Source organism: Leptopilina boulardi, unplaced genomic scaffold (assembly GCF_019393585.1).
Source record: "Leptopilina boulardi isolate dan_hultmark-lab unplaced genomic scaffold, ZJU_Lbou_2.1 LbouV2_324, whole genome shotgun sequence".
In the NCBI taxonomy this organism is placed as follows: domain Eukaryota; kingdom Metazoa; phylum Arthropoda; class Insecta; order Hymenoptera; family Figitidae; genus Leptopilina; species Leptopilina boulardi.
In genome coordinates, this window is record NW_026137890.1 from 2,775,199 (window position 1) to 2,847,287 (window position 72,089).

At 28.7% G+C, this 72,089-nt stretch overlaps 4 protein-coding genes and 1 long non-coding RNA gene across 5 annotated transcripts in view; 1 reads left to right on the forward strand and 4 right to left on the reverse strand.

Moving 5' to 3' along the window:
- Window positions 1-1,628: 1,628 nt before the first annotated feature.
- On the reverse strand, window positions 1,629-2,197 carry LOC127284398 (uncharacterized). Its single transcript, XM_051309800.1, has 2 exons — window positions 2,111-2,197; window positions 1,629-2,042 (listed from the first exon to the last, which is right to left on the reverse strand). The coding sequence occupies exons 1-2, from the start codon at window positions 2,195-2,197 to the stop codon at window positions 1,629-1,631; spliced, it is 501 nt and encodes a 166-aa protein (XP_051165757.1).
- An 8,079-nt stretch (window positions 2,198-10,276) lies between these two features.
- Window positions 10,277-27,957, reverse strand: LOC127284408 (uncharacterized). Its single transcript, XM_051309818.1, has 6 exons — window positions 27,806-27,957; window positions 13,007-13,142; window positions 12,640-12,798; window positions 10,838-10,958; window positions 10,575-10,657; window positions 10,277-10,506 (listed from the first exon to the last, which is right to left on the reverse strand). The coding sequence occupies exons 1-6, from the start codon at window positions 27,818-27,820 to the stop codon at window positions 10,277-10,279; spliced, it is 744 nt and encodes a 247-aa protein (XP_051165775.1). The 5' UTR covers window positions 27,821-27,957.
- Window positions 27,958-58,127: 30,170 nt separating this feature from the next.
- On the reverse strand, window positions 58,128-61,998 carry LOC127284415 (uncharacterized). The gene is made up of 5 exons (XR_007843480.1): window positions 60,220-61,998; window positions 59,909-60,104; window positions 59,230-59,400; window positions 58,492-58,744; window positions 58,128-58,247 (listed from the first exon to the last, which is right to left on the reverse strand). It is a non-coding gene; the product is annotated as an uncharacterized LOC127284415 (long non-coding RNA).
- Window positions 61,999-65,124: 3,126 nt separating this feature from the next.
- LOC127284411 (uncharacterized) lies at window positions 65,125-68,362 on the forward strand. The gene is made up of 5 exons (XM_051309822.1): window positions 65,125-65,372; window positions 66,135-66,305; window positions 66,376-66,591; window positions 67,845-68,038; window positions 68,136-68,362. The coding sequence occupies exons 2-4, from the start codon at window positions 66,152-66,154 to the stop codon at window positions 67,856-67,858; spliced, it is 384 nt and encodes a 127-aa protein (XP_051165779.1). The 5' UTR covers window positions 65,125-65,372; window positions 66,135-66,151; the 3' UTR covers window positions 67,859-68,038; window positions 68,136-68,362.
- A 1,920-nt stretch (window positions 68,363-70,282) lies between these two features.
- The window catches only part of LOC127284406 (uncharacterized), a 1,878-nt gene continuing 71 nt past the window's right edge, over window positions 70,283-72,089 (reverse strand). Inside the window, exons 1-5 of the mRNA XM_051309816.1 lie at window positions 72,059-72,089; window positions 71,804-71,884; window positions 71,435-71,730; window positions 71,089-71,266; window positions 70,283-70,821 (exon numbers count right to left, since the gene is read on the reverse strand). The exon at window positions 72,059-72,089 is cut by the window's right edge and continues 71 nt beyond it. Coding sequence (XP_051165773.1) covers window positions 70,529-70,821; window positions 71,089-71,266; window positions 71,435-71,730; window positions 71,804-71,884; window positions 72,059-72,089 — 879 coding nt within the window. The 3' untranslated portion in view covers window positions 70,283-70,528. The remainder of the gene's footprint in view (window positions 70,822-71,088; window positions 71,267-71,434; window positions 71,731-71,803; window positions 71,885-72,058) is intronic.

Sequence of the window (72,089 nt, forward strand, 5' to 3'; positions counted from 1 at the left end):
TTGGTGAAGAAGAATGTAAACAACTCACTGGAGCTGAGTATGACATTACTAATGTAGAAGGTTTAGTACTCTGTCAAATTTTACCTCCTCGTGATTAGTACCATCCACTTCTTCCAGTTCGACAACACGAAAAACTAATGTTCCCTCTTTGTCGTACATGTTGTGAAACTCTTGAATCGAGTGATTGCAGTCATGAAGATGAGTGATTACGTGTACTTGAAGGAACTTGGGTTTCTGATGAATTAAAAGCGGCAGTAAATCTTGGTTATAAAATAGTAAAAATTCATGAAATTTGTCAATACAATATTGTACAATATGATCCAACTACTCGTGAAGAAGGTTTGTTTGTTTCTTATATAAATAACTTTTTAAAAATTAAACAAGAATCAAGTGGTTGGCCATCAAATTGTACAGATGAACAATCTAAACTTGATTATATTCAAAAATATGAACAGGAAGAAGGGATAAAATTGGACCCTATTAAAATACATAAAAATCTAGGGTTACGTTCTGTTGCGAAACTCTCTTTCAATTCCTTCCCGGGTAAATTCGGTCAACGTGATAATTTACCACAAACTACAATTGTAGAAACACGTATGAATTATTACGTTTACTTCATAACCCTGAGGTTGAGATTTATGACATTGTACCTGTAAACAATGATATTGTCTACGTCTGTTGGGTAAAAGGTCCGAAGCAATAACACCTGCTCCAAACACAAGTGCTGTTATTGCTGCATACACAACTGCACAAGCTCGTCTAAAGTTATATAATTACCTGTATAACTTGGATAGACGGGTGTTATATTACGATACAGATTCTTGCATTTATGTAAACAGTGGTAATCCTACAGAATATATACCCCCTGTGGGCTCTTTGTTAGGAGATTTAACGGATCAAGTTGAAAAAGATTACGGAGCAGGTAGTTATATTAATGCTTTTATTTCTAGCGGACCTAAATTTTACGCCTACAGGGTTAGAAAATCTGATGGTACCGAGTCCACGGTTTGCAAGGTTAAAGGAATTTCATTAAATTTTAAAAATTCTCTTTTAATTAATTTTCATTCGATTCGTGATCTCGTAACCAATGAAGGAAACCCTATCGAAATAACATCTAGAGTAATTCGAACTACTAAAGAACACTTGGTCGTTACAAAAGATGAAAAGAAAACCTGTCGAGTAGTAAATATGAAACGCCGTAAGGAAGAAAATTATGATACTCTACCCTCCGGTTATAAAAAACAAAGATTACTTTAGACCCATAAACATAAATATTTATTATTATAAATTATATTATTTATTTAATTTTTTTTTTACGAGGAAAGTGGAAAATCTGCATAACCCTGGAGGCCTACTTCCAAGTCAGATACCTGGAGCCCGTACTCTCAGGTTATGTGGGGATGACCGCTCTTGTTCTGGTCGACCCACTAAAAACCACACCCTTTTTTAGACTTTAACTCCACTGGCGGAACTGCTATTAAGCTTTATACATCGCTAGTGGAAGTCTCCTTACCGTTGCTCTCGCTCCTAAGTCCTTAACTAAGTGCCAGCGCCAGAAGAAGGAGAGCCAGTTAAGGTCTCCCCCGTCCCGCGCGTGCACCCAGCCGAGCAGCAGGATTTCTCCGTGTTTACCTCCTCCTGTCGTCCTCCTTCGTCCTCATTACAGTTGTAATGAAGGACTTGACGCTCCTCCAAGAGTCCGCGCTCTGCAACATAATAGAAACCATGTTCTCGGATGTGACTTCAGTGCCCACAGCCGAGAACTTGGCCTGCCTGAGTTCACGCCAGTGCCCGCAGAAAAAGAGCGTGTGCTCTGCGTCGTCAGTGTGTATTGCTTTGTCGACACCCGAACCGTTGCAATACACACATCTCGCTTCTGCTTCTATTTTCAATCGATAAAAATACTGTCCGAAACAACCATGACCTGAAAACGCTTGTGTAAGGTAGTAGCCAACTTCACCGTGTTTCCTATCTAACCATGTGGCGAGGAGGGGAATCAGGCGGTAGGTCCACCTACCTTTAGACTCACCATCCCATCTCTCCTGCCATTTTTGAACGAGTCTACTTCTGGACTCTCTGCGTATTATCGCTTTAGGGCCGAAGCCCAAACAGGGGCAGCATAAAGCTGCTTTGATTGAATCACAGTCGCCACTAGTCTACGTTTCTTTTCCCTGGGACCACCGATATTGGGCATCATCCTCGAAAGGTTTCCCATGCATTCGGTGGCTTGGAGTGACGAGATGTTAATATGTTGGCCGAAACTCAAACGTTTGTCCAACGTCACTCCCAGGTACTTCAGTTTTGTCCCCTATGAAACTACAGATCCTCCAATTTCCAACCGCGGGAATCGAAAGTCTCTCCGGTCTGTGACGAGCAGAGCCTCGGTTTTCTCGACAGCCATTTACAGGGCATGTTGGTCCAACCAAAACCCTATTCGTCGCAGACTATCATCGAGTTTTATCTGTAAAAGATTTATCTCGTTCGCACAGCACACTAAAAGCACGTCATCTGCGAACCCGGTTAGAAACGTATCTTTCAGTAAGTCCAACCTCAGGAAACCGTCATACATGACGTTCCATATGGTTAGACCTACTTTCGATCCTTGGGGAGCTCCGCATGTCATCTCTTCTTTCATATGACATGCATCGCTCTCGTACACAACCCATCTATCGCTAAGATAGTCATCTATCATTCGCAACAGATAGGTTGGCACCCCTTTACGTTTGATTGCCTCGATACTAATATCCCATCTCGCGGAATTGAACGCGTTTCGTATGTCTATGGCTACGAGTGCGCAAAATCCCTTCTTCTTCGCTGATTTGACTTTATTTGCCTTTTCAACAACCGCTAAAATCGCGTCTACCGTTGACAGGCCTTTTCTAAAGCCAAACTGGTTTTCGAATAAGCTACTTTCGCCTACCAGGATTCTCTGTAGTCTCTCCAGAATCATTCCCTGTAGAAGTTTACCCATCGTATCCAATAAACAAATTGGTGTAAACCATGAGACTTTATCTAGAGGTTTATCCCCCTTCCTAAAGAGGAACAACTTCTGTGTTTTCCAGTCACTGAAAAACCTTCCACACTCCAGACATGTATTAAAGACGTCGAGAAGTAGCTCCGGATACACAGCGATAACTTCTTTAAGAATCTCGTTGGGTATTCCATCATTGCCTGGCGCTTTGCCATTTTTCAACGTCTTTGACACCTTTTTAAGCTCTTCAAGTGTGAAGAGTTCTTCCCTCTGTACTACACAGTTAGTATAGTTCTCTCGGGGGCCACATTCCACATGGGGGAACAAAGCACGTATGATTTTTCGGACCCAAATCGGATTGTCCACACCGGGGGTTTTTTGCCGCGAATCTACTCTAAAAGCCAACCCCCATGGGTCATTTTCCGCTTCTCCGATCAGGTCCTTCCAACACTTTCTTTGGCTACTTCTTATAGCCCGCTTGAAGATCTGCCTGGCTTTATGCCACTCTTCTTGCAGTAGGAGGTCTCCCTTAGAGTGGGTATACTTCCTCCTCGCTGCATGGCATTCTCTTCTTAGACGGGCTAGCTCGTCATTCCACCAGTACAGAGCTTTCTTAGCTTTTACTTTCTGCCGGCAAGGCATTGAGTTCCTGCATGCTGCGATAATAACTAGCCTCGCCTCACGCACTTTTTCTTCCAGAGTACATGGCTTCGTCGTCCAACCGAGTTCCTGAATAAACCGGGACTCGGCTAGAGACTCCGACAATCTCTCTCTATTTAGTCTTTTGAGATTCCAGGAGGGCTTCTTGCTGCCACCTTGCAGTCTATTGTTCCCTCCCAGATTTTTCTCAGAGACTATTAACTCAATGTACTGGTGGTCGCTCATGGTCGTCTCGTCCAGAACGCACCACTCTCTTATTCTACGAACCACGCGGGGCGACGCGATTGTCAAATCGATAATCGATCCTGATAACCCGCGCCTGAATGTGAACTGCTGACCCCGGTTCATCACCACTAGGTCGTTCGCTGCGACCATATTCGCTACCAAGGTTCCTCTCCTGTCTAGGCGGCTCTCTCCCCATTCCGGCGACTTACTATTGAAGTCTCCCGCAATGAGGACATCACCGCCGAAAGCTCTAACGCTTTCTTCAAGAGCTTGAACCTCGGCATCGAATTTCTTAAAGGGATCGCTTGGGGAGAAGTAGGTATATACGTACACCTGCCACCTCTACCCAAACAAACCCCTTATCCGTCTCCAGGACTGGCCGTCCTTCGCGGATACCCTGATGGCCTCCGTCCCTCTAGACCTCTTACCTGGGGGTCGTCCCGCTTTAGGGTGAAGTCCCATGACTCCGTTGTGCGTTGCGTTTCCGTGAGCTGTGCGTTCTTTTCAAAGCGTTCCATCTCTGCTGTGATTGACGTTCCATCCCTGCAGTGACTGACGTGCCATCCCTGCAGTTGTTGTGTTTTGAATTCCTGTGTGCACTATTTCGTGGCTTTGGCAGCATTTTTAATAAATATTATATATCTTTTTTGTTTAAATGTCCGTTTGTGTAAACAAATAGTCAGTATACTTATTGTCAAATTTGTTTTGTTTAATCGAATTTGAAATAAACATGTCAGACGAAAATTGTCAAGTAAGAAAATTGTTGAGGTTATGTTTTTAAATGAAAATCAAAATATATTTATATTATTTAAAGAAAAGTCAAATAATAAAGTGTGTTTTTTATTTTTGTATAATAAAAGAAGTTTTCAATCTTTCATTTTTTTTAATGATATTTTTTAAAATTGGACCTTTATCATGTAAACATTTTAATCATGCATTTTATTATGCCCACATATTTTTAAACAAATTCAATTTTTATTTAATTTTAATCAAAAATTTTATAATTTTAATAATAAAAGTTTATTTTGAGTTTCTAACAAGGAATTGCCAATTTATTAATTTCTTAATACAACGCAAATTTTTTTAATTTAATGAATTATAATATTTCATAATAAAATGTAAATATTTATACATAATCAGTTTTGTATTTAATTACATTTTTATTCAATTCATAGGCAAAGCACAAATGTGGATATTGCGGATATTTGATAAGGAATATGAGTACTATTTTGAATCATTCATGTTTTAACAATTACGATGAAATAAAACATTACATAAAAATTGATGATAATCATATTGTTACTATGAGTAAGTTTCTTATTATGATGTTATGCTATATTATATTCGCTTTCTTTTCAAGATAATTATTTTTTTTGACTTTCTAATTTTTTCATTTTAAGTAGACAATTAACGATTTAATTAACACTTATTTCTTAAAAATAGGAAATTTTCTGTTTTTCATGAGAAAATTAAAATATATTAAATTCGATTTATATACAAAATCGAGTTATATTTGAAAAAAATTAAGATAATTGGTAGTTTGTACAACAAATTTTAATAATAATGAATAAATTAATTTCACATATTTCCCATGCAGCATAAATGAATGTAACACTAAACTTTGTTAAATTGCATCATCCACGCAATTTTGGTGAAATATCAACAAAAAAAACTTAATTAAACAAGTGATGCTATTTAATTGTTTCTTTTTTTATTACTTTAATAGAGGAGTGTTTAACCAATGAGACACAGGTGTTCAAAATCTGAATTTAAATAGTTTTTTACAGATTTTAATTATTATTTTGTACATGTACTATTTTCTGGTTATGAACAAGAATTATTTTAAAAATACAGAATAATTATTTTACAACAGATAATTTACATTTAGTCATGTTTATATTCTATAGTTAGTTCAGAGGTTAGTGGTATTGAAGAAGTTAAAGGAAAGAACTTGAAATGGAACGAAGAATGGGATGAATCTCTAATTACAGCAGTATCACAAAGGCCTGCTTTGTATAATTATCTCTTGCCCGTAAAAGAACGATCTCCGTTAAAGTTAAATGATTTATGGAATGAAATTCATAATACTTTAGGTGTGTCATCTACTGTAGTTATTATGAAAAATAGATGAAAACAACTTAAAGAATTATACATGGCAGAAAAATTAGAAAGAAATAAATACGTTCCTAGTGGTTCAGCTGCGTCAAAAAAGAAAAGGAATAAAAATAATGATGAATTTCAATTATTTGAAATGATGAGGTTTCTTGATGAGTCCAAACCAATGAGGCAAGTATTTATTTAAAAATATTAGATTATCCAAATGTGTAAGGTTAATAGTCAAAAATTTAAATAATGATTTAATTATAATTTTAATTAAGATTTAAATTATTATACTGCTATTCAAATTGCTGTGAAAGTGTTTTCGAAATTATATTTTGTCACAAATTGTTTTATCTACACTTCGTTCTTCTGGATTTAAATAGTTAACGATAAGCAATAACAAATTCTGTAGCGCTCCATAAGATATTTTTTAATAGTAAATTGCCTAAAAAATTACTATTTTAAAGCTTAATTAAAATTTCCATATTTTACAAAAAGGAGTTTTTAAAATGAAATAAAATTAATAAATTTTAATTTAATTATAGAAGATTTAAAAATTTACTTATGTTAAGTAATGGATCATTTATTATATCTAAACATTTTTATCTTATTAATCACTTGCATAATAATGTAATTGTAACAAAACGTTTGAACTTATGAAACTGTTATAGAACATTGAGTGCTTTTTCATCTGATTCTGATAATGATAATGAGAAGGAAGATGGTTATAAGTTCGAAACAAAAAAACAGAAAGTAAAAGAAAATAGTTGTAAGTAAATTATCATATTGAATATAATTTTTCTAATTATATTTATATAAAAGAAAGTTGTGAAAATAATTTGAGTTGTATTGCATAATGTATAGCCATATTATTACATGCACTCTACTGATTACTATCAAAATCTTCTCACATCAGTTACCTCAGAGGAGAAGATTACTGAATGTCCACTCTATTCTTTGGTTCCAATATTTAAAAAATTGGAAACAAAGAAGCAGGTTCGAGTTGGAAAATTATTTTAAAAAATTTTGAAGGAGGAACTACAAGATCAAACAGGATTTTCATATGACGATTAATTAATCTTAAAAAAATCATGTTATTGTTATTGCCAGTATCTGTTCGACACTTTTTGTATTATATTTTAATTATAAATACAATATTTTATCCGAATATATGTACACACATGTATATCTTTGCTAAAAGTTTAGGTTATTTAGAAAATAAAACAAAAATTAGAACTTCATTAACTTCGATTAATTAAACAAATTTGATTAATTAAAATTAAAATTATATGTCCCTAAAGTTTTGAACGTTCAAATGAACGAATTATATTATTTTATTTTTTTAAATTAAATTTTATCACAAAAATTTACTTGACATATTAAAAAATTAATTATTTACTTAACAAATGTAAGTTCAGCATTACGATAACTTTATTTGTTTGTAAGATATTTCATTTTTTATTGTTATTTAACTAAAATTGAACAAAAATACTTCATATAGGGCTTTTGGATGCTTGTTGTTAGTAAAAAATAAAATATTTTACAAACAAATAAAATTGCAATTGTTTATTAACAATTTACTTATCCAAAATACTTCATATAGGGCTCGTTGGATGCGGAATTACCTTAACTTTCAATTGGTAAGTTCAGCATTACGGTAACTTTATTCGTTTGTAAAATATTTGATTTGTTATAAACATTAATTAATTAATTAATTAATATCTCAAAAACTTTAAAAGATCCTCTTCTGAAAATTACATGTTTTGTAGGAAATTAGTCAAGCTTTCCATTGAGATAGTTAAAAATAATTTTAAAAAATCCGATTTTGAGATAAACGTAAATTAACATTTTGACCTTGAATTTCAAGGTCAAATGTTATTTAAAAAAAAAATTTATTAACAGCGTGTAGCTCGTCAAAAAAGCTTTAAAAATCATTATATATATGTTAACTTTTATGCATTCTACTTATAAATATTGTACATTGAAAAAAATTTTTTTTTTCAAAAGTCAAAAATTAAAAACGTTGTAATTCAAAAACTATTTTATTGAATTCAATAATAACTGATTTTTAGACTTTCACCAACAATAACAACATTTTAGAAAAGTATGGATTAAATTCGATAACTTTTAATTTTTTGTTCGGACATTTCAGGAATTTTGCCTCATATATATATATATATATGTATGTATATATATACTTATATATATACATATATACTTAATATACTTATTCAAATTTTTTCCGCGAAACGCAACGCATACGTTTAATTATTTCTCCAGCGTCCCATGGTTGCGTTTTAACGCACATTATATTGGACAATTTTTCTTCTACCAATCGAAACGAATATTTAGGCAGATCTGAAGGGAGAGCAATGTTTCTATTCGTTTGTAAAGTGCGTTTTTGTACCCTCTGCGTTTTTACGCATACATGGGACACTGGCAAAATAATTTAACGCACCTATACCGTTTTTAGGTTAAACTCAAAACACATGTTGACACACGTGCTAGAAACGGTATAAAATACATAAATATAAACAAGTGAAATTAAACATACTTGTTTGTAAAATATTATAAAAATAAGGTAACTAACATATAACCTTAAACTAAAAATTGTTTTTATCAATTAGAAACGTAATTAAAATGCTTCTATGAAATATATAGTTCTATAAACAATTTTTAAAGAAATATATTTTCATTAAAAATGTATAGTTTAATTAATTTCTTATTCTTATGATTCAGGTTAACATATTTTGCGTATATGATATAATCAAAGTATACAAAAAGAAATGGAATTTTCCTCATTGCATTGGTGCAATTGATGGAAAATTAGTTGTTTTGCAGGTAATTGCAAATATATTTATAAAAATTTTACAATATATTTACCTATAACATTTACCTACTTAATTTCTTTGCATAACTAAAATTTACAACAGTTTCTGGCCTTTGATAAATAAAAACTCTTCTTAAACAAGAAGTCTATATTTGTAAATTTACGGACCAAAAGGCCACAATTTTTTTTCGAAAAGAATTATTTATTATTTACAAATAACTTTAAAATTAACCAATGTAATTTGAAAATTGATTTTTCAAAAGTAAAATTCCCGATTCTAATTTAAAAAAAATAAAGACATTTCTTATAGGCTCCACAGAATTCTGGTTCAGAGTATTACAGCTACAAGGGATGGTTTAGCATGAATTTAATGGCAATAAGCGATGCCCATTATAGGTTTATGCGACCTTATCCTAGAAGCAAAACTTTAAATTTAAAAAAAAAAAATATTCAACTACCGTTTAAGTCGAGCAAGGCGAATGGTCGAAAGTGCTTTTGGAATACTTGCAGCCCGTTGAAGAATATAGCGGAAAGAGATTATAGTCTCCACTGAGCTTGTTAGAAGAATCATCCAAGCGACTACATGTCTTCATAACTGGATTATAATAGAATCTTTAAATAATCCAGACAATAATTATCAGTATACTCATTTGTCAACGGCTGATCGGTTGCAACCTGTAAACGGTAGATTATTTCAAAAAATTTTAAAGTAGATTTAACAATTTAAAAAATAAATTTCTGTATATAATACTTAATTCACTTATTATCTATAATATCTGTTTAAAATTACTTGTTGTAGACACGCATTTTAAACTAAAGAAATTTCGTTTCAGCATTAGAGAATATTCCAAGACAAAATGAAGAATCACATCAGCCTTTGCATAATCTAGATGCTAACAGAGTGCGAAACGATTTTGCCGAATATTTTGCATCGCCTGAAGGAGAATTGTCATGGCAATATGACAAAATATTACAAAATAATTTCTAAAAGTTATTTTTCACTTAAATATTTTATTACCAATGACTGAAGACAATGACACAAATTATTGTGTACTTATAATGAATAAAAATTTATTCTTTTATTTAAGTTAGTTTCTTTTAAAATTAACGCATAAATATTAAACTTCTTTTTTAGTATGTGATTAATTTTAAATTATACACATTTATGAATTAATTAAATTTTTTGGTCTTTTCACAACACACTGAATATAACATAATTCTTAAAATCATGGATGGTTACAATAAAATTATAAGATCGTAAAACTTATCACAGTTTAGCAAAAACAACTGGAAGAAACAGTTTTCAATCACATGTGACAAAATACTAATAGAAAAAAAAGATATAGTTTTAAATATATAACGCTTTCACTCTTATACATTTATCAACTTGCAAATTAAAGATAATGTTAAAACGAAATAACATTATTACATTACTTATGTTTACTTCTTTACAAGATAATAATATACTTAGTAGTAAACAAATCGTATTTCTAAGAATCATATTCAGTATTCTCGGGGCATCGGTTTCCTTGATCAATAAACTCTTTTTCCAATATTTCAATAAATATTCTATGAACTCTAAGCTGGCGCAAAGTGTCTAATTTTTTAAATGTTTCGGAAAAACTCAAAAAAAGCATGTCTGTGTGATAGTGATTTTTAATTGTGTGCGATTTAATTTTTTCTAATAATACTAACTGCAAATCTTCTTTTTTGCTCATTGCTGAAAAAAATTAATTTTTTAAAATAATTATTTTGTAAAATTAAGGAATTGTTAACAAATTTTCCTACCTTTATTTTTTTTGTAGATCAAAGGAGACGGTTTTTCTTTTCTACGTGGTTCGGCATTTTCTTTTGAGGTAGACGGCGTTCTTCTGCCGTTAATTATAAATGATAGCTTTAATAACGACTTACACAATATGCAATATTTTTCATGCTACAATCTTAATTTCATTCCGTAATAATAAAATTTTGTAAACATTACTACAAGTAGTTTGTACTTTGAATACATATTTACTTAAGTTTCATTATTTTATTTATATATTGACACTTACGTTGGAGAATTTAAAGACAATTCTGCATCAGAATCATTATCATCATTGTGTTGAACATCATTATCAATATTAACATCTTGTAAAGGTCTTTGAAATGGTTCATTGACATCATTACACAGGCCTACAAAATTTTCGATTTTGTCAGACCCAGAATCCGGACTAGTCATTTTTCATGTAATTTTTCACGCTGAATCCAAAAATGACAGCGAAATTGGTCTATCACGTCAGAATTTTGAGATATTCTAACCTGAAAGCGTGAAAAAGACCGTTTTTGGCAACATTCAACCATCTATAAAATCTTCAAAAATTTTTTTTTAACATAGGTCCAAATTTTTAAAGAAAGTACTACTATTAACTTTTCAAAATTTTCTTGGCCCGTTCCGATCCGATTTCTTTTCACTGAGATACAGCCATTTGAGTTTTACGTTACACGACCTAAAAACTTTTTAAAAAAGGAAAAATAAAATTGCAAAGAACTTCAACTAAAACTCGTTACTAGGGGGGTTTTTGGGGTCGCTGATTGCAATTTTAATGTCAGATTTTCGAAATTAAAAATTTCGGATTCAATATGGCGGATATTTTTTTAAATTCAACTGATTCGCTTGAAAATCGCGTAACTTGGGAGTATTTTAGATCTTTGATGACGATTCTGATAGCAGCCGTATTGGATCCGCCATTTTTTCGAAAATCTGGCATCGTTATCGTAATCAGCTACCTCGAAATCCCCCCGAGTAACAAGTTTCAATTTAAGTACTTAGTTTTCCTTTTTTTTAGGGTTTTCAGGTCGTGTAACGCAAAATTTAAATGGTTGTATCTGAGTGAAAAAAAATCGGATTTGAACGGGCCAAGAAAATTTTAAAAGGCAAATAGTAGTACTTTCTTTAGAAATTTGAACCAACGCTTAAAAAATTTTTTTGGAGATTTTATAGATGATTGAATGTTGCCAAAAACGGCCTTTTTACGCTTTTAGGTTAGAATATCTCGAAATCCGGACGTGATAGAGCAGTATCGCTGTCATTTTTGGATTCAGCGTGAAAAATTACATGGGAAATGACTATTCCGATTTCTGGGTCTAAAATTTGTAGGTCTGTGTTATTTAACGGTAATTCTTGCAGTGCCGAGTTATCCAATGTGTTTCTTAAAAGTTAAATTTTAGATTATATGTTGTAAAAATGTAAATAAAATATTCGAAATAATTATTAATTAATTAATTAATTATTTCTGTCAGGTCTCTAATTGTCAAAATAAAATGTTTTTATTTACATTGTCAATAGTACAAAACGTTGACTTCAAATTTTAGAAAAGAAAAATAATTAAAAAAATAGCACTATATGTATTCAAATATTATACCCATCCTCGCCACATTCTTGTAAGAATAACATCTGATTGAAGTGACGGAACAGTTTTGGATTCTGCTTGTTGTAAGCTTTTTTGAATTGATCGCGAAAATTTCTGCACGTCCGCTTTGTATCAACAACAGACCAATCTGCATATACATAATATGTCATAAATATAAATAAGTTTTGATACATTATGATTACAACTATCTTTTTAATACCAGAGATTTTTAAAACCGATTGCAGAATAATGTCAAAATATGAACTTTCAGAATGGCGTAAAGTATTTGTTTCTATTAAAAATATTATGACAAATATTAATTTAATTTTAAAAATTAAAGGGGTACAAAAAATATAGTAGATTTTTTCTTTATGAAAATACGATTTTTATATTCTTTTTGATATTAAAGTAATTAATTATTTTTTAAGAATATTAGTATAAATCTTCTGCAAAAATAAACTTACTAGAACATGTAGCTTCAGCAATTTCTTCCCACAATTTTTCTCTTTCTTCAGGAGATATCGTCTGTTGAATCTTTTTATCATATAAACCTGGTCTTTCACGGTAAGCCTCAATTAAATGAATTTCTGCAGCCATTTTTTTATCTTTCGCTGATAATTCCTCTATATTAACATAATATTTTTATAATAATAATTAATTATTAGGAGATGCAATAAAATAATAAATCTCAAATAAAATAAAGTAATTAAGAAATAATACCAAGAGTATTTATTAGAAAAACCTATTCGAATTTGAGTAAATTAAATGTAAATCAGTAATAGCATTAATTACGATAAAATTAATCATTACAAAAAGATACAAAATACTTACTCATGCTCACAACTCCATTTTTGCTTACTACCAAGGCATGTTTCGATTCGTCGAAATTTGCAAAACAATAATGTTGAAATATTTGGCAATTACTATTTCCTATTTGAAACCCGCAATTCCAACATTCGTTAGTCAACTGTAAAATTTATTTTTTTGTATCAAATTTCAAATTTTTACAGTACTTTATAGATGTTTTAAAATCAAGTTTTTAAAATAGGTTTTTATTACGCTATATGGAAAATCATCATTATTAGATAATTATCATATACTTCGTATTTAACAAAATATCGTTAAAAAAATGAAAGATTGAAAACTTCTTTTATTATACAAAAATAAAAAACACACTTTATTATTTGACTTTTCTTTAAATAATATAAATATATTTTGATTTTCATTTAAAAACATAACCTCAACAATTTTCTTACCTGACAATTTTCGTCTGACATGTTTATTTCAAATTCGATTAAACAAAACAAATTTGACAATAAGTATACTGACTATTTGTTTACACAAACGGACATTTAAACAAAAAAGATATATAATATTTATTAAAAATGCTGCCAAAGTCACGAAATAGTACACACAGGAATTCAAAACACAACAGCTGCAGGGATGGCACGTCAGTCACTGCAGGGATGGAACGTCAATCACAGCAGAGATGGAACGCTTTGAAAAGAACGCACAGCTCACGGAAACGCAACGCACAACGGAGTCATGGGACTTCACCCTTAATGCTTGACGACTCCCTGGCTTCTTCTGGGATCCTTTTTTCTTTCTTCTTCTTCTTTTTGACTTCTTAACAGGTCTCAGAATCGACCTGGGAAGATGTATCTTTATTTTTTTGAACTTCGAGAACAGGCGGGTTTTCCTTTACGGCCAACTCGACTGTTTTCCCTTTCTTCAATACCCCTGTCTCAGGGGGAGTCTAAGAGGCATCTCGTTTTTTTCCTTTTCCCGAGATCGGAGTCGCCAGGGACTTTACCCTTTGGTGACTCAGATTTCTCTTTTGAGAGAGGGAGTCAGCCTGCTCTATCCTTCGTAGGAAGCTCGCTCCCTCCTCCTTTGCGTCTTTTATTATGCCTCGAAGACTCCCACTATAGAGGTAAGCCTCCTTGGCACAATTTTTGAATTCCTTGGAATTGTTCTTGAGCATCCCGTCCCGCACTGTTTTCAGTGCTTGGACGAGGTGCTCAACAACCTCGGACTGCTTCTCCAGAAATCCAAGGATAGCTCGCCATCCTTCGACCTCCGGGCATGCAGCCCGCAACTCCAAGTTCACCATTTCTTTTTCTTTTTCAACGATGCTGACGGGGAGCTCTACACTCTCTTTTCTTCCTCTCTTTTCTGCCTTGAAGCATTTAATGTCTCATCGGCCAAGTCAGCCACCGATGAGCCACTGCAGTCATTTGATCTCGACGCTCCAGGGCCTGCTTTCGCACCCTGGGACAGCGCCACCACTAGGGCTTCCGATTTGCCCTGCTGGGTAACATTTTCTTCTATTTTTTTGTTCTCCATTTTTTTTAGATTGTATTTTTTATCGGGGTTCCTTCCCCTAGCATGTAAGTGTGTGATATATGTGTGTGAAAGACCTCCGCAATGTACTGTTATTATTTATATATTATTTTTTTATTAGGGTTCCGTACTCGGTTCGGAACCCTATTAATATCGGTTTTTTTGAAATCGTGTACCCCCCCCCTAGCGGCCACATAAATTTATCTGGAGGACTGAAAATTAGTACACATATGTATTTTCGCGTGTAGATTACAGGAAAATTATAGCGAACTTGATTGGAATTGATTAACATAGCGTTGTCAAGGAAAAACCATGAATTTTTACGAAAAATGCCTAAAAATGACTATGTACCCCCCCCCCTAGCGGCCACATCTTTTGACATAAAGAGCTCAAATTTGACACACTTACGTATTTTTACGTGAAAATTACAGGAAAATTATAGCGAACTTGATTCGGATCAATTTACATAGCGTTGTCAAGGAAAAATCAAAAATTTCGAAAAAAATAATTTATTCTCCCTAGCGCACACAATATTCAACCCAGACAGATCATATTTAGTATACAAATGTATTTTTACGGGAAAAATACAGGGGAAAAAAAGCGGTCACGATTAGAGTTGATGATTAACTTTTTATCAAGTTTTTCAAGAAAAAATGACAATTTTAGGAAAAAAATGTATTTTTCCACCAAAAACGAACAAAATTTTATTTAAAGGAAATTAAATTTATATATTTTAACGTATTTTTATGTGTAGATTACAAAAAAAATATAGCGAGCATGATTGGAGTTGATTATTATAGCGTTGTCAAGGAAAAACCATGAATTTTTACGAAAAATACCTAAAAATGAGTATGTACCCCCCCCCCTAGCGGCCACATCTTTTGACATAAAGAGCTCAAATTTGACACACTTACGTATTTTTACGTGAAAATTACAGGAAAATTATAGCGAACTTGATTCGGATTAATTTACATAGCGTTGTCAAGGAAAAATCAAAAATTTCGAAAAAAATGATTTATTCTCCCTAGCGCACACAATATTCAATCCAGACTGTTCATACTTGCTGTAAAACTCAATTTTTGCGTGAAAAATACAGGGAAAAAATGTAAGCGCGATTGGAGTTGATGATCAATTTTTATCAAATTTTTGAAGAAAAATGATAAATTTCAGAAAAAAATGTATTTTTCCGCAAAAAACGAAAAAAGTTTTTCTACAGTGATTCAAATTTATATATTTTTACGTATTTTTACGTGTAGATTACAAAAAAAATATAGCGAGGATGATTGGAGTTGATTTTTCTGGAATTAATAAACAAATTTTATTTTTTAGATAACTTTCGATTTTTCCTTGACAAGCAGCTACTAGCCTTATATCAATATCTTAAGTTTTATCTCTTTTTGACTTAGAAAGATAAAATTTAATATTCTTAATATTTTTAAAATGTAAATACAATAAAAATATTGCGAGTTGAAATAAAATTATGTTTCTTATATTTTTTTAGTAAAATATTTTTTAAAAAATAAAATCGGACAAGTGCGAGTTACACTCGCACTGAAATCGAGGGTTCCGTACTCAAAGCGAACTTATTTGGTATAAAAACAAATGTTTAAAAAATATGTGTTGTATGACAACTAATATAAGTGATACGAAGAGGAACAATTTTCTTGAATTTTACAAAATTGTTCCTTTTTGTATCACTTATATTAGTTGTCATACAACACATATTTTTTAAACATTTGTTTTTATACCAAATAAGTTCGCTTTGAGTACGGAACCCTCGATTTCAGTGCGAGTGTAACTCGCACTTGTCCGATTTTTATTTATTTTATTATCTATTAAACAATTATTAATTATTATTTATTTACTGCAAATTACCAAACTGTGATTTACTATTACTCATATATGCCACTATCTCAATTTAAGTATGTATAACATTTATATGTATAGTTGACTGTAATTGTCTTTAACGAAATTCACATTAAAATTCTTGTTCTTTTTACAGAATGGTACCTTTATCGCTGGGTGAACGAACAAAATGGATTAAAAGAGTAAAAGACTGATACAATAATTCAAAATATGGAATATGAAGTTTGTGACGAGGACTTTATGGAGGATTTTAACGTCCAAATATACCAAAACGAGCAAAAAAACAGAGAAAGTAAAGTTCTTCGTACGCCTCGTACAAACCATCGTTCTCATCCATATTCCAAAAATTGAAAAAATATATATTATGCCTAATTTTTTTTATGTAAAAATATGTAAATAAATAAATAAACATAAATAATGTATGTGAAGTTTACGATTATTCTACAAACCTTTCCCATACATTAAATTAATTTAAAAAAAATATTCAATTTTTAATTGTTTTTTATCTTTAAATAATAATGTTATAAAAAATTTTAATTCTTTAATAATATAAAAGAAAAGTATGAATTTTTTGTTTTTTATTATGAATATATTCGATATTTTCTATTTCTTATATCTATAATATATGCCTAGTATTACTAAAATTATGGACTTAAAAAAACTTGATATTGGGATCTGACATTCGTACACATGCCATCTGGTGTTGAAAAATGTAACTAGTTTTGGATAACTGTTTGTGTCACTTGCAATTGTAGTTCCGCTGTCATTGTTAATTATTTTATCATTATGAATGAAGCTACATTTTTACCGCGTGAGAAATCTTCCTGCAGAATTAAGTGTTCTGTGAGAGGCTGTGGCAGTACTGTAGCGAAAAATTTAAGCGTAATTTTCCGTAAATTTCCGAAACCAAAACAACGAGTAGTTGATGTGAAAATACGTTCGATAATTTTGAAAAAGTCGATCAATTAAAGGCCTGGAAAAATGCTTTAAAAATAAACAGTATAAAGCCTTCTATGAGAGTATGTTCTCTGCATTTCAAAATAAGTGATTACATTTTGCCAGGTAAATTTAAGATTTTAAAATTTGGAGGTTATATAATCTTTCATATTACCCGTGCATGTGAACATTTTGAAAGTTAATTTATCACTGTAAAAACGGATAAATAAATTTTTTTTCAGTTCTTGTTAACAGACTTTTACAATGAAAAATGAAATACATACATTTATAAATTTTCATATAATTTCATGAAATATAAAGGAAAATACAATACTTTTCTTGCACATGTATCGCTGGATTTGAGAAAATAATTTGTATAAAAATAAGATTTCTTTTATATTTTTATTCATGTTTGTAAATAGGAATGTAAATAGTAATTTTGTATTAAAAAAATTCACTTATACATTTATTAAATTAAGCAATATTTTTTAAACGATTTAGTTCTATTGCATCCCATGTTATTCCCATGTAAATTCACTAAAAGTGTTACCCAATTTACGCCATATTGCTTTAGGCCCCGCCCCCATGTCAGATCCCAATCTTAAGCGTAGCATTCTTCTCTCTTGCTTTTCCTCAAAATAACTTTCCCTCTCTTTCTAACCTATAGCAAAAGCATAGCCTTCTCCCACTCGCCTCTCTTTTCACTTTCGTATATATTACCATCTCTTTCTCTCCAACACATGGGTATCTTTCTCTCTCTAATACACGGGAAAATTATGGACCCCCCGCCCATATTCTCTTTCTCTCTCTTTCTCATATACACCTGTCTCTCTAACACATTGGAAAATTATGGACCCCCGCCCATATTCTGTCTCTTTCATACACATAGACTCTCTCTCTCTCTCTCTCTACAATACCCATAACACCTTACCCGCACCTACACTACACATTCTACTTTCACTAGTATATACGTCATCACCTCTCCCCCCTTCCACCTCCACCCCTGCTGCAACTTACAAATCCCACTAGACAAGGGCCCCCGCTCCGCGGACTTTCTGGCGACACTAGGCCACGCCCATAACGGCGGGCCATACGCACCCTATAATATACCTATAATACCTATTAAATGATATTTTAAAAAAGGTAATGTAACTTCTCTGCATTTGTTAAGTGATGGACCAACAACACAATACAGAATCAAAACTATGTTTTACCTTCTAGATAGAAAACTGAAACAATTTTGTCCAAACATAAAAGACTTTTCCTGGAACTATCATGAATGTGGACATGGAAAAGAAGCATTGCTTTCTGTGAAATTTATGATACACTCATCATGAATTAGGCACTATTGACTTGCATCAACTCTTATCAGATGCAGAAGAAAGTAACCACTGTTCTAATAATATTTTTACGGAGAAGTCTACTCAAACCAAGAAATTTCGCAAAGCTTTGAATTGTTGCAGACTAAAAGGAATAATTAGTAAAGGTATTAAAATAAATGTACTTCTACTTAAAAGCACTGCCCTTCTGAAAATTCCTACATAAGATCTTACAATGGGATTCTATATGAAATCCTATTAAAAAAAACCCACATTATATCTTACAAAACATTTCATATTAAATTCTAAAGATTTCCTTATTTAAAATTTTACATAAATGTATTAATATAGGAATTCATATGGGATTTCATGTGGATTCTTGCATATGATTTTACATGGAATTAAACATAGGAAATCATATGGAATTTCATATAGATTCTAAAATATTAACATAAGGTTTCACATGAATTTATATAAAGAAAAAAAATGGGGTTTTCAATTGTCTGCTTTATGTAAACGTCACTTTTTAAAAATTAGAAATTATTTAAATAAAAATCAAATAATATTACTGCAATTCATCAGAAAAGAAAAAATTTTTTTGCTTTACAATATACCTTCTGAGTTAGAGTCTCAGCTTTTATAGTATACAAGACTGACGTCAACTGGGAGAAAAAAATTATCTTCTTGTTTAAGTTCTTGTACAAGAAAATATATGGGCGATTCCACGTGAGATTTATAGTCGTGGTTTAAAATTCGGGTAGATATATTTTTTTCTTATTCTTTGCAGAAAAACATGAAATACGTATTTTTTTATTTTTGAAAAATCGGTCAAATTTTTTAGTTATGAATTTTTGAAATTTTGGCTATGGGAAAGTAGACCTTTTTTTATGGGTTATATCTCTAAAAATATTTAATTTGGTAAAATCTTGCCAAAGAATAAAAGTTTTGTTTTTTCTTCAACTTTTAAAAATTTTAGAAAATTTTTTTTTTAATTATTAATAAAAAAATTATTTTTTGTAAACAAATTAATTTTGTAGGGTTCCGTATTCGGTTCGGAAGCCTATTAATATCGGTTTTTTTGAAATCGAGTACCCCCCTTCCCTAGCGGCCACACAAATTTATCTGGAGGGCTGAAATTTAGTACACATATGTATTTTCGCGTGTAGATTACAGGAAAAATATAGCGAACTTGATTAGAATTGATTACCATAGCGTTGTCAAGGAAAAATAATTTAAGAAACATCATAAGAAGTTGTTTTAATTAAATAAGTATACTTTCCTATTCTAAAATACCATTTTATGATATTACAACACATAAATAAAACACTCAATTGCTAATAATTAAGTGACGTATAAAAAATTATGAGTGTTATAATTTAGGAGTTTTGGAAAAACTTTTAATTTTTTATACGTCACTTAATTATTAGCAATTGAGTGTTTTATTTATTTATTGTAATATCATAAAATGGTATTTTAGAATAGTAAGGTATACTTATTTAACTGAAAGCAACACAATAAGTGAAAAATTTATAAAATATAAAAAACAACTTTTAGGTTACATAGCATTTTAGCTTTCCGGTTTGTAAATTTACAACTTAATGACAGTATTTTCACTGCGTCTAAAGGCCTTTCTGCAATAGGTTCCTAAATGTTTGCGTTGCGTGACTGACGCATTGGTTCGCAAGCGCAGTGACGTCATCAAAGCATTGATACCAATCGCGAACAAAAAATTTAGTTTATGATTTTAAGAAACTGAATTTTTTAATTATAAAAATTAAATAATTAAAATTATTAAATACCGTCGAGAAACATTTGCATTAAAAATTGTAAAGTTAGAAAACAGGGATAAGAGGAACATAAACCAAACTTTTTGTTCGCGATTGGTATCAATGCTTTGATGACGTCACTGCGCTTGCGGACCAACGCGTCAGTAACGCAACGCAAACATTTAGGAACATATGGCCTTCTCCAGAATGGAGCTAAACGCGACGCAGCGCAATGCTAAGCAAATGGGGATGCGTCGCGTCTGCGTTGCGTTTAGCCCAAGGAGGAATAGTAAGGAGACCGGTCTCTGCGTTTGAAAATGTCAGAAAAACATGTACGATAAGTGCCAGGTTCAGTGCATTGTACTCAACTGGCCAAAGTAGTTGAGCATGCGCATTGGACCTCAATTTTGACAGATGAAAAGTGTGGTTATGCGATATACATATATGATGTCACAAAAAAAATCTTAGTGTTCAGTGTTTATTTCAGAAATTTTATTTACCATTGCGATATTGTATCTCCAAAATCATGTGTAAGTATATAATAATGTATGCTATTGGAATATTTAAAGTGTCAATAAATTGAAGTAATTATTAAAAGAATAATAGAGCCATAGTAATTACAAACATATTATTTATTATGTATGTCATGAAAAAGATTTTTCTTACATCCTGGCACACAGCACGACATTTTAAAATAAACATTAATAATAATTATTAAAATAATAACACATAACCCCTTCATCACAACACGCATGGAAGACTTGAGAAATATACGTCAGCCAGATCTCACTCACACACTTTTTGCGAGAGAAAGAGAGAGCACATGGCTAATGCGCATGCTCAGCTACTTTGGTGGTTGAGTAGAATGCAGTGAAACTGGCACTTATCGTGCATGTTTTTCTGACATTTTCAGAAGCGCTACTACAGCAAGATCGGTCTCCTTACTATTCCTCCGTGGTTTAGCCTTATCTGGAAAGAGCCTATTGGAGAAAGGCCTTACGTGTGGTCACTTTTTTCCAACGTCCGACGTAGTAAAATTACACTGTCATTTTTTTGTGTGTAAGTTATATGCTTAATTGTTTACATTTCATGAATTGCCACAGCACCATAAAATTTTTTACCCGTTTTAAATATACGAAAACTTATGCTTTAGATGTCATGCAATTTAACATCACCAAAACAAATTTATATACTAGATTTATAATATATATATATGGGATGTTCCACGTCAAGCGGACCAAAGCTCTGCCCAAAATTGTACGCAATATAAATAAACTTATAATATATAAAAATGTTCGTACACATGTAAACTTTCAAAAAATGAGTGGCAAATTAAAAAATTTATAATAATGCTTTTGTTATAACAAATATAAACAATCATAAATGGAAATGCGTAAGTTAAAAAATGTCTCATTTAAAGACAAAAATTTTAAATTCTAAAGTCATAGTTGTTTTTAATGTTTTCGGGGTCGCTGATTACGAATCTGATGTCAGAATTGAAAAATTCAAAATGGCGGATACAATATGGCGGCCGAATTTTTAAAAAATCGTCCAATTCGCTTAAAACTTATTACTCGGGGGTTTTCGGGGTCGCTGATTACGAATCTGATGTCAGAATTTAAAAATTCAAAATGGCGGATCCAATATGGCGTTCGAATTTTAAAAAAATCGTCCAATTCGCTTAAAACTTATTATTCGGGGGTTTTCGGGGTCGCTGATTACGAATCTGATGTCAGAAATAAGAAATTTAAAATGGCGTATCCAATATGGCGGCCGAATTTTAAAAAAATCGTCCAATTCGCTTAAAACTTATTATTCGGGGGTTTTCGGGGTCGCTGATTACGAATCTGATGTCAGAAATAAGAAATTTAAAATGGCAGACCTAATAGGGCGGAAGATTATTAAAAAAAACTATTAGAAATATTTAAAACTTGTTACTCTGGAGCTTTTTAAGTTGCCGATCACGAATTTGTCACGAGAGATTAAAGAAAAAAAATATTAATAAAAAGATCATTTGTATGGATCTTGTAAACTATAGGTTTTCGTATTCAAAATATTTTTTGCAGTTACTCATTACTACTCTAGTATTGGATAACTGCGAGTGGTGTGGTTGCATTTGAGTACCTAAATACTACTAGCTTCTTGTCTGAAGTAACTATGAATGAGTATGCTGATTGGATTTTTGTAACTGAAGGAGCTTTGGAAAATCTTTCATTTAATGAACGCTTAATTTTTTCATGCTCTTGTTTTGTGTAATAGATAAATCGTGTCGTTTTAATGTGCTCTTTAGCCCATGTAAATAGACTAGTGGCATTCAAAATAGCATTTTCTGGCTTAGCTTGTAAGCTAGCTCGAGTGGCTTCTCTCTTTAACACTGCTCCTATGCCATCGCATGCTCCTTTTCCATGAGCGGTAGCATGAAAATGCCACTCTGCCAGAACATTAAAATCATCTTCGTGATGAACTAAATTCATCATTTGAAATTTGTTTTTATAATGCTGTTTAGCACCATCAGTAAAAATTATTATTTTTTTAACATTTGTGCAAACTTTTTTAATGTCTGCAATAACTTTTTGTTGCAGTATGTAGACTGCAGCAGTATCATGCGTAGTAGATTCGGATAGCAAGACAATGCTGCAATGCTTTAATTCACCATTTTCTTTATAATAAAAAATTGCAGGATGCACTGTGCATTGGTCATTATTATAATGAAAACCTTGTACAGCATCTTGTACAACATAGGCGTAGTTTTCAGAAAAATCACACTGTAGTAACACTTCGCCTTCTTGGAGGTTTCTTTTCCTCTCTTGATAATATTCCGATTGATTTTTTGCAATGTAATGGTGTGGCAATAGTTTTGTTAATTGACTAGATAATTCGGTTACAAAGTCCTTTGAAATATAATATTTTTTCGTCAGAGTGCATCTATCAGTTGATTGCCAACAACTACAAATGATTTCAGATATTTCATTTTCTTCCAAAAGGTTTAAAATCATATTTGAAAAGTTTTCCACGCCAGGGCATAAGGTGCACTCCAAAAGGAAACAGGATGGTCCAGGATTTTCACATAAAGCAAATTTAAAGCAGTCTTTATAATCTTTTATCCTATTCTCTGAATCAGGTATCAATTTTTCAAAATTTATGGATTCAATCATCAACTTGAAATTTTGATGAATCACACACACACAGACGCTTTGTGTACCTGCTGATCCTGCGCAGACACAATTTTTGGGTCGCAATTCAGCGAATTTCGACAAGCCAATTGGAAATTCAGGATACTGCTCCTTAAATTGATTATGCAACACTTTAATGTCTACAAGCAAAAGTCTTTTTTGTAGTATCATTTTTTTTCCATTCACTCTAGCGGAAACAGTATCTTTTTTACCTGGCATAATACGACTATTCTGATCACACTCGTAATAATCTTTAACTTTATCAATTGTTTCCTCAGGTAGTGTTTTACCAAGTTTTGATTCAGGTGTTGCCAAAACTCCACCATTCTTTCTCAAATGTTTGGCTTTCCTTGCTTGTCTCTCTGAAGTACCAAACTCTGACGCAATTTGTCGTACAGTCCAGCATTCAGGAGAAATTGTCAGTATAGACATGCGTAGAGGATCGTTCATTGGTAAAGAAGAAAATTTATCCTTTAGCCCCGTTAAAAGTTGCTCTAATTGTTCTTCTCTTGACAAACATTTCCGTTTACTCTCTGGCTCTTCTGTCAATGAATTATCAAAATCACTAGTGACAACACTTTTATTACATAATTTACGACATTGCGAGCAAATTCTTGCATTTTCTGGTACTTGAGGAAATTGTTTTAATAATGTCTTTGACATTATCCTTAAATCTGAACCTTTGTGATTTTCACGGTTTAAGGGGTTAATGCATCTATCTGCATGAAGCGGATAGTTAGAAGTTTTCTTTTCACCGCCTGACATGATGGAAATGATAATTTTGAAATTAAACAATTTCGAAAAGAAATTAAGAACTTTCAATGCAAAATTGAAAAAACTTACCTTTTGACAATTAAAATAAAAATGACAGAAGAAAGTCACTGAAAATAAACAAAAAAAGAACTAAAAATAGGAAAGAAAGTATCAGAAGAATGAAGAACAGAAAGAGAAGAATAAAACAATGATTTGAAAAAATGACTGGAGAAAGAAATGTAGAGATGAAAATGAAAAGTTTTAAAAAAATTTAAAAAGATATGACTGAGAAAAAAACGAAAAATAGAAGGAATAATGGAAAGGAAAAATGGAAAGGAATAGCTCTGAAAAGAACTGATTTTTTTATGTTTGAAATGCACAAGAATACCTACCTGCAAAAGTACACGAAAAATTCGTAATATTTCTGTATCGAAAGTCTCTCGTATTTATACGTTTCACAACGCATCTCGTTGATGAGAGAAATTACCTCATTTACGATTGCGCCACCATGCGGAAAATATAGAAAACGCGGCTCTTTAATGAAGGAATCGACCTTATGTACGATTTCGCCACCTCGCGGACAAAATAAGAGTTATATATTAAGAGCGCGAATATTTAAATTTGACGAAATCTTTACAAATAATAAAAAGCAAAATTATGTTAAATTATTAAATAGAAATTAATTCAAAATAATTAAAAAATTAAGTGATAAATAAAAATCACAATTTTCACAAACAAAACGGGTTCTTAAAATTATATGTTAGAATTTTCATTTCCAAGAGTTTCTTGTGAAATAATTTTCTTTTAGAGCAATTTTTATAACTCCAAATTATTATTAGAAACAATTTTCATTAAACAGTTTTTCTACATTATAGAATAATAATAATTCGGGCAAATGAAAATTATACACAAAAAAAATTATTTTAATCAAATATAAAAGTACTTATCATTCAAATGTTTTTGCTTCCTCGTGGAGGAAGCTTTGCAGTCTTTTCGTTTATAAAATTTTTAAAAATGGTAAACATTTTTTTTAATTGAAAAATTTAAGGTAATATATAATATAATCGTCTTTCTTACGTCAAGACGAATCCATTGGTATATACAAAGTATAGATTCGATTAAAATTTAAAGAATTAATGAAAGTTAAAAAATCAAAATTTCACATTTTAGCTAAAAAATTTTGTGTTTTTTTAATTTCAAGTTAATAAATAAAATAATTTAATTCCTTGCATTGAAACGAATCGATTCGTATATATAATATAAAGTATATGTTACACCCAAAATGAATTGAAATTTTCTTACTTTTCCAAAAATTTTTATTAATTTAAATCAATTTTTAACTCGAAATATTTTAATTTAATCAATCGAATTAGAGAAATTTATAGCTTCCTCCACGAGGAAGCAAATTTTTTGCTTTACACAAGAAGGAAGCAAAATATTTATGAAATAAACATAAAGGACCCCCTCTTTGTTTAAGTTTCAACATAATCAATTTCTTATTTCTGACATCAGATTCGTAATCAGCGACCCCGAAAACCCCCGAATAATAAGTTTTAAGCGATTTGGACGATTTTTTTTTAATTCGGCCGCCATATTGGATTCGCCATTTTGAATTTTTCAATTCTGACATCAGATTTGTAATCAGCGACCCCGAAAACCCCCGAGTAATAAGTTTTAAGCGAATTGGACGATTTTTTAAAAATTCGGCCGCCATATTGGATCCGCCATTTTGAATTTTTTTAATTCTGTCATCAGATTCGTAATCAGCGACCCCGAAAACATTAAAAACAACTATGACTTTAGAATTTAAAATTTTTGTCTTTAAATGAGACATTTTTTAACTTACGCATTTCCATTTATGATTGTTTATATTTGTTATAACAAAAGCATTATTATAAATTTTTTAATTTGCCACTCATTTTTTGAAAGTTTACATGTGTACGAACATTTTTATATATTATAAGTTTATTTATATTGCGTGCAATTTTGGGCAGAGCTTTGGTCCGCTTGACGTGGAACATCCCATATATATATATATTATATATACCCAAGTAGCACGATATATCAACCAGATGTCACGGTGATATCACCGGGGTATGTCACCGTGACATCAGGAAAATGTCAAAATGTCCGCCTTACGGTGATATCACACGGCGACATCGAGGTGATATCATGGTGACATCAAGGTGATATCACAGTCATATCACAGTCATATCACGGTGATATCATGGTGATATCACCGTGATGTAACCGTGATATCATGTTGATATTTTACAGGGATTTAAAATTTTTAATAATTTAAAAAATATTAAAAAATAATAATTTTTTAAAAATTTTAAATCCCTGTAAAATATCAACATGATATCACGGTGATATCACCATGATATCACCGTGATATGACTGTGATATCACTGTGATGTCACCATGATATCACCTCGATGTCACCGTTTGATATCAGCGTAAGGCGGACATTTTGACATTTTCCTGATGTCACGGTGACATTCCCCGGTGATATCACCGTGACATCTGGTTGATATATCGTGCTACTTGGGTATTACATATATATATATATATATATATATATAGAATAATTTAAGATAATACACTAACAAATTTAAACGAAACAGAGCACAACAATACTAGTGTAGATGAACTTTTAACCGTGTTTTATGCTATAATTCTTTTTGCAGAAAGGATATAAAATTTTTTTACATGATGATAATATCAGTAAACCAAGAACAAGTGCATGGAGAATGAATAAATCCACATCAAGTATTAATATCATGCAAAGGAACAAAATATCTGCGGACAATTTTGAAAATAGGGTAATTATGATTAATTGTAAAATTTTATGTTTTTACTCCAGATTTAAAAATGTATTACATTACTGAAATGTTAATAATACAGACATATACACTGAGAAAAATTTAACATAGATTCTCCACTACACAAGTTCAGATAGTGTACCTAACCTTTCGAGCAACATCGGTACTAGCAATTTTTGGTGTACAGATACTGTACTAAATCGTTTGTTCTACAAGTTACGTCAGAATCCGTACTGGAGTGACGTTGCTACTATTCGATTGTAGTACTGCGTCAGCACGTAATTGAGGTAAAATATCTGTCGCTCAAAAAATTCAGATGTTGAGTTAAACTTCTCTCAGTGTAGATTATGATTTCATAGAATAATGAATTTGGAGATTTCTATGTTTGTGCATTATTTTTAGCAATTAAAATACTTTGTGAATTTAATTAAATCGATATCGTATCTTATTGATATTATTGACTAAGTGCAAGTGACTTCCCCGCCGAAAGAGTGGTACTAGAATGGTACTGAATTGGACTGGACTTGAGTTCCATTTCAGTACAATATCCTGATTACCTTTATGGACTGTAACTTGACTTTATTGATTAGTTGTTAACAATAGAAAAATGGTGAAACATTATTATAAATAATTATTAAAAATGACTTACAGTTATGATGTGCATCGATGATTGGTCCCATGGCGGAAAAACGAGTTGCAGTAACTGATTTGAATTTAGGACACTAAATTCCTAATTCCTACTAAAATTGACCAATCGGAAGCATTTTCCTACTTTACTTCTCCCAGAATTCAGATTTGGGTCAGAATTTCCCAAACGGATCACCTATAATTGAAAAATTTTATTTAAACCTGAAATGATATTTTTTTGACTATTTATAAGGTAAAAAACAATGTCATAAATTTTCAGACCAAAAAAAAATTTTTTGTAAAAGTTATTAACAATTAAAGTTTTTGGTAGTGTTAAATTAAATAATTTTTTTCTCGAGTTCTAATTGACCAATTTAAAAATTAAAAAATGGGTTTTTTTCGTCATGAAATGTAGTATTCAAAAATAATTTTTGTTTAAAAAATTTTTCATTTTTAATAGTTTTTTATATTATTTGTTTATAAAATGTTAATAACAAATAGTGTTCTCCATGTCCTAACAAAAAAAGAAAAATTGTGTTGCATTCCTCAAACATCTCCGAGCCTAAAACCGTTTAGAAAAAAAATGAGACTCAATTAGGGAAAAAGTTATTAATTAAAAACGATGGGGGTGCGAAGCGATACGTGACGTTACTCTGGTTGCGCAAGCCTGCCCTTATGCACCTGTGCGCACTAGTGATATATTAAACGTTTTTAAAGGTTTTAATTTTTATGTGTGATTAAAAATCACAACAAAGAAAGGAATTTTTAATTTATTTAAATAAATAATTTATTTTATTGTTATTCTTAACTATCTAAAGAAAATCATAATTCGCATTAAACAATACGTTATTTAACACACTCACACATTTAGAAATTGTGTGAATTAACAACATATAAAATATTTAGTATATAAAAATTGATAAAAATATGTAAGTATGTGAAAATAACATAAAAAATATGTAAAAACTGTACCTTCAACATATTTTTTAATATAAATACTTTCGGTTTTGGGTTTTCATGACTGGGATTGAGTTAGATGTTCTTTTGTTTTTAGAGGAAAACAAATGAATGTGGAGAATAAGTCGGTTTAATACTTTCGCGTACGGCTCTTACAATAAATGTAAAACGATTTAAAGTGAATCGCGAAATTCAATAAAATTTTCGAAAATATTTTAACGGGATTTTATAAAAAATAATCTATACATGAAAAACAAGTGAATGTTGAAATAATTCAAAGTTACAGTGCAGCGTATAGTGTCTTTCATAATATTAATCACTTATAAATTCGGTAAAATTTAAAGTGAATCGCGATATCATGCAAGTTATTTAAAATTTTGGAAGAAATTTTATCGTTGATTTCATAAAAATGGTTCGTGCAAATAAGTGTTGTAATCCACTTAGAAAAAAAAACATTCTTGCATAATCAAAAATATTAAACTAGTAACCGAACATTGGAGTGTACAGTTTTCTAATTTAATTGGACAATTCGTATGTGATTCATGTCGACTAACAATTCTGAAAAACAACTCTTCGGAACCAGTGCAACCAGCACCTGACGTTCCTGCGTCGAAAGAAGTTGAAATTAGTTCTGACGATAGTTCGAGTCCTGAAGATGAATTGTGTGATCCTTCGTATAAACCGGCAAATAAAGAATTGAAGAGAACATCCAGTAATGTTTGGCAAAATGAAGAGGGAAATCCAGTGAAATGCAAAAGAAGGGGATTACAATTTTCTCATGTGAGTCAAGAAAAATCAGACGTAGAGTCTAAACAAATTAAGGACATTCAATTTGCTTTATCAAAAGCCGTTTCCAGACAAGACAAATCATGCTGTTGACGACCTTACCAACCGACTGGAGCATTAGAAGAATGCAAAGAGAATTGAATGTTTCTCGAAGAATGGGTTCAAAGGCTAAAAAATTAAGACAGTCATCTGGTTACGGATCTTATCCTCAGCCAAAACGTGGTCGTCCATTATCTCCCGATATAATTGAAAAAGTCGTACAATTTTACGAATCAGACGAATGCAGTCGAGCTATGCCTGGTAGGAAAGATTGTGTCCCTGTTGTTAAGGACGGTAAAAAAGAATATGTGCAAAAAAGATTATTACTATTTGATATTAAAGTAATTCACGAAAAATTCAAATCAAATAATCCGAACATTAAGATGAGCCGATCCTTTTTTACTAAATTACGCCCACGTAATTGTATTCCTATGGGACGCAGTGGAAGCCATAGTGTCTGTGTATGCAAAACGCATCAGAATATGAGACTTAAATTAAATGGGATAAATGGTGCTTTGAAAAATGCGACACCACCTTGCAATTTTAAAATGCTTGACATTTTAGAAAAAATGGTATGTGAAAACCAGACACCAGATTGTTATTTTTTGGAGTGTCCCAAGTGTCCCGGAACTAATCCCATTCTTCATTCGATTCGTACAGCTTGTCAAAAGTCAAATATTGAAGAAATAAGTTTTACACAGTGGAAGACTACTGACTGGTAAGATATCTATTTTAAATGCTACAACACGTTAAGAATGTGATTGAAAAACAAAAATTATCATTCAACCAAAATTTATACTATCATTTATTATATTTCATTTATTATTTCATTTATTAATTTATTTTATTAATTCTATTTCAATATTTTATTACTATTATTATTATTATTTTTATAATTTTAATTTTATTTTATGTTATCAGTGCAACAAAGAGTACTTTTGAAAATTGATTTAATATTATCACGAATTTCTAGGGCTGAATTATGCATTGAAACTGTATCGGTTGAGGACTTCCTTGAGACACTAGATGATGATTTGTTGTTCCTTTTGAAGCATGATTTTATTGCCACATCTCAAGCAGATCATTTGCAAAATTTAAAGGAGTCAATAGGTCATGGAGATTTCATCGCAACTCTCGATTTTGCTGAAAATTATAGTTTTTTCATTCAAGATGCCATCCAATCTCATCATTGGAACAACGATCAAGTCATAATCCACCCCTACGTTATATATTACCGACATAATAATCAATTGAAACATCACAATTTCGCAATTGTGTCTGAGTGTAACAAGCATGATTCGATTGCCGTTAGTTTGTTTAACAAAAAAATGATGTCGTATTTGAAAAATATTCACGGGGAGAATAATGTAAAAAAACTAATATTTTTCTCAGACGGGGCTGGCTCACAGTATAAAAATAAGTTTAATTTTTCAAATATTGCTAATTATAAAAAAGCATTTGATATCAGTGTGGAATTGAATTTTTTTGCCACTTCACATGGGAAAGGTCCTTGTGACGGTATAGGCGGAACAATTAAAAGCCGAGGAAGAAAAGCCAGCCTCCAACGTCATTTGGAAAATCAAATAACAACGCCGACAAGTTTCTTTGAATGGGCAAAAGCATTCTTTGACAATATTGATTTTGATTTTGGAACAACAGCTGAATATAAGTCTGAGTCCAGGTCTTTAAAAACAAGACATAAGAATGCGATTGCAATTAAAGATACACGAAAACATTCGTTTGAATTTACAGACGCGGGTACAGTTTTATGTCGACTATTTTCTGCCGCAGAAACATATATTGAATGTAAAATATAACTGCATAATTATGCAGTTATGTAACTTCATTACGAACCGTTAATGTTTAAAAAATTAATTAACATTATATTTTAGCTAAGTTATTGGCATATTTTATTCTTTAAATGTTGAATAAATAAATGAACATATATAAAAAATTTATATAAATATGTAAATTTATTATAATTGTTATATATATATAATATAAAATATAATATAACAAAAGTATTATGTGAATATAATAACAATTGAAACTGTATATAGTTTCCGGGTAGTGCCAACAGTGCTGTGCGCTTGCGCGACCAGAGTAACGTCACGTATCGCTTCGCACCTTCATCGTTTTTAATTAATAACTTTTTCCCTAATTGAGTCTCATTTTTTTTCTAAACGGTTTTAGGCTCGGAGATGTTTGAGGAATGCAACACAATTTTTCTTTTTTTGTTAGGACATGGAGAACACTATTTGTTATTAACATTTTATAAACAAATAATATAAAAAACTATTAAAAATGAAAAATTTTTTAAACAAAAATTATTTTTGAATACTACATTTCATGACGAAAAAAACCCATTTTTTAATTTTTAAATTGGTCAATTAGAACTCGAGAAAAAAATTATTTAATTTAACACTACCAAAAACTTTAATTGTTAATAACTTTTACAAAAAATTTTTTTTTGGTCTGAAATTTTATGACATTGTTTTTTACCTTATAAATATTCAAAAAAACATCATTTCAGGTTTAAATAAAATTTTTCAATTATAGGTGATCCGTTTGGGAAATTCTGACCCATTTACTAATACAAACTAATAAGTAATGTTTCCAATGTTTAAGCTCGCGATATCTTGAACATTGAAACCTGCCAATAACCGAAATAAATAGCTTCCTTGTTAAATATTCAACGCTGCGCAAACTCTGCGGTTCCCAATAAGAAATTCTCAAAACGCGATAAACATGAAATCGTTATTCATAACAAAATATATATGGGCGATTCCACGTGTGATTTATAGCCGTGGTTTAAAATTCAGGTAAATATATATATTTCTTATTCTTTATAAACAAGGGGTAAATGTAATCAGCAGATATTGCAGCTTAATTTACAGATTTAAAATTAAGTTCGACCCCAATATTTTAACCTCAGCTCACCTGCAACAGGTTCTGAGTATTGACAATTTTTTTTTCGACAATTGTCAAAGCCATACTCCAATTTGTCGCTTAATGCATGCAAGATTGAAAATCAAAGTTTTACTGTTTCAGTATTTTGTCTCGAATTTGAATAAAAATGAACTAAAAATTCAAACTAAAATTTCTAATTATTCCTTATGAATCCCTTAACAAAAGCTGACTTTGATTTTTTAATTTCGTCAATTCAGTTAATAGATAATTAAGTGTTTACATTTACCCCGAGAATTCGAAAACTCGGGGTAAATGTAAACAGAATTTCTGCTGCGTTTTAAAAGAAAATAATTGAATAAATTTGCTTCTATTTCACAATTACATTATTTTGGCCCTGTAAAATTACATAAAAAACGAAATTGGATCTTCTTTTATATCTCCTTCGTGTTAGTCAGTTGCAGGTATAGACCTGCAAAGTATTGCATAGTGCATTTACGTGTTTAAAATATAGGAAAGCGATTCTTCACGATTGGTGAATAAAACTCAGGTACGTAGGAATCCTAGAATAAGAGTGAGTAGTTGATTGATTGATTGATTGGTTGCTTAGATGATTGATTTATAGATTGGTTGATTGAGTGATTGATTGGTGGATTGATTGGTGGATTGATTGGTTGATTGATTGAGTGATTGATTGATTGGTGGATTGATTGGATGATTGATTTATGGATTGGTTGATTGATTGATTTGATCAATTTTTAAAAACCTCTTTCGCGATATTGAATCCGCTATTTTGAAAATTTTAAATCTGACTTCAGATTCGTATTCAGCAACCTCGAAAACCTCCGAGTAGAGAGATTTAAGAAAATTTGATCAATTTTTAAAAATATTTTTAGGTTCATCCGACATATTGGATCCGCCATTTTGAAAATTTTAAATTTGTCTTCAAATTCGTATTCAGTGACCTCAAAAACCCCCGAGTAGCAAGATTTAAGCAAATTTGATCAATTTTTAACAATATTTTTATGTTTGTCCGCCATTTTGGATCCGCCATTTTGAAATTAAAAAATTCGATTTTAGAATCTTATTCAGCAACCTTAAAAACTTATTTTCACCAAGTTGAATGAAAATCTATTAAAATTTATTGAAGTTATTCAAGTTTTTACATTACTAGTTTTGTTATGGTAATGATTGCTTATTTTATATGTTTTATATGTCGAAACTAAGCAAATGCGTTTACATTTACCCCAAATAACCCTATACATTTTACTGATTGACAACTCTATTCTAATTACATTAATGAAAATTTCATAATTTCGTTCCAGGTAGCAGAAAATGAGATAATGGACAATACTTTTGTGATACAGGTATTTAATTTTTTAGTAATTCAGATTCACTTTCAAAACCACTTTCCTTGAACTTTTCGAAATGCACTGAGAGACTTTTAGTATTGATCATGGAAAAGTTTTCGCCAAAATTTCAATGGATTCTTCCTCTGAATGTGGAAATAAACTCATACTAAAATTTTATGTAAATTATGTTAGAATTTTTAGAATTTCGTGATTTTTTAAATGAGCTTTCAACTGGAATGAAATAATCGAAGGAGAAGAAAGCGATAATAATGAAGAAGATTATTATTTTATGGGAAATTTAGAGGAAGAACAAAGAGATTTTGGAATGTAAACGTCAACACTGTATCAAAAGCTAGAAGATAGAGAGTTCCTTCACCAGCTGAATACCCCTGCAGTTGTGAGTGAAGCGGAAATTTTAATGATGATTTTAAAATATAGTATACGCTTTAATTTACCGCACATTGCAGTCGCAAATCTTTTGAAAATGCTTAACTGTATATTTTTGAAGCCTATGTTACCAGGAAATAGATATTTGGTGGATAAGATGTTTTTTTCGAAAGAAATAGCAACTTATCGTTCCATTTGCATAGTGTGTGGAGCATATGTTTCAACTTATACTCATAAAGATGCCGAAAAAACTTGCTCTGAATGCGGCACAGTAATTAAATTACACGTTTCAAATAATATTTCATTTTATGTAACATACTCAATTGAGAATGAAATTAAAAATATTTTGGAATCTAATGATGCATACTATGATCGCATTGTCAACTTAGGAGATCATTAAAGGAATATTTATTATAATATTCACGATGGTCGCCTCTATAGAATATTTGTTAATTCTTTTGATCCGGTTGAGCGAAATCAATATGTTAGTTTAACGTTTAATTCTGATGGAGCACCTCTATTTGTTAGCTCCAGCTATTCAATTTGGCCTATTCAATTTGTGGTAATTTGGAAAAAAAACCGGATATGTCTGTTTTTTTAGAATCCGTTGTTAACAAAATTAACGAATTATCAGAGTTCGGTATTCCTTGCACAATTTAATGTAAAGAACGATTAATTAAACCCTTTGCAATATGCTGCTGCGTTGACACTGTTGCAGGAGGGCCTATGCAGGGTGTCACACAATTTAATTGGAAGACTGGTTGCAATTGGTGCTTACATCCAGGAGAATGGGTTCCCAACAATTCAAATATAGGGGGAAGTATAAAATACCCAGTCTTAGATGAAAAACCTGAAGCACGTACTGAAAAAATATGCTGAGTTCAATAGTAAATCTTGTGAATAATAGAACACCTGATTCTAGTGTAAATCGTGTCACTCCTCTAATTAATTTGATAAAGTTTAATGTTATTGAAGGTTTTGTACCTGATGATATGCATTTTGCGCGATTAGGGATTGCAAAACAAATGTGCAATTATTGGTTTGAATATAGTAAATCCACGAGTAAATCACCGTTGATATCTGTTTTGAGTTCTTCAGATATTAAACAAATGGATACATTAATCAGTAACTTTCAAGTACCCAACTTAATAATGCGTCTTTCTCGTACAATATCTGATAGAAAATTTTGGAAAGCAAAGTAATGGGAGAATTGGATACTTTATTATAGTATACCAGTGCTATATCCTTTTTTAAATAAAGATTAATTTAAGCATTGGACTACATTTGTAGAACTGTTTCATATCTCCCAGCTGACTACCATTAACAGACAACATTTAGAATCAATTGAAAGTTTTTGTATGTTTTGGAAATTATTTAACTTGCTAAGTAATTTTCTTTATCAACGCATTTGCTACTTTATCACCTCGATGTCACCTAGAATCTGACATTTTGTAGACTGGCAATTCCAGGAAGACTTCGGCAGTACTAACTAATAGTCTTTAAAAGAATATTAGTTTTAAAAAAATGTCAAGTTGACTGTCAATTCCACGTGGAAATCCTAACGGAATTGCTAGATGTCTTAAATTTTAGAATATTGATATTGATATATGATTTACTTCTTTGTAAAATTTTACTGCTTTAAACTATTCATCAAAATCAAATGTCATGAATAGCAATTTCGCGAGGATTTTCTTATGGAAATTTTTGCGCCAAGATTTTCATGCGGAAATCCGCGCGAAATTGCTAGATGTCTTGCTTTTTAGAATATTCATGTTCCTAATATTCACAAAAAATCTAAATCTTTTATTGGTTTTTAACCATCACTAAATTTACTATATATTATCCATTTTGACCTTTGAGGGGAGTAAAATTAATTTCTGAGGTAATTTTTTACATTAAGAAACTATTTTTGTTATAAAAAATTCTAAATCTTTTAATGATTTTTAACCTTTGAAAAAGTTTTATCTTATGTCCTACATATTTTAGACTGTGAAAAGAGGAAGATTAATTTCTAAAGATATTTTGTTATTACATAATATTTACAATCTTTTATTGGTTTGAGCCATTAGTAAATTTACTTTCCATTATCCATTTTGTATGTTTTAGGAAGTAAGATTCAGTTCTATGTAAATTTTTACATACATAGTCTGTTTAAGAAAAGTCACTGAGATGTGGTACTAAGCCCTTAATGACAGCTAATTTTTATGCATCAAACATTGTGATCACTTTGGAAAAATTAGTGGAAATGACCTAAACATAATGTGACAAAAAGACTTTTAGAACAAAATTTTAAATCACTATCGACAAAGACACGAAAAATGTTCCCATAGATGACGGGAACCACTCAATTGCTGCTTATGCTTAAATATTGCAATACATTGTGTTTTAAATTCAATTATTTCTAAATAAATAAATATGAATCGCTTTTATTGAATCCTGTTTTAAGTGTTCAGGGGACAGTTGTTGTATTTTACTGTATATATTTTTTTCATTTTTATAAAATTATTGTGCACGTGTTTACATAACCTCAAAGAAAATAACACTCTTTTGGTTAACCTCAAATGGAGTAAAGAAAATTCTTTTTCTTTAATCATCTATGCTGGATCATTTATATTGCCTGGATTTTACTGTTTTGTCAATAGAGGCCTGGATCATGATATAAGTTAATGAGTTGCTGAGTCAGTTGCTGCTGTTTTGGATCTGCTTTGCACGCTTTCCTTTCAAGACTCCTTTTTGCTTTTCCTCACCTTTTTGAATTTTACACTTAAATTTAAATTTTTTATTGTAAAGATTGTAGTTTTGAGCATGATAATTAATAATTTTATTATTTGCTTATCAATTGAATTTTGTTTTTGATTAAAGTTGTTATTAAAGTTTAATTTTTTTCCAGTTTTTAAAATTTTTTATTTTTTTTGTTTCTAAATTGAGATTATTTTTGAGTAAGATGTCAGACTTGTAGAGAATTCAGGAGGAAGAGTTCAATCATGGGAGTTTAAATGAAGCTTTTGGCTTTTTAATTAATTTAAACGTGTCTACCCTGCATACCGTGTGTCCCCAGGTTATACAAGATTTTCCACTTATGATGTTGGCGAATGTTGCCAATACTGCTAAACAAGATTCTCAATTACCTTCTTTTAAAAATCATCTTAAGGATTTGCCTAGAGATTATAATTTTTTACCTTCTTTTTCTGTTTTTGGTAGTAATGGTAATAAAAAAAAATCGAGAAATGTTGTTCAAATAAGTGGTTCCGATTCTTATGATTCTTTCTCTGGTGCTGTACATTGCCTTGTTGAGAAAAGGTTATTACTATCAACTAACTTGGAAGTTGGTCCTGGTTCTAAAAAATATAGTGCCTCTAGTTCGCCGCCGTTCGTTGTTCTTATGGAAAGCATTGTTTCAAGTCGCAATGTTGGAAAGCTGAATCCATTTTGTATTTTAAATTTATTGAATCCTATTATTCAGGATGGAAAAACTATTTCATGGAATGGTATTAATCAACTGAAAATTACTTGTGATGATTGGTCTAATGCGAAAATCTTATTGAATTTAAGAATCTTTCATTGGCTGCATTTAGATGTTTTATTCCTGAATCCTTCATGGGAAAGAAGGGTTTTACCACTTTATTTTCAATCGATAGATTAGTTTCTGAAATTGTTTCTTTTTTTGATCCTTCTGTTTTAAATAATATTATTTCAATTAAAAGAATTTTTAATGGTTCTACTATAACTGATCAGGTTGAATTTACTTTTTTTTCTAAATATATTCCAAGTAGTATTTCTATGAATGGGTTTGATATTGTTTTAACTGCAGCTTTCCCTAGACCGAGGAGATATTTTAAGTGTCAGAGATTCTGTCATACAGCTGCGCAATGTCGTTCTACGTTTCCTTCTTGTGAGTTTTGTGCGGGTAGGCATTATACTAGAGTCGTACTAAACGGGATTTGATAGACTCAATGAATTGTCGTTTGTCTGATTGATATAAGTTTTGTATGTATATATGTTTTTAATGATTGTTCCCTGAATACTTGAATTATTAATTAATTTGATTTCTGATTTGAATAATAATTTTTTTTGTTTTTGTTAATTTTGTGTTATTTTTTAATTGTTGTTTATTTGGTACCTTTAATTCTTATTTTGTTAATATGAGTTTCCTTAAGTATGACACTTGGAATGCTCGTAGTATTATTAATAAAAAGACGGAAGTTGAATCAATCATACGTTTATATGATTTAGATATTTTAGCCATTTCAGAGACTTCGCTTTCGTCAAGGTGTTCTGTTTGGCAGATTTCTGGGTTTTTTACATATAGAAAGGATCGTAGTGATCAACATGCTGGTGGTGGGACCTTGTTGCTTGTCAGCAATTCTCTACTGATAACTCCTTTAGTCATTAATGCAAATGTATTGTCTAAGATTGATGTTGTGGGTGTTTCTATCAATTGTAAAATTAGATCTTTACAATTTTTATCAGTGTACGCTCCTCCAGGTGCACGTTTGTCTTGTTCGATATGGGAAGACCTTGTTCAGAGTTGTGATTTAAATAAGAAGATTATATTGTGTGAAGATTTTAATGCACATGCTTGGTCTTGGGGTACCAGTCCTTCTTATTATATTAAGTTCTAAAACGACCGACACCGACCGACACCAAAAACAAATTTTTCGTTTTCTTTTTGAAGTTATTTACAGTTTTCCTTCAAAATTTGAAATCACATGCCTTACATACATGTCTATTCAAAAAAAAATGCCAAATTTTTTTTTGCGCGATTTTTTGCAAAAAAAATTTTTTTTCAATTTTTTGCAATTTTTTATTTTTTTACGATAATAAAACATAAAATACGTCACTATTTTAAATCTCAGCTAAAAAAAAATTTTTTTCACAAAGGTATGGCGATATTCAATTTCCCTCATATCCTTCTTATTATATTAAGTTCTAAAACGACCGACACCGACCGACACCAAAAACAAATTTTTCGTTTTCTTTTTGAAGTTATTTACAGTTTTCCTTCAAAATTTGAAATCACATGCCTTACATACATGTATATTCAAAAAAAAATGCCAAATTTTTTTTTGCGCGATTTTTTGCAATTTTTTGCAATTTTTTATTTTTTTACGATAATAAAACATAAAATACGTCACTATTTTAAATCTCAGCTAAAAAAAAATTTTTTTCACAAAGTTATGGCGATATTCAATTTCCCTCATATCCTTTCCTTCTTATTATATTAAGTTCTAAAACGACCGACACCGACCGACACCAAAAACAAATTTTTCGTTTTCTTTTTGAAGTTATTTACAGTTTTCCTTCAAAATTTGAAATCACATGCCTTACATACATGTCTATTCAAAAAAAAATGCCAAATTTTTTTTTGCGCGATTTATTGCAAAAAAAATTTTTTGCAATTTTTTGCAATTTTTTATTTTTTTACGATAATAAAACATAAAATACGTCACTATTTTAAATCTCAGCTAAAAAAAAATTTTTTTCACAAAGTTATGGCGATATTCAATTTCCCTCATATCCTTCTTATTATATTAAGTTCTAAAACGACCGACACCGACCGACACCAAAAACAAATTTTTCGTTTTCTTTTTGAAGTTATTTACAGTTTTCCTTCAAAATTTGAAATCACATGCCTTACATACATGTCTATTCAAAAAAAAATGCCAAATTTTTTTTTGCGCGATTTTTTGCAAAAATAATTTTTTGCAATTTTTTGCAATTTTTTATTTTTTTACGATAATAAAACATAAAATACGTCACTATTTTAAATCTCAGCTAAAAAAAAATTTTTTTCACAAAGTTATGGCGATATTCAATTTCCCTCATATCCTTCTTATTATATTAAGTTCTAAAACGACCGACACCGACCGACACCAAAAACAAATTTTTCGTTTTCTTTTTGAAGTTATTTACAGTTTTCCTTCAAAATTTGAAATCACATGCCTTACGTACATGTCTATTCAAAAAAAAATGCCAAATTTTTTTTTGCGCGATTTTTTGCAAAAAAAATTTTTTGCATTTTTTTATTTTTTTACGATAATAAAACATAAAATACGTCACTATTTTAAATCTCAGCTAAAAAAAAATTTTTTTCACAAAGTTATGGCGATATTCAATTTCCCTCATATCCTTCTTATTATATTAAGTTCTAAAACGACCGACACCGACCGACACCAAAAACAAATTTTTCGTTTTCTTTTTGAAGTTATTTACAGTTTTCCTTCAAAATTTGAAATCACATGCCTTACATACATGTCTATTCAAAAAAAAATGCCAAATTTTTTTTTGCGCGATTTTTTGCAAAAAAAATTTTTTGCAATTTTTTGCAATTTTTTATTTTTTTACGATAATAAAACATAAAATACGTCACTATTTTAAATCTCAGCTAAAAAAAAATTTTTTTCACAAAGTTATGGCGATATTCAATTTCCCTCATATCCTTCTTATTATATTAAGTTCTAAAACGACCGACACCGACCGACACCAAAAACAAATTTTTCGTTTTCTTTTTGAAGTTATTTACAGTTTTCCTTCAAAATTTGAAATCACATGCCTTACATACATGTCTATTCAAAAAAAATGCCAAATTTTTTTTTGCGCGATTTTTTGCAATTTTTTGCAATTTTTTATTTTTTTACGATAATAAAACATAAAATACGTCACTATTTTAAATCTCAGCTAAAAAAAAATTTTTTTCACAAAGTTATGGCGATATTCAATTTCCCTCATATCCTTCTTATTATATTAAGTTCTAAAACGACCGACACCGACCGACACCAAAAACAAATTTTTCGTTTTCTTTTTGAAGTTATTTACAGTTTTCCTTCAAAATTTGAAATCACATGCCTTACATACATGTCTATTCAAAAAAAAATGCCAAATTTTTTTTTGCGCGATTTTTTGCAAAAAAAATTTTTTGCATTTTTTTATTTTTTTACGATAATAAAACATAAAATACGTCACTATTTTAAATCTCAGCTAAAAAAAAATTTTTTTCACAAAGTTATGGCGATATTCAATTTCCCTCATATCCTTCTTATTATATTAAGTTCTAAAACGACCGACACCGACCGACACCAAAAACAAATTTTTCGTTTTCTTTTTGAAGTTATTTACAGTTTTCCTTCAAAATTTGAAATCACATGCCTTACATACATGTCTATTCAAAAAAAAATGCCAAATTTTTTTTTGCGCGATTTTTTGCAAAAAAATTTTTTCAATTTTTTGCAATTTTTTATTTTTTTACGATAATAAAACATAAAATACGTCACTATTTTAAATCTCAGCTAAAAAAAAATTTTTTTCACAAAGTTATGGCGATATTCAATTTCCCTCATATCCTTCTTATTATATTAAGTTCTAAAACGACCGACACCGACCGACACCAAAAACAAATTTTTCGTTTTCTTTTTGAAGTTATTTACAGTTTTCCTTCAAAATTTGAAATCACATGCCTTACATACATGTCTATTCAAAAAAAAATGCCAAATTTTTTTTTGCGCGATTTTTTGCAATTTTTTGCAATTTTTTATTTTTTTACGATAATAAAACATAAAATACGTCACTATTTTAAATCTCAGCTAAAAAAAAATTTTTTTCACAAAGTTATGGCGATATTCAATTTCCCTCATATCCTTCTTATTATATTAAGTTCTAAAACGACCGACACCGACCGACACCAAAAACAAATTTTTCGTTTTCTTTTTGAAGTTATTTACAGTTTTCCTTCAAAATTTGAAATCACATGCCTTACATACATGTCTATTCAAAAAAAAATGCCAAATTTTTTTTTGCGCGATTTTTTGCAAAAAAATTTTTTGCAATTTTTTGCAATTTTTTATTTTTTTACGATAATAAAACATAAAATACGTCACTATTTTAAATCTCAGCTAAAAAAAAATTTTTTTCACAAAGTTATGGCGATATTCAATTTCCCTCATATCCTTCTTATTATATTAAGTTCTAAAACGACCGACACCGACCGACACCAAAAACAAATTTTTCGTTTTCTTTTTGAAGTTATTTACAGTTTTCCTTCAAAATTTGAAATCACATGCCTTACATACATGTCTATTCAAAAAAAAATGCCAAATTTTTTTTTGCGCGATTTTTTGCAAAAAAAATTTTTTGCATTTTTTTATTTTTTTACGATAATAAAACATAAAATACGTCACTATTTTAAATCTCAGCTAAAAAAAAATTTTTTTCACAAAGTTATGGCGATATTCAATTTCCCTCATATCCTTCTTATTATATTAAGTTCTAAAACGACCGACACCGACCGACACCAAAAACAAATTTTTCGTTTTCTTTTTGAAGTTATTTACAGTTTTCCTTCAAAATTTGAAATCACATGCCTTACATACATGTCTATTCAAAAAAAAATGCCAAATTTTTTTTTGCGCGATTTTTTGCAAAAAAAATTTTTTGCATTTTTTTATTTTTTTACGATAATAAAACATAAAATACGTCACTATTTTAAATCTCAGCTAAAAAAAAATTTTTTTCACAAAGTTATGGCGATATTCAATTTCCCTCATATCCTTCTTATTATATTAAGTTCTAAAACGACCGACACCGACCGACACCAAAAACAAATTTTTCGTTTTCTTTTTGAAGTTATTTACAGTTTTCCTTCAAAATTTGAAATCACATGCCTTACATACATGTCTATTCAAAAAAAAATGCCAAATTTTTTTTTGCGCGATTTTTTGCAAAAAAAATTTTTTGCATTTTTTTATTTTTTTACGATAATAAAACATAAAATACGTCACTATTTTAAATCTCAGCTAAAAAAAAATTTTTTTCACAAAGTTATGGCGATATTCAATTTCCCTCATATCCTTCTTATTATATTAAGTTCTAAAACGACCGACACCGACCGACACCAAAAACAAATTTTTCGTTTTCTTTTTGAAGTTATTTACAGTTTTCCTTCAAAATTTGAAATCACATGCCTTACATACATGTCTATTCAAAAAAAAATGCCAAATTTTTTTTTGCGCGATTTTTTGCAAAAAAAATTTTTTGCAATTTTTTGCAATTTTTTATTTTTTTACGATAATAAAACATAAAATACGTCACTATTTTAAATCTCAGCTAAAAAAAAATTTTTTTCACAAAGTTATGGCGATATTCAATTTCCCTCATATCCTTCTTATTATATTAAGTTCTAAAACGACCGACACCGACCGACACCAAAAACAAATTTTTCGTTTTCTTTTTGAAGTTATTTACAGTTTTCCTTCAAAATTTGAAATCACATGCCTTACATACATGTCTATTCAAAAAAAAATGCCAAATTTTTTTTTGCGCGATTTTTTGCAAAAAAAATTTTTTGCAATTTTTTGCAATTTTTTATTTTATTACGATAATAAAACATAAAATACGTCACTATTTTAAATCTCAGCTAAAAAAAAATTTTTTTCACAAAGTTATGGCGATATTCAATTTCCCTCATATCCTTCTTATTATATTAAGTTCTAAAACGACCGACACCGACCGACACCAAAAACAAATTTTTCGTTTTCTTTTTGAAGTTATTTACAGTTTTCCTTCAAAATTTGAAATCACATGCCTTACATACATGTCTATTCAAAAAAAATGCCAAATTTTTTTTTGCGCGATTTTTTGCAATTTTTTGCAATTTTTTATTTTTTTACGATAATAAAACATAAAATACGTCACTATTTTAAATCTCAGCTAAAAAAAAATTTTTTTCACAAAGTTATGGCGATATTCAATTTCCCTCATATCCTTCTTATTATATTAAGTTCTAAAACGACCGACACCGACCGACACCAAAAACAAATTTTTCGTTTTCTTTTTGAAGTTATTTACAGTTTTCCTTCAAAATTTGAAATCACATGCCTTACATACATGTCTATTCAAAAAAAAATGCCAAATTTTTTTTTGCGCGATTTTTTGCAAAAAAAATTTTTTGCATTTTTTTATTTTTTTACGATAATAAAACATAAAATACGTCACTATTTTAAATCTCAGCTAAAAAAAAATTTTTTTCACAAAGTTATGGCGATATTCAATTTCCCTCATATCCTTCTTATTATATTAAGTTCTAAAACGACCGACACCGACCGACACCAAAAACAAATTTTTCGTTTTCTTTTTGAAGTTATTTACAGTTTTCCTTCAAAATTTGAAATCACATGCCTTACATACATGTCTATTCAAAAAAAAATGCCAAATTTTTTTTTGCGCGATTTTTTGCAAAAAAAATTTTTTGCATTTTTTTATTTTTTTACGATAATAAAACATAAAATACGTCACTATTTTAAATCTCAGCTAAAAAAAAATTTTTTTCACAAAGTTATGGCGATATTCAATTTCCCTCATATCCTTCTTATTATATTAAGTTCTAAAACGACCGACACCGACCGACACCAAAAACAAATTTTTCGTTTTCTTTTTGAAGTTATTTACAGTTTTCCTTCAAAATTTGAAATCACATGCCTTACATACATGTCTATTCAAAAAAAATGCCAAATTTTTTTTTGCGCGATTTTTTGCAATTTTTTGCAATTTTTTATTTTTTTACGATAATAAAACATAAAATACGTCACTATTTTAAATCTCAGCTAAAAAAAAATTTTTTTCACAAAGTTATGGCGATATTCAATTTCCCTCATATCCTTCTTATTATATTAAGTTCTAAAACGACCGACACCGACCGACACCAAAAACAAATTTTTCGTTTTCTTTTTGAAGTTATTTACAGTTTTCCTTCAAAATTTGAAATCACATGCCTTACATACATGTCTATTCAAAAAAAAATGCCAAATTTTTTTTTGCGCGATTTTTTGCAAAAAAAATTTTTTGCATTTTTTTATTTTTTTACGATAATAAAACATAAAATACGTCACTATTTTAAATCTCAGCTAAAAAAAATTTTTTTTCACAAAGTTATGGCGATATTCAATTTCCCTCATATCCTTCTTATTATATTAAGTTCTAAAACGACCGACACCGACCGACACCAAAAACAAATTTTTCGTTTTCTTTTTGAAGTTATTTACAGTTTTCCTTCAAAATTTGAAATCACATGCCTTACATACATGTCTATTCAAAAAAAATGCCAAATTTTTTTTTGCGCGATTTTTTGCAATTTTTTGCAATTTTTTATTTTTTTACGATAATAAAACATAAAATACGTCACTATTTTAAATCTCAGCTAAAAAAAAATTTTTTTCACAAAGTTATGGCGATATTCAATTTCCCTCATATCCTTCTTATTATATTAAGTTCTAAAACGACCGACACCGACCGACACCAAAAACAAATTTTTCGTTTTCTTTTTGAAGTTATTTACAGTTTTCCTTCAAAATTTGAAATCACATGCCTTACATACATGTCTATTCAAAAAAAATGCCAAATTTTTTTTTGCGCGATTTTTTGCAATTTTTTGCAATTTTTTATTTTTTTACGATAATAAAACATAAAATACGTCACTATTTTAAATCTCAGCTAAAAAAAAATTTTTTTCACAAAGTTATGGCGATATTCAATTTCCCTCATATCCTTCTTATTATATTAAGTTCTAAAACGACCGACACCGACCGACACCAAAAACAAATTTTTCGTTTTCTTTTTGAAGTTATTTACAGTTTTCCTTCAAAATTTGAAATCACATGCCTTACATACATGTCTATTCAAAAAAAAATGCCAAATTTTTTTTTGCGCGATTTTTTGCAAAAAAAATTTTTTGCATTTTTTTATTTTTTTACGATAATAAAACATAAAATACGTCACTATTTTAAATCTCAGCTAAAAAAAATTTTTTTTCACAAAGTTATGGCGATATTCAATTTCCCTCATATCCTTCTTATTATATTAAGTTCTAAAACGACCGACACCGACCGACACCAAAAACAAATTTTTCGTTTTCTTTTTGAAGTTATTTACAGTTTTCCTTCAAAATTTGAAATCACATGCCTTACATACATGTCTATTCAAAAAAAATGCCAAATTTTTTTTTGCGCGATTTTTTGCAATTTTTTGCAATTTTTTATTTTTTTACGATAATAAAACATAAAATACGTCACTATTTTAAATCTCAGCTAAAAAAAAATTTTTTTCACAAAGTTATGGCGATATTCAATTTCCCTCATATCCTTCTTATTATATTAAGTTCTAAAACGACCGACACCGACCGACACCAAAAACAAATTTTTCGTTTTCTTTTTGAAGTTATTTACAGTTTTCCTTCAAAATTTGAAATCACATGCCTTACATACATGTCTATTCAAAAAAAAATGCCAAATTTTTTTTTGCGCGATTTTTTGCAAAAAAAATTTTTTGCATTTTTTTATTTTTTTACGATAATAAAACATAAAATACGTCACTATTTTAAATCTCAGCTAAAAAAAAATTTTTTTCACAAAGTTATGGCGATATTCAATTTCCCTCATATCCTTCTTATTATATTAAGTTCTAAAACGACCGACACCGACCGACACCAAAAACAAATTTTTCGTTTTCTTTTTGAAGTTATTTACAGTTTTCCTTCAAAATTTGAAATCACATGCCTTACATACATGTCTATTCAAAAAAAAATGCCAAATTTTTTTTTGCGCGATTTTTTGCAAAAAAAATTTTTTGCATTTTTTTATTTTTTTACGATAATAAAACATAAAATACGTCACTATTTTAAATCTCAGCTAAAAAAAAATTTTTTTCACAAAGTTATGGCGATATTCAATTTCCCTCATATCCTTCTTATTATATTAAGTTCTAAAACGACCGACACCGACCGACACCAAAAACAAATTTTTCGTTTTCTTTTTGAAGTTATTTACAGTTTTCCTTCAAAATTTGAAATCACATGCCTTACATACATGTCTATTCAAAAAAAAATGCCAAATTTTTTTTTGCGCGATTTTTTGCAAAAAAAATTTTTTGCATTTTTTTATTTTTTTACGATAATAAAACATAAAATACGTCACTATTTTAAATCTCAGCTAAAAAAAAATTTTTTTCACAAAGTTATGGCGATATTCAATTTCCCTCATATCCTTCTTATTATATTAAGTTCTAAAACGACCGACACCGACCGACACCAAAAACAAATTTTTCGTTTTCTTTTTGAAGTTATTTACAGTTTTCCTTCAAAATTTGAAATCACATGCCTTACATACATGTCTATTCAAAAAAAAATGCCAAATTTTTTTTTGCGCGATTTTTTGCAAAAAAAATTTTTTGCATTTTTTTATTTTTTTACGATAATAAAACATAAAATACGTCACTATTTTAAATCTCAGCTAAAAAAAAATTTTTTTCACAAAGTTATGGCGATATTCAATTTCCCTCATATCCTTCTTATTATATTAAGTTCTAAAACGACCGACACCGACCGACACCAAAAACAAATTTTTCGTTTTCTTTTTGAAGTTATTTACAGTTTTCCTTCAAAATTTGAAATCACATGCCTTACATACATGTCTATTCAAAAAAAAATGCCAAATTTTTTTTTGCGCGATTTTTTGCAAAAAAAATTTTTTGCAATTTTTTGCAATTTTTTATTTTTTTACGATAATAAAACATAAAATACGTCACTATTTTAAATCTCAGCTAAAAAAAAATTTTTTTCACAAAGTTATGGCGATATTCAATTTCCCTCATATCCTTCTTATTATATTAAGTTCTAAAACGACCGACACCGACCGACACCAAAAACAAATTTTTCGTTTTCTTTTTGAAGTTATTTACAGTTTTCCTTCAAAATTTGAAATCACATGCCTTACATACATGTCTATTCAAAAAAAATGCCAAATTTTTTTTTGCGCGATTTTTTGCAATTTTTTGCAATTTTTTATTTTTTTACGATAATAAAACATAAAATACGTCACTATTTTAAATCTCAGCTAAAAAAAAATTTTTTTCACAAAGTTATGGCGATATTCAATTTCCCTCATATCCTTCTTATTATATTAAGTTCTAAAACGACCGACACCGACCGACACCAAAAACAAATTTTTCGTTTTCTTTTTGAAGTTATTTACAGTTTTCCTTCAAAATTTGAAATCACATGCCTTACATACATGTCTATTCAAAAAAAAATGCCAAATTTTTTTTTGCGCGATTTTTTGCAAAAAAAATTTTTTGCATTTTTTTATTTTTTTACGATAATAAAACATAAAATACGTCACTATTTTAAATCTCAGCTAAAAAAAAATTTTTTTCACAAAGTTATGGCGATATTCAATTTCCCTCATATCCTTCTTATTATATTAAGTTCTAAAACGACCGACACCGACCGACACCAAAAACAAATTTTTCGTTTTCTTTTTGAAGTTATTTACAGTTTTCCTTCAAAATTTGAAATCACATGCCTTACATACATGTCTATTCAAAAAAAAATGCCAAATTTTTTTTTGCGCGATTTTTTGCAAAAAAAATTTTTTGCATTTTTTTATTTTTTTACGATAATAAAACATAAAATACGTCACTATTTTAAATCTCAGCTAAAAAAAAATTTTTTTCACAAAGTTATGGCGATATTCAATTTCCCTCATATCCTTCTTATTATATTAAGTTCTAAAACGACCGACACCGACCGACACCAAAAACAAATTTTTCGTTTTCTTTTTGAAGTTATTTACAGTTTTCCTTCAAAATTTGAAATCACATGCCTTACATACATGTCTATTCAAAAAAAATGCCAAATTTTTTTTTGCGCGATTTTTTGCAATTTTTTGCAATTTTTTATTTTTTTACGATAATAAAACATAAAATACGTCACTATTTTAAATCTCAGCTAAAAAAAAATTTTTTTCACAAAGTTATGGCGATATTCAATTTCCCTCATATCCTTCTTATTATATTAAGTTCTAAAACGACCGACACCGACCGACACCAAAAACAAATTTTTCGTTTTCTTTTTGAAGTTATTTACAGTTTTCCTTCAAAATTTGAAATCACATGCCTTACATACATGTCTATTCAAAAAAAAATGCCAAATTTTTTTTTGCGCGATTTTTTGCAAAAAAAATTTTTTGCATTTTTTTATTTTTTTACGATAATAAAACATAAAATACGTCACTATTTTAAATCTCAGCTAAAAAAAAATTTTTTTCACAAAGTTATGGCGATATTCAATTTCCCTCATATCCTTCTTATTATATTAAGTTCTAAAACGACCGACACCGACCGACACCAAAAACAAATTTTTCGTTTTCTTTTTGAAGTTATTTACAGTTTTCCTTCAAAATTTGAAATCACATGCCTTACATACATGTCTATTCAAAAAAAAATGCCAAATTTTTTTTTGCGCGATTTTTTGCAATTTTTTGCAATTTTTTATTTTTTTACGATAATAAAACATAAAATACGTCACTATTTTAAATCTCAGCTAAAAAAAAATTTTTTTCACAAAGTTATGGCGATATTCAATTTCCCTCATATCCTTCTTATTATATTAAGTTCTAAAACGACCGACACCGACCGACACCAAAAACAAATTTTTCGTTTTCTTTTTGAAGTTATTTACAGTTTTCCTTCAAAATTTGAAATCACATGCCTTACATACATGTCTATTCAAAAAAAATGCCAAATTTTTTTTTGCGCGATTTTTTGCAATTTTTTGCAATTTTTTATTTTTTTACGATAATAAAACATAAAATACGTCACTATTTTAAATCTCAGCTAAAAAAAAATTTTTTTCACAAAGTTATGGCGATATTCAATTTCCCTCATATCCTTCTTATTATATTAAGTTCTAAAACGACCGACACCGACCGACACCAAAAACAAATTTTTCGTTTTCTTTTTGAAGTTATTTACAGTTTTCCTTCAAAATTTGAAATCACATGCCTTACATACATGTCTATTCAAAAAAAAATGCCAAATTTTTTTTTGCGCGATTTTTTGCAAAAAAAATTTTTTGCATTTTTTTATTTTTTTACGATAATAAAACATAAAATACGTCACTATTTTAAATCTCAGCTAAAAAAAATTTTTTTTCACAAAGTTATGGCGATATTCAATTTCCCTCATATCCTTCTTATTATATTAAGTTCTAAAACGACCGACACCGACCGACACCAAAAACAAATTTTTCGTTTTCTTTTTGAAGTTATTTACAGTTTTCCTTCAAAATTTGAAATCACATGCCTTACATACATGTCTATTCAAAAAAAATGCCAAATTTTTTTTTGCGCGATTTTTTGCAATTTTTTGCAATTTTTTATTTTTTTACGATAATAAAACATAAAATACGTCACTATTTTAAATCTCAGCTAAAAAAAAATTTTTTTCACAAAGTTATGGCGATATTCAATTTCCCTCATATCCTTCTTATTATATTAAGTTCTAAAACGACCGACACCGACCGACACCAAAAACAAATTTTTCGTTTTCTTTTTGAAGTTATTTACAGTTTTCCTTCAAAATTTGAAATCACATGCCTTACATACATGTCTATTCAAAAAAAAATGCCAAATTTTTTTTTGCGCGATTTTTTGCAAAAAAAATTTTTTGCATTTTTTTATTTTTTTACGATAATAAAACATAAAATACGTCACTATTTTAAATCTCAGCTAAAAAAAAATTTTTTTCACAAAGTTATGGCGATATTCAATTTCCCTCATATCCTTCTTATTATATTAAGTTCTAAAACGACCGACACCGACCGACACCAAAAACAAATTTTTCGTTTTCTTTTTGAAGTTATTTACAGTTTTCCTTCAAAATTTGAAATCACATGCCTTACATACATGTCTATTCAAAAAAAAATGCCAAATTTTTTTTTGCGCGATTTTTTGCAAAAAAAATTTTTTGCATTTTTTTATTTTTTTACGATAATAAAACATAAAATACGTCACTATTTTAAATCTCAGCTAAAAAAAAATTTTTTTCACAAAGTTATGGCGATATTCAATTTCCCTCATATCCTTCTTATTATATTAAGTTCTAAAACGACCGACACCGACCGACACCAAAAACAAATTTTTCGTTTTCTTTTTGAAGTTATTTACAGTTTTCCTTCAAAATTTGAAATCACATGCCTTACATACATGTCTATTCAAAAAAAATGCCAAATTTTTTTTTGCGCGATTTTTTGCAATTTTTTATTTTTTTACGATAATAAAACATAAAATACGTCACTATTTTAAATCTCAGCTAAAAAAAAATTTTTTTCACAAAGTTATGGCGATATTCAATTTCCCTCATATCCTTCTTATTATATTAAGTTCTAAAACGACCGACACCGACCGACACCAAAAACAAATTTTTCGTTTTCTTTTTGAAGTTATTTACAGTTTTCCTTCAAAATTTGAAATCACATGCCTTACATACATGTCTATTCAAAAAAAAATGCCAAATTTTTTTTTGCGCGATTTTTTGCAAAAAAAATTTTTTGCATTTTTTTATTTTTTTACGATAATAAAACATAAAATACGTCACTATTTTAAATCTCAGCTAAAAAAAAATTTTTTTCACAAAGTTATGGCGATATTCAATTTCCCTCATATCCTTCTTATTATATTAAGTTCTAAAACGACCGACACCGACCGACACCAAAAACAAATTTTTCGTTTTCTTTTTGAAGTTATTTACAGTTTTCCTTCAAAATTTGAAATCACATGCCTTACATACATGTCTATTCAAAAAAAAATGCCAAATTTTTTTTTGCGCGATTTTTTGCAAAAAAAATTTTTTGCATTTTTTTATTTTTTTACGATAATAAAACATAAAATACGTCACTATTTTAAATCTCAGCTAAAAAAAAATTTTTTTCACAAAGTTATGGCGATATTCAATTTCCCTCATATCCTTCTTATTATATTAAGTTCTAAAACGACCGACACCGACCGACACCAAAAACAAATTTTTCGTTTTCTTTTTGAAGTTATTTACAGTTTTCCTTCAAAATTTGAAATCACATGCCTTACATACATGTCTATTCAAAAAAAAATGCCAAATTTTTTTTTGCGCGATTTTTTGCAAAAATAATTTTTTGCAATTTTTTATTTTTTTACGATAATAAAACATAAAATACGTCACTATTTTAAATCTCAGCTAAAAAAAAATTTTTTTCACAAAGTTATGGCGATATTCAATTTCCCTCATATCCTTCTTATTATATTAAGTTCTAAAACGACCGACACCGACCGACACCAAAAACAAATTTTTCGTTTTCTTTTTGAAGTTATTTACAGTTTTCCTTCAAAATTTGAAATCACATGCCTTACATACATGTCTATTCAAAAAAAAATGCCAAATTTTTTTTTGCGCGATTTTTTGCAAAAAAAATTTTTTGCATTTTTTTATTTTTTTACGATAATAAAACATAAAATACGTCACTATTTTAAATCTCAGCTAAAAAAAAATTTTTTTCACAAAGTTATGGCGATATTCAATTTCCCTCATATCCTTCTTATTATATTAAGTTCTAAAACGACCGACACCGACCGACACCAAAAACAAATTTTTCGTTTTCTTTTTGAAGTTATTTACAGTTTTCCTTCAAAATTTGAAATCACATGCCTTACATACATGTCTATTCAAAAAAAAATGCCAAATTTTTTTTTGCGCGATTTTTTGCAAAAATAATTTTTTGCAATTTTTTGCAATTTTTTATTTTTTTACGATAATAAAACATAAAATACGTCACTATTTTAAATCTCAGCTAAAAAAAAATTTTTTTCACAAAGTTATGGCGATATTCAATTTCCCTCATATCCTTCTTATTATATTAAGTTCTAAAACGACCGACACCGACCGACACCAAAAACAAATTTTTCGTTTTCTTTTTGAAGTTATTTACAGTTTTCCTTCAAAATTTGAAATCACATGCCTTACGTACATGTCTATTCAAAAAAAAATGCCAAATTTTTTTTTGCGCGATTTTTTGCAAAAAAAATTTTTTGCATTTTTTTATTTTTTTACGATAATAAAACATAAAATACGTCACTATTTTAAATCTCAGCTAAAAAAAAATTTTTTTCACAAAGTTATGGCGATATTCAATTTCCCTCATATCCTTCTTATTATATTAAGTTCTAAAACGACCGACACCGACCGACACCAAAAACAAATTTTTCGTTTTCTTTTTGAAGTTATTTACAGTTTTCCTTTAAAATTTGAAATCACATGCCTTACATACATGTCTATTCAAAAAAAATGCCAAATTTTTTTTTTTTTTTTTTTAAGTTATTTGCATGAATTTTGCAAAAATTTCTATTATGAAACTTGTATTTAATATTACATCGTTTTCTGTCTTTTTTGTCTTCGGATTGAAAAGGTAGAAAATAAATACTATTTATGAAATTCATTTAAATATTGTGGTTTTATTATTAAAAAAAACAATAAATGTATGAACAGTAATTAATGAAGTAAAAGTACTAATTATTAATTTCATTTAGAAACTGTTTTTTTATTAGTATAAAAAATTTACATAATGGTATTATGAAAAGTAATTAATTAACTAAAAGTAACCTGCCTAGAAAAATTAATATTTAAGTGTTTTTTACGACATTGATTTTAGGCGCAGCTGCGATTTTCCAGCGCAGCCATTTTATATGTATATTTGTTTGTAAAGCGCAGCCGATGTTTCTGAGCGCAACCATTTATTTTTTATTAAAATTTTTAAAAGGTGCAGCCGCTCTTGTTCAGCGTAGCTTTGTATTTTTTTAACTTTTGATAGGCGCAGCCGATAATTTTTAGCGCAGCCTTTTATTATTAAATTCTGTATTATCATTAAATTGTTTGGAATAATTTTTAGTGCACTTGTTTGTATTTATGTTCAAACAAGGAGAAGTTAAGTTCTGTTTTCCACATGGTCCATGAATCATAAATTGCTTTACTAAATTAAATAAACGTGGATTAGTTATTTCACCAGGTATTTCTGCTGAAATAAAGTTGTCGATATCGTATGTTGTTCTTATTTTGTCATCTATATGTAAATATAGTAATAAGTAAATATGCGGTAATCCTCTCTTCTGAAATTCTATTACATATGTGTAAGCAATACAAGTACCAAATATTTCTTTCACAGTAATTTTATGAAGCTATTCTTTTACTTTCTGTTTAAATACTCTTGCAACTATATCTGGCCTATTTATTACATCTTCATTTTTTTAATATTATCAGTAATTTTTTTCCATTTAGGATTACATGTCATAGTTATAAACAAATCAGGTTTACCATATTTTTGAACTAAACAAATTGCATCACTAAAAGTTTGTTGTAATGCTCTAGAGCTTCCAACAAAACTAGATGGCAATATAAACATTTTACGAATTTGAACAATTTTCTTCTCTTCTTTTCTCTTATGTAAATAATCCATTAATCCAGAGTATAATTCAGTTCTCAAGATATGTTGTTGTTTCTTTATAAAATATAATCTTGCACCTTCAATTTTTACAACAGCATCGACAATAAATTGTTGGCTTAATTTACCTAAATTAAGAAATGGACTAAACTCATCTCTAACACTAATTTTAAATGAGTAAAACTGTAAAGCTGTTATATTGTTTCTTTGATCTTTTGATAATAATTTCGGCATCCAACCACTACCTCCTGCAGGATATATTAAAGGATATGTCATTGGATCTACATATCTACTTATTGCAGGGATGCTAATTGGTTTATCAAATTTAGAATATACACAAAAATCGCGTTTTATTGGAGGTTCATCATTTTCATCAACAAATACAACAGCAACTTCATTTATAACAGGAGAGTTATATCGGTTTTTATCTAAATTAATATCTCTTTTCATAATCATTTTAATTTCTCGAGGTAGATTATTATTATTAGTAACAAATTCTTATCCTTCTTTTTCTACTTCGTACATCATTTTGTACGCTTTAGCATAAGGGTTAATTTTTCTGATCAACTTATCTAAATTAGATAAAATATCATTTCTGCAGTTATTATTAATATCTTTACGACTTTGTGTAGCTAATTCATTGTCAATTATATACAGTTGACCATACTTTCTGAATTCATTTTCTTTGGGATGTAATGAATATGTGTTATGGTAAATTTGACCACACATTTTAAAGACTTGAGGACCTTTATTTTGTAGAGAAGCATATGTTGCACCAAATCTTGCAAACGCTATTGTATTGTTGTAGCTTCTTATACATTTTTTATAATGATTACTAATTGCAGTTTGACCAAAAACTATTTCCTTTACTTCTACCGGGGGTAATGGATATTCAGTTAACAAAACTTTGCCTTTATGACAACATGTACTAAACTTTTTATCCTCTGGCATTTCTGAAAGAAAATGCTGGACAAAATTAACAAATAACATCCAAATTACTATATTATTTGCTAACTTCAAACAGTTTAAATTAATATTATTATTGGCTTCTAATTTTCTTTTTCTACAATTTTCTCGATATTCTTTACATTTTTCAATATTTTGTAATTTTATTTCTTCATTCTTAATTTTTTTTTCATTTTTCGATATCTTTTACATTTCTCCTTATTTTTTAATTGAATTTTTTAAATAACTTTTTCCTATATAAACATTTTAATTGATTTTTGTCAGAATATAATTGCTGGCATTATTTTTCACAAAAAATGAAAATTTTTAATTTTTTAAAACTAATAGTATAAGTTCTGTTAATCAAGATGAAGAAGCTAAATATTTTCATTAAATGAACCACTTTATTAATGTGTTGAAATCATGGAATTGTGTTATAAATTGTTATTTAAATAATCAGGAAGATTAAAAAAAATTTAATTTAATATAACCGTGGAATATTTCATCCATATCACTGGAATATTCCCTCAATATTGCTTGGATATATTTTTTTTTTTTGGTTTTCTTAGAAAATCATTGGAATATTCCACGGTGATATTCAAGGGATGTTGAGGGGATACACCGTGCTGCTTGGGTTCCTTTATTATATAATATTAAAAAATGGAAATGGAAAATGAAAAAATGTTAATAATTTCATGCATGACTGTAATTATGGCGTCGCAAATGACTTTTACACAAATAAGACTTCTTATGATTTAAGAATTTAATTATTATTTAACAATAATAATTTAAAATTTGATATATGTTTATTTTTTTCGATATAATGAATCAATAAATCTTGTTTTTTGAATTGATGTTTCATGTTTATATTCATTACATTGTATTATAATTTTTCATTAACAGCAACACCATAAAATTTTTTTAAAAATATTTATAAAATTTGAATTTTAAATTATAAATTCTTGACAATTTTTCTAAAAAAAAAGAATAAAGCATCTCATGTCACTCCCAATTTTACACAAATGCACTCAATCAATGCACACTTCCGAAGATATAACCCTTTTAGATTTTTAAATCATTGATTACGGAGATAGCTAAAACGATTTAACATGCGTTTTGGCTTTGATAAATACGAAGATCAGTTCGATTATATATTTAATAAAATAATCAATTAATAGTACTAATTAATTATATTGAATTAAAAATATATTTTTAGATTTACAAATTTGAATACTATATAATATTAAAAAGTAGGGTATTCGTTAGGAAAAGTGGTAAGGCCCTTACCAGTTTTCCTTACATAGCATTTAGTAGCAATTGAAAAAAAGAGAAACAATTTACAATCAATATTGTAGAATAAAATCAGAATTTAAGTCAACAGACATATAAAATTTGTTTTATTACATTAAATTAAATTTTTTTTAAAAAGTAATTTGAAAATTAAAAAAATTGAATTATTATAATTTATAATGAAATAATAATTTAAAACAAAAAATAAATATACATATGAATAAACTACAATACGTAAAGAAAAAAAAGTAAAACTTCAACCGAGCGAGCGTTAGCGAGCGAGGAATATATCGCTAGTTATAATAATTCTCGTGGTTCTGATTTATCTGATACAATTGAGGATTTTGATTTATTACCATTAAATGATTCATTTCGAACATATATAAGATCGGATAGTGTTGAAAGTAATTTAGATTTAATTTTTGTTTCTTCCTCTCTTGCTCAAGTTTCATCAGTTGAAGTTAAAGCTGATTCTTTTACCTCGGATCATTTTTTAGTTATCGCCAGTTCTGATATTGAACCTAAGCACATTAAGTCTTACAATAATAAATTTAATCTTAAGACTGTTGATTGGTCTAAGTTTTCTAATGTTATTGTGAGTAAGTCTTAAGCTTCATTTTGCTATCTCACTATGTAAAAATGGTTCATCTCCGGGTCTTGACTCTATCTCAAATGATATTATTGGTCACATACTTTCTATTGGTAGGAAACTCTTATTTCGGATTTTTAATGAGTTTTATATTAAGTCTATATTTCTAGATCATTGGAAAAATGCTAGGGTGATTTTTATACCTAAAGCAGGAGGTACTCGTTTTAAACCAATTTCTCTTACTTCTAATTTGTGTAATCTATTTCAGAAAATGGTACATAAAAAATTGGAGCATTATTCCAGATAGCACGTTATTTCGCGGCGAGTACGCAACGCGAAGTTCGGTAACTCGCATTGCGAACTCCCTGCGAAGTAATGGTGAATATCAAAATGACCTCCTACTGGTGAGTTCGCTTTGCGAACTCGCCGAGAAGTTGCAATGCGAACTAATTGAAAAGTATAAATGCGAACTAACTAAAAAGTATATATGCGAACTTACTGAGAAGATTAAATGCGAATTTGTTGAATAGTTCAATTGCTAATTAACATGAGTAATTTTAATGCGAATTTGTTAAAAATTTAAAATGTTAATATAAATGAGAAATTTCTGAGAAAATAATTGAATAATAAAATAGATATTAAAAGGATAGGATGGAAAGACATAAGAAACAGCAATATTTTTATAATTTTTGAAACTAATTTATTAAACGTTGTCTTTTGCGTGTGTTTGCAAAATTAAAATAAAAAAGTTAAATTTAAAGAAAAAAAAGAAAAGTGAAACCCCAAAAAAAGACAAAACAAATAATTTTTTTTCATAATTTATTTATTTGCGTTTAAAATGCAAAATTAAAAAAGGCCTAATTTAAAGAAAAAAAAAACAAAACTCCATATAGCCTTTCGACCTTTGGAATGCCATTTGACGAATCTAAAACAGACGTATAATTATTTTTGTATTTTAGTTTGAATGGAAATATGAAATAAACAATTAATTTGAAAAGTAATAAATATTAAAAAAAAATTTTTTAATTTAAAACTTTTTTTTATTTTAAAAAATATATAAGGAAAATAATTATTTTCAACTTTATTTTTAATGTATTAAAGATACTCAGTTAAATTATTCATGTTTATTAGAAGCAAAAAGAAAATAAAATATGAATAAACTTAATTACCTTTAAAATAGTATTACAGGTAAGATTGACAGCTGCTACATATTGTAAAATGAGATTATACAATAATGTTTGTAATTTTTTATTAGGTCCCATTATCAAAGTATCGCCAAAATCTTCAATGCAATTTTCCTTGATCATAAATACAAGTGATTTCCTCCATTCGGATTGATGAATTAATTTAGTCATTGCATTTAAAATGCTAATTTACATCCAAAAAGTTTTTTTAACAACAAATAATTCTGTAATACTGTTTCTGAAAACATTAAAACAAAATTAAGTTATAAATTCGTAATTATCATCCAAAACACTGAAATTAAATTTTTTAATTAATTATTAAAAATAATGATAACACAACAAATAAACAAAAAAAAATTAATTATCTTTAAAACAATTTCATTATTTAATTCTAATTCAATTTAATTAACATTATTTTTCATTAATATTAACATAGATTTATTAAATTAAATTATTTGATTTGATAATTTTAAATTAACAAATTAATTTGTATAAAAAATTAAAAGATCGATTAAAGTTTTTAAATTAAAGTAAATTAATTATGGAGAAAGTAAATATTGGAAAGAATTGAAAAATATTTTCGAACATTTCAGAATATTAGAATAAGATGTTAAAACAAACAATAAAATTAAAAAAAAGTTAGAAATGATGGTCAGGAAGTGTTGTGAAATCGAAATGATGCAATTATCATTAAGAGGACATTTACATAAAAAATTGGCGTACCGAAATTGTAATTGACTCGTCACTTAAATAATGTCTCTTGACATTAATTATTTTATCCGCTTTGATAATTTTGTGTTTCTCCTTAAGAGCCAAATTATTTGACGAATCAATAAATATCTGTGAATGTGCAAAAACTCCAAAATTTCTTTTTTGTCTGTTATCCCACGTGTGCTGCAACATATCGAAGAAGTCAATTAATATTAATAATATTAATAAAAATAATACATCAAGGAAAAAGAATCACGAGAAAGATAGAAAAAATAAAAACCATTTTTAATATTAACTTGAACAATACATTACAAAAAAGGAGACGAGAAAGCAAGAAAAAATAAAAATAACTTCAAATCATCCGGGAAAAGTACATCATAATACAAAAGAAAACAAGAAAAAAATGAAAACAAAGAAAAAAATTTAAAATAAAAAATAGAATTTTAAATATTATAAGATGTAAACATTATTGGTATGCATTGAAAGTTGCTCCTATTTGTGCATTTTTACTTTAAAATTTCATAACTTAATCGAAAATTCTTTGCTTTAAGGTCTCTTTCTTCAAAACGCGTCTATTATTAAACTGAAGAAGAAGATTAAAAGAAAGAAGAATAAAAGAAAAATAAAAGAAAAATAAAGAGAATTTAAAATATTTAAAAGTAATTCTAAACAGAAAAATTGTCACACTTACCCCACGTCTTTGAGAAATACTAAAGCTCCAATGGAGTTGACTAAAATATTTTTCATCCAACTGTAAACTTGGAGTAAATTATCTAAATACTGTCTCGCCGAGATTAGCTTCGAAAAATTAAAATAAACATGTCCATAAGGAAATGAGTCGCACTTAAAACTGAGAGCAACTTTAAAAGTTTTATCGTACTCCGTACCTGAAAAATCGAAAAAGAATCAACAAGCTGTTCAGAAATTTTTGAACCAAAAAGATTTAATTAATTTGACATCTTTTTTCTTAACTTTTTTTTATTAAATTTAAATTTTAAATACCTTTTTAGGGTTTTTTGTTCCAGCCTTTTTTTAAGAGTTTCATCTGGTAGTTAAGCATATTTCTTTCTTTCTTCTTTCGTACATAGGTAATTTTTTTTCTCAAAAAATTAAACGCCTTCTAAACTTATTTTTTCTGCAACTTTTTTTTACATTAATAATATGTTTTCATTTTTTTAGTTAAAAATATAAAATACAGAAATTAATTTCAGCTTATTATTTGTCTTATTTTCAAAACGTACAATAAAATACGTATTCTTAAACAGTGTGTTGCAAAGGAAGCAGTGTCATCCCTCTACTAGATGGGATTCTCCAAACTTTAGATAAGACATTCGTTAATGGAACTAAGAATTCGGCTTCCTCGGGAAGAATTCCCTTATAAATATTGATACATCTAGAATCCGGGTTATCGTAAAGCGGAGCAACACAATTAATTTTTTTTATTATTAGTTATATTTCGTTGTTGCAATCGATAATGTTGAGAACTTGACCGAATACTCCATTTTTTAATAGGACTTAGCTATTCTTCGGCTCGTTGCAGTTCAATTTAAATGTTTTATTTTGCAAGATTTTTCTTATCCATCTTTTAATTGAACCTAAATAGTTTTCAAATTTAAATGAACTAAATTTATCCAAACGACCATACTGTTTAACATCATTGCACAAGTGCAACAAATTATGGACATTATGAGACACATACTTTTTTCCATAAATTGTTTCAAAGTCTTCAACAAATCGCACTAGAAATTCATGACAAACATCTATATTCCTTGGTATTTCTAAGTGAATGTCACTCACCAAAACTGATATTGCAGTATGTAAAAGCATAAAATGGTCATATATATCTCGTCTAATATTTTTCAACACTACTGGCGCTGCATAAAGTAAAAATGTACGGAACTCTGTTGCTTTCCAATGTGTATAATTCCATAGTGAACGAGGTCTTCTTACGAATTCTTATGGTACGCTGTATCGAAGAGCATTCAATTTCTTGGAAATTTTGTTTATTTCATTCCTTCGTAACTTAGTTCCGTACGGTCCTGTTATCCACAATTTAATTATTTTCTTTACAACGCCTAATAAAACAAGATGCATGTAATCCAAAGGAACTCCTGATATACAACCGAAATTCGGAATTGATTTTAAAATTGTTTCCTTCCCATTTTCAATATCATTATAATAATTACGGTTGAATCCTTCATCTGTTTTCAATTTTAATCTTTTGGGCGTAGGAAAGCATACTATTCCTTTCTTTTTTTTCTTTCTTACATGTCGTGAAATATAAATCCCGCCAATTTCACATTTGGAGTAACTGTTGTATCCGGTGTGACCCTTCAAGTAGAATGCAAAAGATTTTGCCGGAGCATCACATATAATTTTTTCACAGGATACTGTAACATTTAAAACTTGCAAACCATTTTGACACAAAGAAATGAATTCATTCACAAATTCTTTCATGAATTCATTTGCGTCGTCAGGTTTACTTTTCCCATAGAAGGCCCCAACTGGAAAAACTATATTGTCATTTATTTCGGAGCAAAGAATGAGCCATAAACTTTCTGTTCCCGATTTTGAATTAGATAAACCATCAATGTTAAATGATAATTTCACATGTTGAACCCTTTTGTTTTCATTCCGAAATTCTTTTAAAATATTTCTTCGTCTTCATCTGAAGTCTTATCGAAATTTTCACTGTCACTTAGGTAGGAGTTTTCAGATCCACTACTAGTTTCTGTATCAACTACGTCGTTTTCAATTGAAAAATTATTTAATTTACTGCAATTTACACTGTAATGAGAAAAGGGAAATATATTCTTCGAATACGAGGCAAATGAATATTTTCAAGAATGTGTTAGTTGAATCAATTAACGCTCAAGCTTGGACAAGTAGAAATAGAGTCACATAATAATTTTTCATGACTATTTAGTTGACATAACTTTCATATTGACATGTAAAAGGATAAAGAAAATTTTTTTTAAATTTATTTTAGTAAGATTTACAATTCAATATTGTTAAAAATTAAAAAAAATATATATAAGCCTGTAATCAATTTATTTCAAAATTTAGTGAAAAAGCTCACGTTAGATAAAATTGAGAATAGATATTTTTACACTTCTTAAAGATTAACAACTTTTATTTAAAAATTTATTTTGTCTCCTACATTTAAGAATTGAGCTGCCGGATATTATAACGACACATAAAATTTCTAGAGCGGTATTCGTTGGCCCCTGGCACCTTAAAAATAAATTTTTTTAAATAAATTTTTTAAAAATATTATGAAAATAAAAATTTGAAAAAATTTATTTTATTTTTAACAATTGATTTTTAAGATGCTAGGGGCCAACAAATACCGTTTTAAAAATTTTATGTGTCGTTATAATATCCGGCGGCTCAAATTGATCTCATATTAATTAATTGTTTTTTTATTACCTGAAGTAAAGGAAAGTATTTAAAGGAAGTATTTAAATCATAATAAATTTAATTACTTTACAAATTTTAGTTTTGAAAGAAAACTGTAAAGCTTCATTTGGTGAATGAAAATATAAAATATATATATATACAAATTACGAATTATATGTACAAATGTGTCAAATGCTTTAATTTCATATAATTTTCATATAAAAAAAGATTTTTAACATTGTGAAAACACGAAAAATGATATATTGACAAACAAGTCAAAAAAATTGAAAACCCTACACGGAGAGAATTCTGTGGTGATTATTATACGAAATATAACCTAGATTAATCATATGGAAGAGTCGTAGCGACTTTTGCTTGAATTAAAGTGAAATTTGCCAGGAACCCGACTCATAGTGGCTCTGAGTTCTCCTTATAAAAATTACTCGAACTCCAACTGATATTCAGGCGGAGTTTATACAACACAAGCAAATTTACGTGTACACACAGTGATGCACTGACACTTCCATGTTTACGTGTGTATGTCAGTGTACCTATACGCCGGTTAGCTTGTGTTGTATAAATTCCGCCTGAATATCAGGTGGAGTTCGAGTAATTTTTTTAATGAGAACTCAGTGCTATTATAAGTCGGTTTCCTCGCGAATTTTATTTGAATTCAAGCAAAAGTTGCTACGACTCTTCCATATGATTAATCTAGGTTATGTTTCGTATAATAATTAGTAGTAAATAATTAATTCTAAAAATATAAAAAAAGAACCGATTAAATTTTATTTTGAAAGGCTTACTTCAAGTTTTTTAATGAATTAAATTATTTAATAGTAGAAAATAATACGTGAAAAATATATTATTTAAAATTGTGTACAAAATGTCACTTGACCAATTTAAAAATAAAAAAAATTGTTCTTTATGTATTGGAGATTAGAGTATAACATAATTATTGTTTTAAGAAATTTTCACGTTCAATAGTTTTAAAAAATTTTTCTATGAAGTGTTAATATTAATAGAACATTGAGCTCTTCGTATCATATAAAAAATTTAAAATTTGTTTTATATCCACGTACCTTTTTTTGGTATAAAAGCGTTAAAACAACTTACACTAAATTAGATATAAGGTAATCAACAATAAATATTTATTTATAAATTTTTAAATACAACAATTATTATTTATTATAAAATAATAATTGTTTACGAATAATATAAAGTTGATAATGTTTTTCAATTTCCTCCTTCACTTTCTTTTTAATAATCCGGCGCAAATGTCTGTTGGAAAAGCCACACGTGCGTGGTGTTTTATATATTTTTTTAGTTTTCATTTTTGACACTGTAAAAAAATGAACAAAAATTTAATAATTTTTGTAATTTCAATAATTGTTGTAGTTATAAATATTGCAACAATTTTGGCATTATAAACTAATTTAAAATATGAACTGCTGAAGCAGAAGTTAACATTCAGATGGGAAAATAGTAAAATTGGAAAATATTTTATTTCACTTTTTTTAAAATTACACATTTTTAAATTTATGTGAATATTATTAGTCAACAAGAAAATATATCATTTAAAAATGTCAAGAATGACAAATGTTATGAAAATTTTAAATCGGATAAAATTATAAGTTTTAAATAAAAATTTGCTAAAACATTCTTAATAACTAATCATTGTTTTTTGTAATGCAGTGTTCCAGTCGTTAAAAATTTCCTAATGGCCATAATAATCATTGGCATTTTACTTATTCACACTCTAAAATTTTATAAATTAATTACATAATTTAACTAAAATCGACTTCGACTCAAACAAGATAATATAAAAATATTAACTTTTTGAAAGAAATATGATATATTTCTAATAAGTATATTATGTACATTAAACTAGAAGTTACCTAACCTCAATGTTTTTAGTTTAATATTACAAATTTTAAAAATTGGCAACGACTGTCACAGTGCCAACAATTAAATCACTTACCTTAAAAAAAGATAAACTTCAAGTTAGGGAAGATTATTAATTAATAATTAATTAATAGAAAACACTAAATTAGACAAAGTCACACATATTATTTTCGCGATAAATAGCACTTGTTGCAGACTGACCTGTAGCTATGCTAATTTCCTATAGAAATTGGCTATCGAACTTTCTAGAATGATTATCACTTCCGCTCCGTTTTTTCCGGTATTTAAAAATGAGAGAAACTATTATGATCAGGGTAATGTAATATTTTCCTTGAGAGATTATTTTTTAATTGGATAAAAATTATTTTCGGTAATTCGCTAATCTGCTCATATAAATAGAGCCCTTATAATTTGTGTCACGTGGTACCACGCGTTTCCAAGCACAGGAAGCACAAGTAGATTGTGGGATCCATCACACTGACAGTCACTGCCAGTGATACTGTTATTGGGCTGATCCAACAGAATCTATATCCTGATTGGGTAATTTGTACTGCCAGTGACTGTCAGTGACTTTCCCGAACACATGCACTGCTGTGCCGGCTCGTGTGCACATCGTGGTGATTTATTGTGCGATTAACAATTTCGAATATAGATTTCGGGGAATACGCCATCGTAAGTTTTAAAGACGGCATGGGAATCGTCTGTTCCTCATGGTTGGTGTTCGAAGAAGAGGAAATCGTCGGAAGTTTGTACCCTTCAAATATTCCTGCCAGGGAATTGGTGAAAATTTTAATAGCCAAACGATGCGAAAAATAGTGAATTCTATAAAATTATAGAATTTCATCGATACGCAGGTAATTAGACTTAATTACTAATGGTACGACCGTAAAAAATCTTCCTCAATTAAAATTTACAAAAATTCTTTTAGTATATCTCCTGAAATTTTAATTATTTTTGAAAAACTTAAATATATTTCTTCCAAAGATTACTTCTAAAATTTTTATCTAAAATTCTTCGCAAAATTAATTATTTTAATCATTTTAATTCAATTTTTCAAAAATCCAAGTCTTTTTATTCATAAATCTTTTAAATTCAATTACTGTTTAAAATTTTGTCAATAATTTTCAGAAATTAAAATTTGCAACTATTTCAATTAATAAATTAATTTTTTTCAATAATATTTTAATCAATTTCATTGAAAATTTAAGCATTTAGAACGTTTGCCAAAATTCTGAATTCGAATAATTTATACGATGACTTGGAATTTTTTCTTCTTTTAAAGTAATTTTAAATTATTGTTTTTCAAAATTTGTCTTACTTTTCTCTATAAATTTAACATATTTTAAAAAATTTGTAAAAAAATTTGGTTTCTATGCTATCTATGTTTTAAATGTTTTTTATTCATTAAGAAAATGGCTGGTGTTAAAACTTTCACCGGTAGTGTAATTAAAACAACTTTACAGCATTTTGGTTAAGAGAAATATACATTCAGATTTTACCCTATGTTTTCTCTTTTTTGAAACAAAATTTCCACTATTCCCTTTTTTAACAAATTTTATGCTATGAAGCCTGCATATTACTCGATTATTGTTTTAATTAAATAATGTATATTGCAGTTAATTATGAGTCAGCGATGAAAAAGATGGAACTGTTAGAAAAAATTAGCGATTACGAGAGTGATGAGATTAAAAATGCAGAAAAGTTAAAGAAAACCCGACATTTAAGGAAAATAAAAACAGAATATGATTATGAATTACCAAGCACCACAATAAAAAGGAAACCTTTAGGTAAGTTATTATTCTAGAAAGGATTTTCAGTTTTTTAATATTTTCGTTTTCACATTGTTTTATATTGCAGCTTTCATTGAAAATACCATTAAGCCAAAAATGATGTCAATGGAACTACCGGTGAAACCTTTGGAACAACAACATCCAGTAAAACAACTAGAAACAGAACCGGTGAATGAAGAGAGTTTGCAAAGCAAGGAGGACAGTTCACAGAGAGAGGAGGACAGTTTACTTAGGGAGGAATATACCGAAAAGATGGATAAACAAAGTGAACATATCTCAAAAGGTAAGAATGCAGTTTCTTTTAAATGACAGTAAATTAAACAAATTTCAAATTTTTAAGAAATTGTAATTGATAAAATTTTTATTTAGCAGAAGGTTTATTTGACAGAATTTAAATTTGGTAAACAATAAATTTAACCGAAATTAATTTTGACAGAAAGTAAAAATAATTTAATTTTTACATAAAATTGAAATTTGATGAAATAGACTTTCTTCGAAACTAAAATTCAATCACTTAGATTTTCAGCAAAATCAAAATTATGTCAAATTTACTTCTTTTCAAATTAAAAATCAATGAAATTAACTTAATGACAAATTAAAATTCGAAAAATTAAATTTTGTGCAAAATTAAAGAGTTATCAAATATATTTTCTAACAAATTAAAATTATGTTAAATGAAAATTCTGCCAAAATAAATTTTTCACCAAATTATCATTTCGGGAAATAAAGTTTTGTCGATTGATAATTAAGAAATTCGCTGTAGAACATATTAATGTGTCCTTTTTTATGTAATACTACTAAAAGTACAATTTCATTCTCGTAGTTGTTAATTAAAATTGCAAGTATTTTAATTCGAAAAATATTCGCATTTCAAATTTTTAAAAATACTTTTTTTAGTCCACAAAATTGAATTGACCACAAATTAAATCTACTTCCTTTTTAAGTTCTATGAAAATTTTCAATTTTCCGACTTATCGAAAAATTCATTAATTTATTGGTTATTCTTAAAATGAAATAATTTATCCAACCTACTGAAATTTCAATCTATTATATTTTATTCAATTAATAAATTTTAATCAATTAAAATTCAATTTTATTTGATGTATTCCACGCCAAATTCGAAGTCAATCTGCAATTGGATCTCCAATTTTCAAAAAACTTCTTCCTTTTACAAAAATTTTAAGTCTAGTCCGATCATGGGCAAACAATTTTTTCAATATTTTCAGAATTTTAAAAAAATGTTGAATGTTGAGTATTTGTAAAAATATTTTTTTATACTACGTACTTTGATGTATTTTGATGCGCTGATTACGAAAAAAATCATAGTGACAATACCCGAAATTTTGTTTTTTATAGTGAAAAAAATAAAATGGTCCTGCAATTTATGTTTTTTTTCGTTTATTGAGTGAAATATGCAAAATTAAAAAAAACTTTTAGACAAAAGTTCTTATTAAAATCTTCTTATTAAATTAATCTTATTAAAATACATTTTTTATATCTTATGTAATTTTTTTAATTTTTAATATATTTTTTCAGATAAAGTTCATTAACAAATTATTTTTAAAAAATTATGTGCAATAGATGTAAAATTAACTCATCTATCGAAAGATAGAAAGGAAAAAGTGAGCGAATTTGGCGAAAAAGAGTTGAAAATGTTCCCGATCAAAACGGTCGAGGAAATGACTTCCTTAGAGGGTTTCCTAAAGTCCTCCCGATTCAGGAAGAAAGTGGTAATTTTTTAATTATTTTATTATGATATATAATTTTATATATACAATAATTATCTTTCGAAAGAGCAAAAATTATAAAAATGTAAATTGATTTCAGATATCAGCTGTTATGACCTTGGGAAAGCGCTCCAACTGCAATAAAACTGTTGCTAGTGCACTTACCAATTTATTAACTTTTGAAGTTAAGACCAAGTATACATTTAAAGCTCAAAAAAAAGATAAGCCAGCCTTCGAAAAATTAAAAATTTGCGCAGTTATTTTGAGTACGTACTATCTAAACAAACCTAAAATTTTCTAAAGATAAAATAATAAATAATAAAATAAAGTAATAAATAAGTAACATAATAAATAAAGTATAAATTAATATAAATAACTAATCGGGAAAACCGGGAAATATCAGGGAATTTAAACTGATTCAGGTCTCAAATTCTTCCACTTTTTTTATTTTTTTTTAACTTTTTCGACTAATTTTAATTAAAAACGACATTTTTAAAATATAAATTGGGATTTTTTTGCTCTAACACTGAAAGAATTTAGTTATTTATTGAACATTTAATTCTTTATACAAATTAATTTGGTAATTTAAAATTATCAAATAATTTAACTTAATAAATCTGTATAAATACAAATATTTTAAATAACAAATATTTTACTATCACTTGGTTATGGTGCTTGATAATGACAATTAATAAAATTATACTGACAGGAAACCGAAAGAATTGAGGCATCTCGTTCTTATAGTTAACTGCATTTGGTAGAATCTAAAGTGCTAAACTTATGATTACTATAGACATTCATACATCTAATTATAGATTAGTAATGTAGGATCCTATTCTACTGTTGAATTTCCAAAGTAGCTTTTTTTGTTGAAATAGCTCATTTAATTTTAGTTTTCCTGACCTGGGTTAATTTCCCTAGGATATAAATGTATATTGTACTATGCACTTAAAGGGTCCCAATGGGAAATTGCCAGTGCTTACCATTGGCGCAATATTGGGCAATATTGGAAGCCAATAGATTTTTTCTTGGTTAACTACTGGCTCCCAATATTGGACAACGATTGCTAGAACCTTGGGATGATCACGACTTTGCCAAGCATTGGTAGCCAATATTGGATTAATATTGGCTTCCAAGACAAATATCGGATAAAAAAACATTGGATAATCCATGGCTACAAAGATTGTACCAATAATGGAAGCCAACATTTCCAAAACTTTGGTTAATCTGTAGCTACAAAGATTGTACCAATATTGGAAGCCAACAAAATCTTGTCAAGATTGAAAGAAAACAGATTTAATTAATTATACAACTCTAAAAAAAGAGAGGTACCAAAAAATCACCAGTCACACTTAAGCAATAGGTGAATAGAAATAAATTTTGCTCCTGACGGTGCAGGAGTCCCTTCTTATAACACTAGTCGAGCATATTGTTTTCGGGTAGAACATTCTCACATGCACCCTGGTGGTGACTCCTCTAAATTCTTTTCCAGCGCACATGGTTCTGAGCAGCGCAGCGCGGGAATTTTCAAATTTCAATTTAACTCTTTGCAATTATTGAATTAATTAAATATAAAAAAATTATTTATTTGTACATACCTAATGAATATTTAATATTTGTTTAGTAAATGTTAACAAAAAAAATTATTTTTTATTTATTTAATTAATTAGGAAAAGTGTTCACAAGTATTTTTATCCGATTCATATATTTCTTATACATATGGATCTTTTTCATAAAACATCCAAATATTTACAAGAAAAAAAACTTGTTTGATCTTTATAATAGAAGTTTTATTGTTTTGGTTTAATTGAACACATCTTGACACCTCAGATACAAAATTTAATAATCTAGCAACAGTTTAAAACACGTTTATAATAATGTAACGTAAAAATACAAAACCATTTTTCATCAAAATTTTTGAACATACACTTTTAAAAATAATTATCCTTACAACGTACTGAAATATAAACAAAAAGAAGATCTTTTAATCAGTTTCTAAATTTTCTTGTGAGAATTTGCTTTCTCTTCGTTTTGTTAATATTTTATTATGCATTTTAGCAAGTTGTAAAAAACGTGTTTATAAATTTAGTATAAATATGAAAATATTCTTAAGCAAAAATTTTAAACATATAAATAAAGAGGACTTTTTAATCATTTTCGAAATTATTTTGTGATAAACTGAAGTTTCTCTTTCATTTCCCTTCTAATAATTTAAATCCTGTTATAACAACAGGTAAAAAACACATTTACATTTAACGTAAAATTCAAAAATCCTCTTTGAACAAAAATGTTTGATACTCTTAACAGTAGCGGTTTCAGAAATCATCATCTTTATATTGTTTTATAATATAAATAAAAATGAGGTCTTCGACTCATTTTCGAAATTCTGTAGGTTAGACTGCGATTTTTCTTCGCTTTAATAATTTAACCCTGTTACAACCGCAGGTAAAAATCGCGTTTAAAATATGTTTGAACATATAAAAAAAATTTTTTTTAATCAATCTTCAAATTCGGATTCGTTTGCAATGAAGAATTCAATTCTTCATTTAAATAATTGGAATTCTCTTCTGAGAAAGAATTCAATTCTTCGTTTAAAGAAAGGGATTTTGGTTCCTCTTGTAATGGAGAATTTGGTTCTCCAGTTTTCATCGAATCGGAGTTGTTCCTCGCCTCTTCCTGTCGCAACTTTCGCCCACCTTCTCTATCTTTATATTGAGTCAGCCACACTCCTATGGCGCTGCCAATATTTTTATCGTTCGAATCCTTAATTTTAAAAGTTATCACAGCTAAAAAAAAGTTAAAAATTATAACGATAAATACAAGTGGAAAAATAATTATATTAATTTTGTATTAACTGTTACTAATATCCACTTTGATATAAGAACGAGTATCATTTTTTATAGAAAACAATATGATAAAAATTTAAAAAAAAATTAAAAACTTTAAAAAATAAATTGAATATTTTACCACTAAATAATTGTCTTGGTAAAATCCCATAGTACTTAAAACATTCATTAAATGACAATATATAAAATTAAATATGTATAAATTACCTGAAATGCACGAAAATAAAGTAGTTTCAGAAAAAGCTGCTTTTTTGACTCCTCTGAATGATTTACCCTTTCCGGAAAAGTTTTTCTGTACTTCTTTTTTTATTAATGTTGGCATTACAGCTTTTACTGCTTCATTAATGTCTTTTGTGCCAGCGATTTTACGCAATAGGTGTGTGTGCTAAAAATGAAAAAGTCATGTATGTGAAGGTAAGTTACATTAATTATATATTTAATATTACTTTTGTATGTTTTATAAATAAAACAAATTGACTTTGAATTTTAGATGTAAAAGAAATATGTTAAAAATGTTACTTTTATTGTGAATGATAATAATGTGAATGTTTACCAATTTTTGACGCAATTTTTGGTTGATTTTTAAATCAGTGTCAAAGACTTCGAAATTTTCGACAGTTGTTAAAAGGAGCTGACTGATGAATGGTTGTTCGAGAAACGTTTTTAAGTCAGATGAAGCCGCAGTTGTCTCTATAAGTTGAATAATCTCATTCCCTTTTTGTTTAACGTCGTATTCAACACGTCGTTCTGAAGCAATAATTTCTTTTTTCGTTAAAGCCTTCATTTCATCTTTTGAAACACTTACAGCTTTCAATACTTTATTTTCTGTAGCACTTAAAGCTTCAATAACTGAAAATACAAAAAAAATTTTAAGAAAAATAATATTTTAATTATACAATAAAATATCAAAAAACCAACTTACATTCTTTTTTAAATTCAGCTAAAATGGATACAACATTTTCTTCTGAATTCTGATTTTGTTTATCATTTGGTGGAGAATTTTCTGCAAAAATAAATGTTATTATTTTTAAAGTAAATATTATTTAACAATATGGGTTTACAATGATAGATTGAACAAAAAATTTAATTAAATTGGTGTGCAAATCAATTTGATTTCATTTTGAAATTTTGAAATTACTATATTATTAAAAATATTTTTAATATATTTAAAACTCACTATTTTCTGCTTCAATAGAAGACACTTGTTT

Bases quoted from the DNA above. Each gene is read 5' to 3' on its own strand.
- LOC127284398 (XM_051309800.1), bottom strand. From the start codon at position 2,197: ATGATGCCCAATATCGGTGGTCCCAGGGAAAAGAAACGTAGACTAGTG. The intron at 2,043-2,110 runs GTTTGGGCTTCG...CAAAAATGGCAG, and splicing joins AGCAGCTTTATGCTGCCCCT to GAGAGATGGGATGGTGAGTC.
- LOC127284408 (XM_051309818.1), bottom strand. The intron at 10,959-12,639 runs GTAAGTTTATTT...AAAATTTTGTAG, and splicing joins TGCTGAAGCTACATGTTCTA to GCCTGTGTAATGATGTCAAT. The intron at 10,658-10,837 runs GTAAGTGTCAAT...AATTAACGGCAG, and splicing joins TTGTCTTTAAATTCTCCAAC to AAGAACGCCGTCTACCTCAA.
- LOC127284411 (XM_051309822.1), top strand. From the start codon at position 66,152: ATGAAAAAGATGGAACTGTTAGAAAAAATTAGCGATTACGAGAGTGAT. The intron at 66,306-66,375 runs GTAAGTTATTAT...TTTATATTGCAG, and splicing joins AATAAAAAGGAAACCTTTAG to CTTTCATTGAAAATACCATT.